Genomic DNA, 72089 nt, shown 5'->3' on the forward strand with positions numbered 1-72089 from the left:
TTCTCTTTGCTACTGAGTGTCATTGCTTGTAAGCCCCCTAAGTAGACAGATAAGAAATATAGGTATGTGTATGAATATACACACACCTGTATACATGCATCCATATCTAGAACCATAAGTTGATGCAGATGCTTCCACTTCCAGTCCAATTCCACAGAGTTAATTCTAACTTTTCTCTTTCTATATTTGTAAATCTCTTTTCTGACATTGAGAAATCTCATTATCTAAAATGTATTATTTCCTCATTCCTAGAATATATACAAAATAATTTTAGTATTGCTAACCCATAAAACTGTGAAAAACACACCTATTACCTAGAGTTTAACATTTGTTGACTGTTTTAATACTTGAGGGTATAGAGTGAAAGTAATGTATTCAAAACTTAGATGAAATGATTCCTTATCCCTCTTTAGTATGATTATTTATCTGAATTAGTTATGCTCTCTTTCATTCCTGAAGTTGGTAATTGTGCTTTCTTTTTTTTTTAAATGATAATTCTTGTGAGGGGTTGATCACTTTTATTAATCTTTTCAAAGAACTTGCTTTGGGCTTTATTATTGTACTCTTTCTCTATTTCATGTATTTCTGCACTTCAGCATTTCCCTTCTTCTACTTCCATTAGGTTTCATTTGCTCGTACATTTCTAGCTTCTTAGATGGAAACACATTTAACAAATTTCACTATCATTCTATTCTAAATACTTCTTAATTTCCCTGTAACAACTTTGATCTACGTATATATTTTTCTGTGCATACTTTTTGATTTTCAAGTATATAGAGCTTTTACACATATCTTTTATTAATTTCTAATTTAATTTCATTGTGGTCAGAATACATTCCCTAATATAGCAATCTTTGGAAACTATTTTATAATTAAAATTTATGGCCCCATATATGATTTTTTTTAAATATTGTACGTGGACTTGAACATGTATTCTACAGTTGCCAGGTGTAGTGCTCTATAAATGTTATCTAGGTCAAGAAGGTTTATAATGCTCAAATTTTCTGTGTTCTGAATCTTGCTTTGTGGTTTTTTTTTTTTTTTTTTTTTGTCTGGTTGCTAGAGGATAACACAAAAAGGAATGTTAAAACTGATAATGAATATTGTGGATCCGTCTATTTCTCCCTTTAGGTCTTTCAATTTTGCTTGCTGTTTTTTGAATCTCTCTTAATAGGCACATAAATTTTTAATTGTATTCTTGAAAAACTAAAAGTTTTATCATTATGAAATATTCTTCATTTTCTCCTGTAGTACTCTTTGCCTTAAATTCTATTTTATCTGATATTAATATCTTCATTCCAGCTTTTTGATGTTTAATGTTTTCATGATGTATTAGGGTCTTCATTTTTTTATCCTTTTATCTTTAGGATATTATATTAGTTTGTCCTTGCATTGCTATAAAGAAATACCTGAGACTGGGTAATTTATATATAAAAAATTTAATTTTCTCACGGTTCTGCAGGCTGTACAGGAAGCATTGCAGCATCTGTTCAGCTTCTGGGAGGCCTCAGGAAACTTACAATCATGACAGAAGGTGAAGAGGGAGCCAGCACTTCACATGGCTAGGGCAGGAGGAAGAGAGAGGGGTGAGGTGTTACATACTTTTAAACAGCCAGATCTCACAATCACTCACTCAATATCACAAGAACAGGACTAGGGGAATGGTGCTAAACTATTCATGAAAAACTGCCCCCATGATCCAGCACCTCCCATGAGGCCCCACCTCCAGCACTTGGGATTACATTTCAACATGAGATTTGGGCACGGACACAGATCCAAACCATATTCATTATCTTTGTCTTTAATTCAAATGGTATCATTTTTAGACAGCGTATATAGTCAGCCCTCCTTATCCATGGGTTTTACAACTGTGGATTCAACCACTCAAGATTAAAAAGATTAAGGAAAAACACAAAAAATAACAATACAACAGTAAAATACAAATAAAAATGCAAATAAACTATTTACCTAGCATTTACATTGTATTTGCTATAGACTTATTAGTAATCTAGAAGTAATTTATAGTCATGTACTGCAAAATGACATTTCAGTCAACAGCTGACCATATATACAATGGTGTTCTCTTAAGATTATAATACCATATTTGTACTATAACTTTGTTTAGATATGTTAAGATACACAAATATTTATTGTGATACATTTGCCCACAGTATTTAATATAGTAACATGCTGTACAGTTTATAGCCTAGGAGAAATAGGCTATACCATGTAGACTAAGTGTGCAGGAGGTGAAACTATCTAGGTTTGTGTAAGTACACACTATGATGTTCACAAAATGATGAAATCACCTAGGTATGCATTTCTCAGAACATATCCCTGTTGTTAAGCCATGTGTGATTATGTACGGGAGGATGTTTGTAGGCTGTATGCAAATACTATACCATTTTATGAGATATTTGAGCATTCATGAATTTGTTTAGGGTTTCCCTGTGTCTTTTTTCTTTCTTTCTTTAGGTTGATCAAATATTTTCAGTGGACAATTTTATTGGCTTTTTAACTATACATCTTTATATTTTTGGTGGTTACCCTAGAGATTATAATATGCATTTTAACCTATTATGGTCTACTTAGGGTTAATACTTTACCAATTAATGTAAAATACTAGAAATGTGCAACATCATAGTTCCATTTAACTATCCATCCTTGAAGCTATTGATATTTATATTATACATATTATTTACAGCTCTACTTATAGTGTTAAAATATTATAATTTTTAAAGTAGTTGTGTCTTTTAAATAAGGAAAAACAGAGACTCTCGTTATTTACCCATGCATATCACTTTTGGTATTCTATACTAGTTTCTGGGGTCCTGAGTTTCAATCTGTTATCATTTTCCTTAATTTGAATAATGTTCTATGGTAGTTCTTGAATTTGAATAATGTTCTATAGTAGTTCTTGAAATCTGCTGGCAATAAATTCATGCAGTTTCTACTTATCTGAAAATATCTTCATTTTACCCTTATCTTGAAGCTTATTTTCATTGGACAGAGGTTTCTTTTGCCTTCTAGTCTCCTTTGTTTTTGATAAGAAATCAGCCATCATTCATATTGCTGGTAGTATGTCCTTTATCTTTTTTCACTGGCTGCTTTAAGAATAGTCGGTTTATGTTTGGTTTTCAGAAGTTAGACTATGATATCCCTAGGTATGATTTTCTTTGTAATTATTCTGATTGGGATTTGCTCAGCTCATTGGATCTGCTAGTTTGTTTTTCTTCCCCCTAGTTTGGAGACTATTTGGCTGCTTTTTTTCTTTTTCAATTTTTTCCTACCTTTTTTTTTTTTTATCTCTTCCTTACTCTGAGACTTCCATTCCACACATATGCACATACACTCTCCGAAGTGAACTCAATATTGTATTGTCTTCATAATAAAACAAAAGATGAAGTTTAGAACTGAATCATTTGGCTTTTTCTCTCATCTCTCCCCAATTTAAAATTCTTGCATTTCTTAATAGTCAGCGTTCTCTTAGATCTGCATTTGGGCTCAACACATTTAAGCCTCATCACAATCTTCTTTGTAGTTTTACAGAGACTTTCCAGAAAATCTGCTTGGTCTGCCCACCATAGCCTGCTCTGCTTCCTGTCAGAATGAAGCTAGGCATACCACGTTCCTTGACCTCCTTGTACCGTGTGTCTTCATGGTGTTGATGCTTGTGACATTTCTTTTAGGAATGTTCTCATGTTTTCTCAAGTACTACAGCCTGGGAGCTGGTGCATACATTTTAGAACACTTATTATTATCCCATAAGTCTCTGAGTTTCTGATTTATTTTCAGTCTTTATTCTCTCTGTTCTCCAGATTGGATAATTTCTAGTAAGATCCAATCTACATTCAGATACTGATCTACAGAAGATAATCTTTACATTCACTGATCTTTTTTTTCCCCCTTGTCTCCAGTCCTCTTGTAAAGCCTTTTCAAATAAATTTTCATGATATTTTACTCTTTGGCTGTGGAATTTTCATTTTTTTCTTTTGTTTAGCTTACATTTTTCTGCCTAGTTTCCCTGCCTTCTTTATTCATTATGACATATTTGCCTTTACTTTTTGAAACATCGATTTAATATACCTTTTTGAGTCCTTGTTGCAAATTCCGACATCTTGAACATTTCAAGTTCAGTACCTATTGACTGCTTTTTCTCTTGACTGTGGATTACATGTTCCTTTGTGAGTTTACTAGTTTATTCTATACTACATGTTCTAAAGGAAACATGGTAGAGACTGTGATTCAGTTTTCTTCTAAAGGGTGTTTTTTTTTTCTGATAGGCAGTCCACCTAAACACCAGTTGTCTCTCTTGCAGTGGATGAAATCTGAGATCTCTGCTCAGTTCCTCCAGCCTCACAGATAATGTTTTACAGTCTGAAACTTGGAGTCCCCTGAATTTGTATTTACAGTTTAGCCAACGATTTGACAGGTGTTCAGATGTAGATTTAGGGGATTCCTCCTTTTCTAAATTTTCTCCTTCACTTTCTAGCTATTTTGGCAGCTCTAAACTCTATGGTCTTACTTCCATTTCTATGCCGTTGACTTTCTTCCTGAATTCTTTCCATTCATTTTCCTGCAGATTAGGGAATGTCCACAGGTGCAAAGCTTACTACACCTGAATCTTATCCAGGGCAGTGCCTTTCCTTCAAAGGCCAACGTTCAATTTCATCCTGCTTTCAATGTTTCTTCAGGCCTTCAAAAAAACAGTTGTTTTTGTTGTGTTTTCTGTTTTGTCTAGTGTTTATAAATCTTGTCTGTGGATGAATAAATTTGATAAAAACTTCACTGCCATTACAGGAAGTAGATCATGGATAAGTAGGTTTTTCTAGGTGGAAAGATCAGTGCTGTTAAGTCCAGATACAATATGAACCACATACATAACTTAAAATTTACTAGTAGCCACATTAAAAAACAGTGAAAATACATAGAAAAAAATACGTTCTATTTAATTTAACATACCCAAATGTTACTGTTTCAACAAGTAATTATTATAACATGAAGATATTTTCCATTGTTTTTAATATTTAATCTTTGAAATTTTGTGTATACATTTCACTTTTGGTAAAGCTCAATTCAGACACTAAATTTTTAATAGTTAAAGAGAAATGTACTAACAATGTAGTTATGTTTAATTGAAAAATATTTTTTATTGCTTCAGTTTTAAAACTTAAAATTGACTCAGTTAAAATATAAAAACTTAATTCCTCAGTTTTGGTAGCCACTTGTGAAGTACCCAGTAGCCACATGTGACTGATGGTTACCATACTGAGCAGGACAGGTCTAGATAATAAGAAAGGATTTCTATATTTTCACCAAGTGACATGATCTTGATATAAAGTACAAGTACAATTTTATAGAAATTAAAAGTAATTTATGTATAAACACTTCCATTTGGAAAAAGAAAAAAATTGTTTTTCAATATTTGCAAAGATATGAAAAGGAATCCTAAACTTGCAAAAAAGATTTTTCTAATAGCAAAGCAAAATTGGTTTTCATAATTATACATCATTATGTGCAGAATTTGTCAACAAATTACTGTTTTTAATAGAACACATTGTTCATTCTTCTATGCACTTGTCCTTTTGGGATTCATATTTAATAATATCCTGGCTATAAAAGCTCACTAGTTTGCAAGTGTCTCTTTTTGTTGACTAATTATAGTGATGATGTTGATTATTGAAAAAGTGGTCTTTTGGTATTATGGTCATAATTGTCTTGATAGAAGTGTGTCTCAATTGGCTTACATAAAATTCCAGCTCTGTGAAATAGCACAATTCTCATAAATGATGATTGACTTGGTATAAAATGTATCTATAAACTGAGAGTTTCCTTAGCACTCAATTTGGGGTGGTAGTGCAGTGAGAGCCTATGTTATAATTCTAATGAGACTTCAAGTTGCTTATAAGTTTTATTACCATATCTGATTGATACTACTTGTGCTAAATTCCATCAGTGTCTAAACAAATGAAGAATTACGTAACACTCAAAAATCAAAATCTAAAAATTACAGGATCATAAGGCAGGAAGCTTTGAATATGACAAGGCATAGTGATATCAATTTGCACCATACAGTGGGGCCCAAGTGCCATGCATGTATAGTAAATATGGTAAATGACATAAAGGCAGATGTAGAGGAAAAATGGATCTAAGAACAGTAATACTGTCTCTCTTCTTGATCTACTGGACCAAACAGGTATCAGGTAATTAAAGAAGAGAGAAGTTTTCATTGCTCAGGGCAACTCGGTAGACCTTTGGGGCATGTGGTGTCAGATATTTCAAAGCTTCTTGAGCACTTACTATGTATCATGTAAGGGTATTCATCGTAGTCCCTACCCTCAAATAGATAAGAATCCAGTGGGCAAATTGCCAGGCAAAGTACTAAGAGTTTTACATTCATGACCTTATTTAATTCACTTACAGACAAACAAACAAAAAAAAAAAGGTTGCCATTCTTCAGGGAAGAAAGTTGAGGCCTGAAATATGACTTCTTTAGGGTTATCTAAAATGTGCATAGCAGGACTTGGATTTAAACACAGGTTTGACTCACTCCAGATGCCACACCATAGTCTTAGCCATCATTCATAGTACCTAAGAGAGGTCATCTCTGAACTGGCATCTCTTGGTTCTATATGAATAACCCCTGCCTACACACCAGGATATAATTCTTTGGAAATTTAAAAGCCTGGATATCCGTATTTTTGGCTCTGTTGCTCTAATGAGAAGAGAGATTATTTGTATCTGTTCACAAAACTTATTTCTGTCAGATGGCAATGTTGTACATTCTAGGTTCACAAGGATATTGTCCTAGATCTTATACCCTGGGGCTTCAGTAGCTTTTGAGCTCAAAGGTGTGATCCAGGCTTTCAAGAGTGGGTTATCCTACTCCTTTGAATTTAAACAATAGGATCTGAACCTGGAAAGGTCCCTACATGATCTTTCCCAACCCTATTGTATTTCAGGCTTGGATAACAATTCTAAAGAGGTAGAAACTTGTTCAAGATCCAGGAGTCAGTGTCAGCCATTAGACTCAAACTTGCCTCTCAACTGCCAGGTCTTAGTATTTCCTCTGTATCAGACACCTTTTGTCTTTCAGTACCCCTTGCATACTCCAAAGTTTCGACCAAATATTGTTGTAGGACTTTCTCCTTAGTTCAGCTAAAGGCTGGGTTCTTGTCACACAGCCGTGAAAGATTAGGCTTTCAGACACTTGGAAGGGTGAGAAGGGCAGGGTTTATAGGATATAAAGGAATAAAAGAAAACAGGGACTCTCAGCAAAGCAAGTCCTGCTAGTAGGCTTCCTGCCTCACAGGTTGAATTCCAGGTTGCCACCCTGGAACAGGAGAGGCCAGGCTCCTATCGCCTGCAAAGGGCGCGAATTTCCATGGCTCCACTGCATTCTCCCAGTGTGCAGGTTTGTCAGAGTTTCTCCGGGCACCCCTTTATACTTGGCTGTCTCAATACAAGTATAAATAGGAAAACAGGCATGGCAGAACTTCTGGGGGTATCCAGAAGTTATAATTCTCTCATCCAACAAGGAGGCTGAAATGTTCTGAGTATTCCTATGGGTGTGGAATGGTAGGTGGAGAGTGAGTAAAGGGCCACTCAATTTAATTATTCTAGAAAAAATAAATCTCTCCCACAGTGGGAGGAATAATTTGCTTACTTCGTTAGCTAGATGTTTTCATTAAGCATCATGGTTATAAATCACTGAAAAGGAAATTTATATTTCAGAATCACAGACTCTTAGGACCGTTTATCGTGCCATTCTTTCCTTCTTCCCTAGCTAATGATTAAACCCCACTTAAATACCCCCACCAAATAGCATCATCTAGCATCTCCTTTGGAAGTTTTTCATATGCATCTTTTGTTATTTATAACTCTATCACATAAATATTAAAATTAACCCCATTTTACAAATGAAGACTTGGCTGATATTAAACAACAATTGATAACTGGGCACAGAAAGAATTAGGACTTGTTCTGTCTGAGTCATGACCTGTGCTCCATCCTCTCTCACGTAAAATTTTGCTTGCATACTTCCAGTGTTAGAGAACTCATTACTACCCTCCAGGGACAGGAAACTCATTACTACCGGGGACATTCCTGAATATCTGTGGGTTGTTGCGATCATGAGAAAGTTCTTCCTTTAAAGGGACTGAAATTTGTTTTTATTGGGCTTCTGAAAATTAATCTCACTTTATTTCCTTGTTCTATAAGAGCACAAGTGTAATTCTTTTCACACACAATGATCCTTAAATATTAAGAGAATTCCTCTGGCGTCCCTTTTTTTTCCTTCCTCAAGTTATATACATATTCTCATTTTTTTCAGATGGTTCCCTTCCCCACCCCGCCCCACCCTGGGACATAATTTCTAGTTGCCTTGCCTTTGGGTCCCTCTGAACTCCTTTCACTTTAAATGAGCCTTAGAGTAAGGCTTCTGTTTTGACTGACGTCTGAGATTGGGTGAAATATACTAAGAGGAAAAAGAAATTATTCAGTATGGTGGCTTAGATAATATAAAATATCTTCTGTTGCACACACAAATTCAGAGGTGGGTGGTCTGAGGCTAGTAGCAGTGCTCTGTGATCTTTAATCCTTAGCATGAGACTTCCAGGGTTGCTATAATCCTCATCTGTCAGCCAGCCGTCAGAGCATCAATGGAAAGCAGCTCCATCTTTACATCTTTAAGAATAGCGAGATTCTGTCTCAAAAAAAAAAAAAAAAAAAAAGAGAATAGAACTGGAAGTTTTGCATATCACTTCCAAATTTGTTCAGGTGCCTGGGATGGGAAATGCCACCTTTACCTGGGCAGCCATGTTCCTGGAGAAAACTCAGGAGAGTGGGCCAGGCATGATGGCTTATTCCTATGATCTCAGCACTTTGGGAAGACCACTTGCTCCCAGGAGTTTCAGGCTGTGGTGAGCTATGATTGTACCACTGCGTTCCAGCGTGGGTGACAGAGCAAGACCCTGTCTCTGTTTAAAAACCAAAAGTGAATTAAAAAAAACCCTCAGGAGATTCTATACTGAAAAGACAAAAGGAAACATGGATACTAGAGGATAGTTGCGGATTCTGCCAAATAGAGTAAGGTGTAAATAAAAAGCAAAAGTCAAGGAAATACTGACCAGGGCCTGGAAATAGAAACCAGGAAGTTTCAATTCTTTGTTTTATCTGACCTCTAGCACATGACTTACAACTTTGCCTTCAATTCTAAAAACAATATTAATTGCATTCACTTTTTTTTCTATTTCACAAAGATATTGGGATTCTTTTTTATTTTTTTATTTTATTTTATTTTATTTTGTTTTGAGACAGAGTCTTGCTCTGTCGCCCAGGCTGGAGTGCAGTGGTGCGATCTCGGCTCACTGCAACCTCCACCTCCCGGGTTCCCACCGTTTTCCTGCCTCAGCCTCCCAAATAGCTGGGACTACAGGCACCCACCACCACGCCTGGCTGATTTTATGTATTTTTAGTAGAGACGGGGTTTCACCGTGTTAGCCAGGATGGTCTTAATCTCCTCACCTCAAGATCCACCCGCCTTGGCCTCCCAAAGTGCTGGGATTACAGGCGTGAGCCACCACGCCCAGCCTGTGATTCATTTACAAAAGTGATTTTACTCCCTGTAGTGAATGGCTGTATTATGTAGTTATGGCTGGTGTGATTATTCCTGAAGTGATCTGTTTGGAATGGGCACATTATTAGGACTTGGAGAGGTAGAATTATAGAAGATTCTCAAATTCAAGAAATGGTGATAAAATTATTCAGAAAAATGTTACTATACATTAAATCTCTTCAGCTATTTTCTTGTCCTTGAGGTTTAATGAATCTTTGGGGGGAAAAACAGTTTGGGGTTAACTTTTTTATGTTAAGCAGAAATTTGATATAATTATTTTCCTTATTGAGTCTTCTTTGGACAGAGAAACTGGTTCTGGTAATTCTACCGTGATTTCACTGATATGATAATTAGTTGTACTGAGGATGAATCTGTAGCATTTAAAAGTTGTACAATAAATAAAATGTAAGCTCTGCTGAGCCCTGGGCATTTTTATTAAGGCTTTATGCAGCAAATTCTACTTAGAGAACAAAGCATATGCCTTGAGGGTGAGAAAAAGTGGTTTTCATAGGAAGAATTTGGGATCAAAAGGTACTTACCTATCCCTACCCCTATGGTCTAGAATTAGATACACAAATTCATGAATAGGTCCCAGACTGCCCCTGAGCCATGTCTGGTTCCACACATTATTGTTTCTTTACTTCTACTAGGTAAATATACTCTTCTCACCATACTTCCTGATCAGTTGTGACTCTGGTGGGGTGATCTATAAAAGACTACTTTCTTAGGAGGTTTCAATCCTTGTGTCAGGTCCCATTGCCATAGTAGCAGAGATTGTAGGGCCCATAGCAGAGACTGCTAGCATCTCTGCTCTCCCATCTTCCTTTCTAACAGGCTGTTAATAGGTAGCACCTATGTGGCTAGCTGAAAGCTTACCTTTCCCAGTTTCTCTTACTGATGGGGGCTGCGGCCACTAGATGTGAACAAAGCCATCAAATAGGGTGTCCATGAAAGCTTCTAAGCAAGACTAAGCATGATGAGGTGCACACTTCGGCTACTATCTCACCCTGACTTTCTGTTAGGTGGAATGTGGGTGTGATGGCAAGCTTGATGGCAGCAGCCATGAAGTAAGGTTGAAGGGAAGAAAGAGGAGCCTGGGTCTCTGACTTGGGGGCTGCTCTAATATCACACTGGAACTGCCTAGTCCCTGAATTCTTCTTTGGGGGCCCCAAAGACCTATGTCTTATTTAAACCGTGTGTCTTAGGGCAAGTTTCATAGAAACAGAGTCTTAGACCAGGATTCAGGTGTAAACTTACGAAAGAGAGTGAAGCACCAAGGGGAAGTAGGGGAGAAGACTGTGGCCCCACATGAAGCCTAATCTTGACCTGATGTGTGAGGATGTGGGGAATTCCAGAGCATAAACTGCCCAGGGAGTTGTCCTGCAGAGTCCTCACACTTTGAGGCAAAGGGGTCAGCCCTTCGTACCACGTATGAGTCAGCCATTGGCTGTGGGCTACCTCCAGAAGGTGTTGCATGCAAAACTTTCTGGGGGAGGCCACTCTTGTCAGCTGGGACAGTTCTCCAGAGGAGAGGCACAGAGTGAGCAATCAGCCAGTGCCTCACAGAGGCTGGGGTCTGGGTATGCCAGCCCAGGGCACACCCAGGCCGGGCTGGATAGGGTGTTGTGGTGCCTTCTGCAGTCCTCCCCACACATTGCTCAGAACCACTTGCTTCTCATATGACATTCATTTTATCCAGTTATGGCTTCTCCAGGATTCTGGGTTCAGGAGTCCTGGGGATTTTTTTTTTTTTTTTTTTTTGAGATGGAGTCTCACTCTATTGCCCAGGCTGGAGTGCAGTGGTATGATCTCGGCTGACTGCAACCTCTGCCTCCTGGGTTCAAGTGATTCTTCTGCCTCAGCCTCCCAGGTAGCTGGGATTACAGGCGCCCACCACCGTGCCTGGCTAATTTTTATATTTTTAGTAGAGACTAGGTTTCACCATGTTGGCCAGGCTGGTCTCGAACTCCTGGCCCCAAGTGATCTTCCTGCCTCAGCCTCCCAAAGTGCTGGGATTACAGGCGTGAGTCACCACACCCAGCCGAGTCCTGGGAAATTTTTAAGAGAAGGATTAGTGGGATGAACTACAGCACCTGCTGCAGTAGTTAGTCCTGGGCTGAAACATACTTAACTCCTTTCTCTGCCCCCGATCCTAGACTCCTTTCCCTCTCAGCTAGCACTTCTCAGGTCTAGGTGGCTTGCCTTAGGCTGATCCTCATCTCTAATATGTCTGAAGCGCTGGTTATCATGCCTTTATCAGGCTGTGCTTGATCAACTTTCCCATTTAGAGTTAGAGTTAGGCACAGGAGTATCAAGTGATGCTCCAGTATTAGGAGAAGCTCTTCTAACGAGTAGGGGAAATAATTTATTAAGCACACACCACAGACCCAAGGCTGTGCTCACCTGTTTTAGTAAAGGTGTCACATTCAGCACCGAAGACCTGGTGGAGACTTGTGCTTGGGAAATTTATTGTTTAACCCACTATTGTTTTGCCATGATCCATTTTTTTTTTTTTTTTTTTTTTTGCAGGGATGAGACTGATTAATTATATAAGATTATGATGGAGACTATCATTCCTACATCCTTTATATCTTTTTTTGGGTTAGGAGAAGAGAGGGTCTCATGCTGTCACTGAGGCTGGAGTGCAGTGGCATAATCACAGCTCACTGCAGCCTCAATCTCCCAGGTTCTAGCAATTCTCCTACCTCAGCTTCCTGAGTAACTGGGACTACAGGCATGTGCCACCATGCCTGGTTAAATTTTTAAATTTTTGTAGAGATGAGGTCTCTATGTTGCCCAGGCTGGTCTCAAACTCCTGAGATCAAGCAATCTTCCCACCTTGGCCCCCAACAGTGCCAAGATTATACCTTTATGTCTTTGAGAGTGACACTAATCTGTCATGCCACCTGTGTGCAATGCTGTTTTTGATTTATCATCTTAGCTAGACATGGGAGTAGTTCTTGTGGCTATAGCCTAATCTTTCCTATTATGATAGTTCTTAATCCTATAGGTTAAGAAAGAAATGTGAAGGTTCTGCCAACTGCTAATTGTGTCCTTTCTAATAAAACACTTGAGATCTAGGGACATGACCGCCAGTTGGTCTGTAGATCCAGGAGCTTGGATCTACAGACCAACTGGTGGTCTTGGGAGAGACCTAAGAAACCTGAGCTAGAACTCCATTTATTATTTACTTAATCCCTCAGTCTAATAGGTAGGACATAATACTGCTTCACTTCTTTGGATATCAGTAATTAATATCAGTATTAACTCAGACCCTGTATCCAGCAGCCCTCAAATGAATTGAAAATTCCCTTTACCCCTATGTTTTGTCACCCAAGAAAATGGCGATAAGTCTTTCTAGGGAAGAGCTGGCTGAAATCACTGCTATGTATACTTCTCATGATGTTGTAGTGTCTTTTCCTCAAAGGAGACTTGCCTACTTACTTCTTCAGTCAATGGGTTCTGGGCATGAGAATGCTCAGGCCTGGAGACTGGACAGGGATCATAATTATCCATTGAGGTGACCAATTATATTGCCCCTAGGAACATCATGTTTTATAAACCAACGCCATAGAATCCTGCAGGTCAGAGTGTGGCTCACCCCGGTAGCTGCCATTCTAACCTTGCTGCTGATTATGGTAATTATGTCCACTGTTTTTGATGTTGAAGTGCTGCCACCTGGCGTCAGTACGTACTCTAGCTCCCATTGCTATTTGCAACAGCATTTTCTATTGTCAGTGTAAGCCTCAGATACCACCACTGATGAACTATGAATGATGCTGGTCCCCTCCCCTCCAAACACAAGCAAGTGAGTGATTGTGAGAATAATACTGGCCATTGCTCTCATTGGAGCAGTGCTGTGAGCACCGCATTTCTTAATTCTTTAGTAAAATGAAACGTCCTCTGAACCCTTCTGAGGAACTTAATCAGCTAGCAGGTTTTCCAATATATAGTAGAAACATCCTAGTATGCCCACTTCTCTGTGCCTGTTGATTCTGTTCTCCACAGTTTGCCAAGGTAATTCTGCTGTCTCTTTTTAAGGTTGGCTATATCTTTTTCCAAGTTTCCAAATATCATCTTTGCAAAATATTAGAACCTTCTCCCAGAGTCTTTTCAGTGTGTTAAATCTTGCCTGAGAATACTGTCCCATACCAACAAATCCTCTTATCTAACTTTATAATCCATTCCTATCCACCTTTATCTAGCACAAAGATTCTCTAGGTTCCAGGACATGTAAACCACATTTATGGTTCCACTGGCTGAGACTCCATCTTCGCTTTTAGCATATCCATAACTTTTCCAGTTGGGTTATGATGAGATGTTACATTAGTTATTGGTCTGGTGCCTAGAAGGGAGGTTAGGATAGATCCTGAGAAAAGCCAGCATTGCATTTTAAGGGACCTACTGCACTTAGGGTTTCTTCACAGGCATCAAGTAAGGGAAAATGGGCCACGTGTGTAATCTCAAAGGATTCAGGATTATCTTGGCATTCTTGTTGTTCAAGGTATCCAAGAACACATATGCAGATAACCTCATCCCAAATGGGAGACATCTTTTCTTATCAGGGGCCTCACTTTGGCATAAGAGAAGTATCTAAAATAATAATTCAGTCTTCTCTGAAAAGTTCTGCCTCTTCTAAAATTAATCCCTGTGCCTAATTTTTAGCCGTCTACCCTCTAGCTGCAGGAGATGAGGGTCGTTTTTAAAATGTTACTGAGCTGTATTTTATATATCATATAATTTAGCCATTTTAATTCACATACCATTTACACCATTCACACAATTCGATAATTTCTTTTTTAGTGAATTTACCAGGTGGTAAACTTGCATCATCATAGATCAGTTTTCGAGCATTTCCATCGCTTCAATAGGATCACACATGTCCATTAGCTTTTCGCAAGAAGTTAGGAGGGTCTTCTCAAACTCTTGAGCCTGCTATAGCTTACTGCTGAGCACATTCAGAGAGCTAATGTACTTCCACTTGAATATGATTCCAGACCAGAGGGAGTAAATGGAACAGCCAGGAGCTCTATGACTGACCAGTATTACGGTACCTTCTTGAGCAAAACACCAACAAGTGGGTGATTATGAGAATAATACAGGCCATTGCTCTCACTAGACCAGTGCTATTAGCGGTGATCCACAAACACAGAGATGCTCAGCTACTGGCTCCTTAACCTGAAGGAGCATCAGAATCAGCAGAGAAATGTATCAGAAATATGTGTCCTTAAGTTCTGCTGCCGGAGATTTTGATTTACCAGGTTAAGGGGTACAGAGATTTATATCCTTAGCAGAATCCCATGGTGATTCACATGACCCATCAGATTTGGGAGTTGTTATTCTGGGTTGTGTATAAGTTTGCTTTTTTGTAATATCCGTATATTTTTTTCTAGGAAGCATAGTTGTGATAATAGTATTGAGTCAGAAAGGGTTGGATATAATAATTTTTTATTCATGGTTTCTGGACAAAAAAAGTAAAACTCAGTTATTGGTTTCTTCATACTCTTGTGCAGAGAGGAAATGTATATCTATTTTCTGAAATAGAAAAGTATTAGCTTTGCCCTCAAGGAGCTAGATCTGTAATGCTTCAGTTTGTTGAATTAATGACTATAAATATAAGGCAGGCAAGAACGACTTGCGAAGATGCTCTGACCCAAAGGTAAGGAAGCTGAAGTTCACAGCATATTAGAAGCATAGAATAGGATTTGAAATTTCCTGGAAAGTTGTCACCACCACTGATAATCCACTAATGAGCACAGGTCATTTTTTATGGTTCTGTACAGCTTTAGGATCTCAAAACTCTGATTAAGCAATACACTTGCTTAGAACAGAGGGGGATATTTGATCATAACACTGGTCAAGCATGAACATCCCCACACTGGCCAACTGGAAATATGTGAGTGCTCACTAAAGATAAGCCTCTTTAACTCTTTCTACCTCCACATCAGATTTCTCAGCAGATCCTCACATCTCTTTCTTGGAAATATACCCAGAACTGGGCCATATTTTCACCTTTTCTCCTGCAAACACTTTGATCAGTGTCTCCATTACCTTTTTCTGGAATTATCACAACAACCTTCTAACTGGACTCCCTTCATCCCTGGCATCCCCCTAAAGACACACACACATACATACGTACACACACAGAGACCCACACACAGACATACACACACATAATTGGTATTAGGGCAGACAAACTGATTTTATGAAAATACAGTCTCTATTTGAAATCTTCCAATAGCTCTGCACCTTACTCAGAATAAAAGCCAACGTCATTATCATAATCACAGGCCCCCCGTTACTTCAACAAGCTCATATCCTGTTACTCTTTCTCATGCTCATTCTGCTGTAGTCAGAATAATGGCAAGCTGTCTATTTATTGAACATACTAAGTGAGTTCCTATCTCAAGGCATTTGTATTGTGGTTTCCTCTGTCTGGAATGTTCTTTCCCAGATATCTGCATGGGTCACTTCTTCAGTTCTTTGAGACCTTTTATTCTGCCATCGCCATCTCAGTGAAGTCTTCCTTGTCCATCTTATCTAAAATTCTAATTCTAAGATTTAACCTAAGAATACTTTTTATTCCCTTTTTGTGCTCTATTTTTTATTCTTTTTGAGATGGAGTGTCGCTCTGTCGCCCAGGCTGGAGTGCAGTGGCATGATCTCGGCTCACTGCAAGCTCCGCCTCCCGGGTTCACACCATTCTCCTGCCTTAGCCTCCCGTTTTTGTGCTCTATTTTACACCTTCAGTACCTAACATTATTTATTCTAGTACGTATTTTACTTATATATCTTATTTACTGTCTATCTCATCAACTAGACTAATGAAAGCTCTATCAGGACAGAACAGTGCCCAGTTCCAGGTGCTCAGGAATTACTGGAATTGAAAATTATCTATTATATGATTATCACCTCACCATTTAACCTTGGAATCTCTTAGTTTGTGTTGTGAGTGTGATAAAATAGGAATTTTCTTTCCAAGAACTCAAAAAAGTAGAATGGATCACTGAAAGCTTGGGAACATTGGATTTTGTAATCAAGTCTGTTCATGTCATAAACCTCTGACTTTAGCAATCAGGGTGCAAATGCTGTAATAAACTCTAACATCATTTTAGTCCAGTCTTATGTTTTAAAAAAAATGAGGCTCAGAGCAAAGAAGTCACTTGCTAAAGATCACCTAAAGTGAGTGGCATTTGCTGATGTAGAACTTGATCTCCTCAACTGCAGTGAGGTACTCTGTCAACTAAGCCTTTCTTAGTCTTTTGTTTATAAGCTAATATTTTTGGTCACTTTTGAAATGAGATATTACTAAAATAACCAACAACTGTTATTCTTCAGAAGAAAAGTATTTTGAACTTTACCAAAACCCCACTTAGCCTTTCTTACATAACTGTTTTATACACCTTAAGTTGGTGCAAAAGTAATTGCTGTTTCAGACCATGAATTTAAAATCATTATAACCAGGTTCAAACACATCTTTATTAACAAAAATAGGAACCATTACAATCAATATATTTTTGCCAATGAGAAACATTTATTTATTCCTGTAGCATAAAAATCCATGCTTTGGGATTCAAGGAACTCTCAGAATTTTCTGTATCCTGCTGGTTGTGGAAGCATTTTCCCTGCAAAAAGTTGCTGAGATGCTTGAAGAAGTAACGGTTGGTGAGAGGTCGGGTGAATATAGGAGATGAGATAAAACTTTGTAGCCCAATTCATTCACTTTTGAAGCATTGGTTGTGTGATGTGGGATCAGGCACTGATGTGGAGAAGAACTGGGCTCTTTCTGTTGACCAATGCCAACCGCAAGTTCCGCTCTGTCACCCAGGCTGGAATGCAGTGGCATGATCAACCCTCAATGCAACCTAAAACTTCTGGGCTCAAATGATCCTCCCTGCCTTAGCCTCCCAAGTAGCTAGGACTATAGATGTGTGCCACCATGCCTGGCTAACTTTTTAATTTTTTGTAGAGACAAGGTCTTCTTATATTGTCCAGGCTTGTTTCAAACTGCTGGCCTCAAGCAATCTTCCTGTTTCAGCCTCCCCATGATAATTAATGAGCAGAGAACATGTCTTAGAGGATAAAAGCAGAATTAAGAAAACCGGTTAGAATATAGGAAAAAAAGTGAAAGAGGAGATGGTGACTTGGAGGAAGGAAGTTACCGTAGAGATGTAGAAACCATGTCATATAGGTACCATACTTATCACTGGTTCAGCAACCAGATAACATAGAGCAGTTGAAACCATACAAACTCTTGCTGGTATGATAAAAGGTCAAAATGGCTGCTAGATTTGGTCAAGTCCATCAAAATGGGAAATGTTATGTATCTAGTTCAAAAGCAGATTTCATGAATTGCTGGTCCAAAATGTTGTTCTCTGGCCAAATAAGTGTGGAAAACAGACCCAATAGATGTCCCTTCAGAGATACACGGTACACAGTAGCATATTGAAAATTCTGAGCATTCCAGCAGTAAAAAATACTTCGAACAAAACACTCACTGGTAGTAGCCTGAGGGACATGGCTTTGAACAAACTGATATGATAGAAAGAAAACCACAATAAGACACCATCACGCTCTGCCATCACTACCTTTATTTTCTGTGATATTGGACACATAATTTTTCCTGTTGGAACCTCTGTGCTATGGTTTAATTGTGTCTCCCAAAAGTTCATGTGTTGGAAACTTAATCCCTCTGCTCTCATGAATAGATTAACATTGCTATCGCAGGAGTGGGTTTATTATTTTGTGAGTGGCTTTCTTATAAAAGCAAGTTCTCTTTGGCTCTCATGCTCTTGCCCTCACACCATGTGAGGTCTTCTGCCATGTTATGACAATCAAGAAGGCCCCCAAAAGATGCCAGCACCATCTGGACTTGGATTCTCCAGCCTCCATGAGATAAGTAAATTTCTTTGCTTTATAAATTACCCAGTCTGTAATACTTTGTTACAGCAACAGAAAACAAACTGAGACACTCAGTTTCCCATTAATAAAATATGAGGTCAGAATAATTGTTCATTTACTTTCTTTAATCAAGTTGGTTAATGTAAAGCTGTTTTTGTGTAAATCCTGAAAGGGTACTTGCTTTGGATAAAGTTGCCAACTCTGTTTAAATGATCGTTTGGCAGTAGTGCTTCAGTCCACCCTTTATCTCCCTGAGTCAATCATGACTTGCTCTCTTATACTCTGTGAGCATTTTCTATCATCTTTTGAAGACAATTAATAACTAGATCAGAATGGCTGCTGACCTAAGGTCTGACTCCCCCTAGAGAAGAATTGCAAAACTGTGAAGTTGGGTCAGAGACCCATTTGATTTAGAATAGAGCTGATACACTTAGATGTTACTAGGCAACTGCCCAGGGTGAGATGGAAGAAATATTGATACTCAGAGTGTGCCTTGTAATCCCATTTGCTTCAAATCTCAAGGGATACATTTCTTAGCCAAAAACATTGAGTATTGAAAAACATTCCTTTGTTGTTCAAAGATTTTGCCGTACTCGAAAATAATGAACATGTGAGCCATGTTTCTCTATGTGAATGGCGTATTAGCTTTATTTACCATAAAATCCATCCTTTCTTTCTCCCTTCATTTTTCATCTTTAAAAGAGGCCATCAGTCTATTTCTCAGGGCCTTGAACATTTCCAAGCTATGCCTTTGGGAACCACCAGCAAGCCTGAGGAATAGGCAGAACAAAGGAAGAACAGCAGGAGGCTTGTAGAGGGGTTAAAAGGCCATGGATGAATGACAGTAGGACAGAGGATAAAAATGAGAAATGTAAGAGGAACAATAAATGAAGAAGCAAACTCAATTTGGAGATGGAAAGAGTAAGCATTTTTCAGATTGATGTTAACTATTTCAGTTTGAAGAGACATAAGGGATACTAAACCAAGCCCACTGGGGTCCGATCCCTTTTTTTGTTACCTAATATGGTAACAATAGAAGAAAAGATACTGCTGGGCATGACAGCTCATGCCTGTAATCCCAGCACTTTGGGAGCCTGAGGCAGGCTGATTGCTTGAGGCCGGGAGTTCGAGACCTGCCTGGCCAACGTGGCAAAACCCCATCACTACTACAAATATAAAAATCAGCCAGGCGTGGTGGTGCACGCCGATAATCCTAGTTACTCTGGAGGCTGAGGCACGAGAATCCCTTGAACCCGGGAGGCAAAGATTGCAGGGAGCTGTGATTGTGCCACTGTACTCCAGCCTGGGTGATACAGCGAGACTCTGTTTAAAAAAAGAAAAAAAGAAAAAGAAGAAAAGATACTAAACAATCTATATTCTTACAAAAGAATTTTCTAAGTTCAATGTCAAATTTGGTAGCTTAGTGTCTGGGCTTTTCTTCGGATCCCAGTTATCAGTTTGGGAAAGAAAGTGGGTATGGCATGAGAAGCAGGAGAGGAAAAGGGTTACATTGGAGAGGAGAAAATCCGCCAGGCATAGAAGAAATGAATATATTGGGAATGCAAGGACAGGAGACAGAAAATAAAGAGACATGAGGGAGTTCCATTTTAGCAGGAGTTTCAGGGACATTGCAAGTAATGGGGCAGAAAAGAGGCTTTGGAGAATGCGTGAGATTAAAAAAAACCATACGGTAAGTGTAAAGACAGAGAAAGAAGATTTTAAGGAATGTTTTTGTGGACTGAATTGAAGCTCCTTGTATAATGTTTTTGAGGAACCCCAGTAAGGATTGCAATCACTTGTAATTGCTTCTGATTGCTCATTCCTGAATATGACATAGAACGAAGCCTAAGGGGTGTGCCACCACAATTTATATTAAGATCACACAAAGGGTAGAAAGGAGTGGAAAAGATAAGAGGAGTGAATGGGAAGAGTACATATATAAAGGTAAGTGCACAGCAAAGGAACTGTGACATATTTTCTATCTTCATAAAATACTTAAAATTCTAAACAAGAGAATTTGTGTTAGATCTAACTGTACTTTCTCATTGTAAAAGTTGTACTATGAAAGCTGTTTGATAGTCACCTAATTTGGCAAATCTTATTTTTTGCATTGTTAAGGAAATGTTGACTCTGGCATCTTTCTGGCCTACTTTGAGAAGAACACATCTCTCTGAGAAAAGAATAAATTAAACACATTTCCTGATCTTAGTATTTGTGATTCGGTGATCCTGTACCTTTGAAACAAATTTTAGTATAGTAAATACCGATTGTCCACTCTCATCCCAGTATACAATTTTCACTGGCTTTGGCCTCCTGAGATTTATTTTTCATCAATGTTCTTGATATTGCTTTCTGTCTTACTTCCTAAGCTGTGTTCAAAGAGGCTGGGTATAATGAAATCACCATCCTATTTCTATTCATGTTAATGTCATCCAGGGCCATTCAGTGACAGCTATAACCATCCCAGAACTCTGTGTTTGGTCGAAGTACCAGTTACTTGACCAGGCATTGTGGGTTTTTATTTGTTTGTTTTTTGATTTTTTTTTTTTTTTTTTTGAGATGGAATCTTGCTCTGTTGCCTAAGATGGAGTACAGTAGCATGATCTGGGCTCACTACAACCTCCGCCTCCAGGTTCCAGCGATTCTCCTGCCTCAGCCTCCATAGTAGCTAGGATTACAGGTGCCCACCATCATGCCTGGCTAATTTTTGTATTTTTAGTAGAGACAGGGTTTCACCATGTTGGCCAGGCTGGTCTTGAACTCCTGACCTCAAGTGATCTGCCTGCCTTGGCCTCCTAAAGTGCTGGGATTGCAGGCATGAGCCACCGCATCTGGCCAATAACCAAATACTGTTTTAAGAAAAGTATCAGCACACAGAATTGTTTAGCAAGTGTGTTTCATAGGACACTGAGCTTGCAGGATACTGTTCGGCAAAAGTGTTTCTTAGTCAAACAGTTTGATGTGCACTGTGCATGGTGCTGGTGTAAGATAATAGCTGTGGGGCTAAAAGTGAAGGGACTAGATTTCTGGTACTAAGCATGCTCTTAATACTGTATTACCTTGTCAAGCGGCTGAAACTCTGAGACTGTAAAATAGAGGTCACACTTTGTCCTCTTCCCATCATAGGGTTACAGCCTGTAGTTTAGTTGTATTCCATAAAGTCCTGTCTCTATGGTCACTGAGCCTATATTAGAATTCCCACCCTGCTATCTAAAGCTATGTGACTAGGTCAAGTTACTAAACTTATTCAAGCCTCATTTATTCTTAGGTGTATATAATATTTATCTTGTAGAGTTGTTAGGCTTGAATTAGATAGTTCATATAAAAGAATTATTGTAGCACTACTTAAATAGTTATTAGGCCAATCATCATTAATGGCAACAATATACTCAACAGCAAGCCTGAAATATTATGTTAAGAAACATTAGTAATAGCAGTGGTACCAACAGCAGTAGTAACTGTTTATTGAACACTTATTTTCAAACACTGTTCTCAGAGCTTTACTTATTTACTCCTCACACAACCCCTGTAAGTTATCTCCATTTTACTGAGAAGAATGCTGTGGTTCAAAGAACTTAAACTTGTTCAAGGTCTCACTGTCAGTGGCAGGCTAAAATATGTTCCCTTTCTTTTAGGTGCTAGAGGCTTTTAAGCTAACTTCTCTTCCCAAGTAAGGCCGTTTCACCTGCCACTTAGGTGCTGTTATTCTCTGTCTTCTAGCTATACGAGGACTTTAAGGGGGAAAAGCTTGTAGTTCTCTTCAGAGTTCACCAGCAAGTCATTGAGAATGGAAACCAAAGTAGTAGACAGGAGTAAGAAGTGTTAGAAGCACTTGTGTTTCCCTACTGCTTTTCTTCTTCCTCAATGGCAATTTTTATTTGAATGTTTAATTGTAAATGTGATAGTGCTGTATCTTGACTATAAAAAGAATTTGTATAAGTACTGATCATTGATTTTAAAAATTGGATGACACTGAGCTCTCAGAGAGGTTATTGCATTGTGAAGTCCATAAAAGGAGGGGCCGAGACCTTCTGTTAAGCGTGTAGTACATATTCTGGAAATGTTGGAAAGAGGGTTTCAAACCTTACAGATCCTAGAAAAAAAATGGGCAAGATTGCCATCTAGTGGACTCTGAATCACTTTCAGCTAAAAAAAAAAATAATAATAATAAAAAAATAAAAGTCTCTCAGGTGTGGTTTTGTGAAACCTATCTAAAATAAGTGATATTAATGGGTGATTTATTTAAATATACAACAGAGGTCAGACCAATATTCCAGATGAATTCTGAGTCGGCAAATATCAAAGAGAAGACCAAGGGATATCTTAGGGTTTCAGATGCACAGGATGTTGGCATTAAAGAGAACCAGAGATTAACATCTTCAACCTTCTCTCTTACAGCCCAGAAAAGGGCAGCAATGCCTTAGGTTCACACAGGTATGATGAGTTATACCCAGGCCTCCCAAGTCCATGTTCAATGCTCAGACCTTTCTATCCTGTAGCAGAGCATTCTCTCTCTCTCTATCTGTCTCTCTCTTTCTCTCTTTCTTTCTTTCAGTTTTTTGTTTGTTGAGCTGGGGTCTGGCTCTGTCGCCCAGGCTGGAGTGCAGTGGCTGATCTCAGCTCACTGCAACCTCCACCTCCCGGGTTCAAGCGATTCTCCTGTCTCAGCCTCCCAAGTAGCTGGGATTACAGGTGCCTGCCATCACACTCGGCTGATTTCTGTATTTTTAGTAGAGATGAGGTTTTACCACATTGGCCAGGCTGGTCTTGAACTCCTGACCTCAGGTGATCCAACTGCCTTGGCCTCCCAAAGTACTGGGATTACAGGCATGAGCCACCACGCCCGGCCTAAGCATTGTCTTTCATAACACTCACAAAAAAAAAAAAAAAAAAATGAAAAGGAATCCATTCCAAATTGTATAAATTTTCTCAAACTAGCCTGTCTAGATTCATAGTTACAAAAGGAGATGAATGTCAGTGGTACATTTTTCCAGGTCTTCAGGGAAACGTCTAGGAGGCTATTATCACACACCATGGAAGCACTACTTACCTCAGGGTATTTGACTTATGAGTATCTTACTGTGGGTTCAAAAAAATCTCTTTACCTGCTGTTTAGAGATGTGTTAAATACATATGTATGATGATTAGGTTATGGAAGTTTTATGATTTCATGGGTTTTTATCTCATTTCTATTCAGCTATTAAGTTTTAAGTTTTGACCTTTGTTCCTGTTTCCCATAAATAAAATAAATTAGAGGGGAGAGGAAATTAGAGGGGAGATGAAAAAAGTTTTACTACCTGTAACTGTCAGGTTAGATATTTAAGGATACTGGAGTAGTGTACCCTTTATTTTGAGTTATGGCTCTTCTCCTTCCAGGCTGCATTACTTGGGGTCTGCTTATCTTTACATATCTGGAATAGAGACAGTAAAAATGTGCTATTCAGCTCAAGGTTCTTGGAAGATTTAAGACAGACGAAGCATACAGAAAGTCAAATATTGCATGTTCTCAATCATGAGTGGGAGCTAAAAAGTGTGTACACATGGATGTAGAGAGTGAAATGGTAGACAGTGGAAACTCAGAAGTGGGACAGAATGAGTTAGAGGTGGATGATGAGAAATTACTTAATGGGTACAACGAATGTCATTTGGGTCATGGATAGTCTAAAAGTCCTGACTATGCAAACTTTATTGGGTACAAAATTATACTTGTACCCCATAAATTTATATAAATAAAAAATAGAGATGAAGCATAATAAAGCACTCTGTAGTCATATTCTCTCTCTTGCTTCCCTTCTTTCCTTTTTCTTCCCTTCTCTCTGTTGGAAGAAATATTTTTTTTTAATTCAGCTGTCCTTTTTACTGTTTAATTTCAAACCTGCAGAAAAGTTGAAAAATCACTCACTGTGTACCCAAATACCATTCTAGACTTACCAGTTGTTAATATCGGTAAATCTTAACATTGGTAAATGTTGTATACCTCATTTGAAAGTTGTATACCTCGTATACAACTCGTATAATCTCCATTCCTAAATTCTTCTGCATGTATCTCCTAAAAAGGATAGTTTTTCATGTATCCATAATCCCATAAACACAACTAAGAAAATTAATAATTTCATAATGTCATCTAATACCATTTATATTCAAATTTCTTTAATTCTCATGAATATTTTCACATTAAATAGTTTTTAAATCCAAGATTCAACCACAGTTAATGTATTGCATTTGGTTGTTCAATCTCTGAGTTTTTAAATCTAGAATAGTACTCCTAAAACCAAGTGTTTTATTTTTTATGATGTTGACTTTCTGAAGAGTGAGCAAGTTGTCTTGTAGAATGCCTCACATTCTGGATTTATGATTTTTGCTTATAACCAGATTCAAGTTAAATATTTTTAGCTAGAATACTGCAGAGGCAATATGTATACTTCTTACTGTGTCTAATGAGGAGGTATATTTCAACTACTGGTGATATAAATTTGATTACTTGGTTAAGTTGGAGACTCCTTAATCATAAAGGTATGTATTCTCAGTTACCTTAGTAACTTGTGGGGTGATATTTTGAAACTGTAAACATTCTGTATGCAAGTATATTTTGGCCCCAAAGTTTTACACACCTATTGATGAACAAGCTTTTACTTAATCAGTTATTACCAGGGAGGTTGAAGAATGGTAATTTTCCTCTTTTTTTCTGCATTGATTATCTGGCTGTCTTTTAAAAGAACTTTGTTCATCGTTGTTTTACTTTTTTGATGTTAATATGGACCCAAGATTTTGAAATTTTTATTCGAAGTGTTTTATTGCCATCATTATCTTTTTACCTAATCCTGTGTTGTCTGAAATGTGGTCAATGTGAGCCCGGACGGGCTGGTTGCTCTGCTTTTCTGTGTATTTGAGGTACTTCCTTGCTTTCTGGCACAAGCTGCCCCAGATCCTTTCTGTCTCATTTCTAACCCAACCTGGAATTAGCAGTAAAAGGAATGGAGCATGATATTTAGAAACTGAGACCTGAATACTAGATGAAACTCTATGCAAATATTTTTAAGACCCTGGTGCTGATGTAAAATAAGATGCAGAGAATTATCCAGCCAAATTTGTGTACTTAACGCCAAATGATCCTTCTGTCTGGTTAAATCATCATCCTTCAATTTAGTTTAACTATTTCCTCAGAAAATATCAGAAAAGTCCTAAGTCCCTAAGGATTATAATCATTTCCCCATTACACACATGCCCTTGGAGCCCTAAACTACTTCTCTATACTCATTATACTTCTAACTATTCAAAGTCGGTCTTACCTGAAAGCTCATCTTGGGAAGAATCTGCTTCCATGCTCACATGGTTGTTAGCTGCATTCAATTCTTTGCAGGTTGCTGGACCAAGAACTTCAGTTTCTTGCTGGTTGTTGGCCAGAGGCCACCCTGAATTTCCTTACCATGTGGCATTCTCCATAGGGTATCTTATAACATGGTAGCTTGCTTCTTGAAGGCCAGAAGGAGGAGAGCTTTTTTTTTTTTTTTTTTTTGAGACGGAGTCTCGCTCTGTCGCCCAGGCTGGAGTGCAGTGGCGCAATCTCGGCTCACTGCAAGCTCCGCCTCCCGGGTTCACGCCATTCTCCTGCCTCAGCCTCTCCGAGTAGCTGGGACTACAGGCGCCGGTCACCACGCCCGGCTAATTTTTTGTATTTTTTAGTAGAGGCAGGGTTTCATCGTGGTCTGGATCTCCTGACCTCGTGATCTGCCTGCCTTGGCCTCCCAAAGTGCTGGGATTACAAGCGTGAGCCACCGCGCCCGGCCACCTAGTGTTATATATTCTATGGGGTTGAACAATTATGTGATAACGTGTATCTACCATTACAGTATTATACAGAGTAGTTCCACTGCCCTAAGAATCCTCTGTCTCTACCTATTTATCCCTTCTTTCCTGTAACTCCTGGAAACCACTGAGGTTTCAAATATCTGCTTAGTCGTATCTATTCCAGAATGTCATGTGTTGGAATCATACAACATGTAGGCTTCTCATATTGGCTTCTTTCACTTAGTAATATGCACTTAAGTTTCCTCCATGTCTTTTCATGGATTGATAGTGCATTCCGTTTTAGTGCTAAATAATATTCCATTGCATGGATGTGCCACAGTTAATTTATCCATTCACCTACTGATGGGCATCTTGGTTGCTTTCAAATTTTGGCAATTATGAATAAAGCTGCTATAAACATTTGTGTGCAGGTTTTTGTGTGGACATCTTTTTTTTTTTTCAGATCATTTAGGCAAATACTAAGGAGCAAGATTGCTGGAATATATATGTGGTAAGAGTATGTTTAGTTTTCTAAGACATGTAGACCATTTTCGATTGTATTAAATTCTATAGACAAGGCCTCAAAATCAACTCTATTTCATATATATTCCATCACAGCTGATAGGTTGTATGTTACTGTCACGTCTATATCAAGGTCTTCATTTTTTTGCCTTAACACATTTTTTCACAAATTTTTTCTCAGATCAGTGTAGTGATGTTAATGCCATCTAGTGGAAGTAAAGAAAATGTGTTCTTAAGAAACACCAGCAACAACAAAAAATAATTCATTAAAAAAAGTAAATAAATTTGAAACGTTATTCTGTGCTGAAGAAGAGAGATAGTCTACTCTTTCTGCTCAACTTACATGCTACAGTAGAGGCCAAAACTTGGAGAAGAATGGTAGAGAGAAGTAATTAATGAAGACCAGGCCACAAGTTAATATCTTGAATCTAAATTTATTCACCAAAGCAATTTGGGATCCTCGTACAAATGCAGAGTTTTTCCAGGGGAGTGTGTGTGTGTGCGCACACAACCGCATGTGTGTGTTGGGGAGGGGTTGTGTAGAGGAAAGGGGAAGCGGGAGAATTTAAAAGATAAACTTGGTCATTGTCTTTTGCCCTTCTAATCTAGTTGTGGGGCAAGACCAATTACGGCAACGTAAACAGTATGATTCAGTGTTAAACTGTAAATTGCAGACAGCAGAAGAGAGAGAACTCAGAAGGCAGAGTGCTCAGAGAAGGTATTACAAAAACTAAACTGGCGTTAGTCTTGAAACATGAGGAGGATATGGATAGGAAACAAGGGTATCATGAAAAGAATAAATTCAGGATAATAAAAAAGGTCTGAATATAGAGTTCACCTATAATACCTATATTCTAATTCACTAGGACTTAAGAAGGTGGGGGTAAGTGAAAGTAGACTAATGAACAGTAATTTTAAAAATATTAAAAGATAATATTAAAAACATTGATAAGAGCTAATGATTACTGCTATGTTTGATGTGTAGTCACTATCCCAAGCACTTCTACATATCTCATTTAAACCCCATAATTATCCTATGAGGTAGATATTATAATTTTTCTAATTTTCTTTTATTTATTTTTTTGAGACAGAGTCTCACTCTGTCACCCAGGCTGGATTGCCTTGGAATGATCTCAGCTCACTGCAACTTCTGCCTCCAGGTTTGAGTGATTCTCCTGCCTCAGCCCCACTGAGTAGCTGGGATTACAGGCATGCACCACCACACCTGGCTAATTTTTGTATTTTTAAAAGAGGTGGGGTTTCATCATGTTGGCCAGGCTGGCCTCAAACTCCTGACCTCAAGTGATCCACCTGTCTTGGCCACCCTAAGTGCTGGGATTACAAGTGTGAGCTATCATGCCTGGCCCTAATTTTTTAAGTTTTAATTTGAGGAAACTGAGTCGTCAAATTTTTCAAAACTTTCATGAGATCACAAAGCTAGTAAATGGAGGAGCGTCAATTCACATCCAAAATTCAGATTTCAGAGTCTACTATGTCTTGAATTCTGTTAGATGGAATAAAAGAATTAGGACAAACAGGTTTAGGAACCTGAATTATGGACCTCATTTTGCTATTTACTTATTTACATAACTTGGGAAAATCCCATCCTGTTTCTAGGCATCAGTGTCCTCGTGTACTCGGTGAGAATTTTAAACCACATCACCTCTCAGGTATCTTTTAGTTCCAAAATACATTGATTATATTTAACTAGGATTTGAAGTATTTTGTTCTGATAGTTGAATAACACTAAAATATCTGAAGTTATAGAATCCCATTACTTTAGAATTGATGTTAAACTATAGGAGCAATTTAATGCACTCCTGACAGATCATACCTCTTTCCTGATGTAAGTTTCCCAGCTTGTAAAGTAAGTGTTCAGATTGTCTGTATGGACAACAGTAGTGCCATATCAGGGTGCGGTGGTGAAAACCAGCTCTGGATTGAAATGCCACAGGAAAGTCAGCTCAGCAAACAGGCAGCCACAGGAGTGCTTCATCCTTGGCTCACTCCCCTCTCACCACTTGTATCAATCAAGTCCTATTGATATAATTCATAAAGTACTCTTGAATCCATCTGATGCTGTATTGATCAATACCCAGGTTCTCCTGAATCCATTCAGAGCGCTCATTCTCACCACGTTTATCTTAAGTCAGGACATCATCATTGTTCTTGAACTACTGCAATAGCTTTCTAACAGGTCTTCCTGCCTCCAGTATGGCCTCCCTCCAACCATTTTTTTTAAGCTGTGAGCTGACTAGTCCTTCTCAATGGGAAGTCATAGCATAGAAATCTTCAGTAATACCCCTCCAGTGGCTTCTCAATGCACTTAGGATGGGTTCCCAGAATTCTCATGTCTTTAACATGCCTAAGCAGTATATTCCATTCAAGTCATGGCTCACCTTCCAGCCCCAGACTTTACCACTTCCTAAAGTGAATCTTACCTTTCAGCCATTTCATATCATATATTCTACCATATACAGGCTTCTGCAGAGTTTGCTCTGAAAGACAGCACTCCACAAACTCCCTACTTTAATCCCACCCCTTCCCAGTCCATCTGGTGCTAGGTTTTAGTCTAGATGTCACTGTCACTGAAAAGCATTGCTTACTTTACTCCTTTTGGTAATTGAGGTGGCCCTTCTGCCTGTCACCATGGCATTCTGTATTGCAGTATAATCATAGCAACTGCCACACTGTGATGCAGTTACTTTTGTTGCCCACTGGGCCCTAAGAACCGTGATGGCAAAGATCATGCCTGCATTATTCTCACTTGGTTTCCCATTTCCAGTACAGTGCTTATTACTAAACAAATGCTTAATGGATGCATGAACAAACACGTGAATGAACCAATCGACTGAAAAAAATACTTAAATATCAAGAAGATTTATAGAAGAGTTTAAAAGGACCTAGAGATCACGTAACCTAACTCCCATTTAGAACATGCCTGCTTCACATAGACTGTAAAACCATACCAGACCTCTTCTAGCCGTAGATAAGATAAACCTCAGAGCTATAAGAGACCCCAAGCCTAAGCCTCTGCTGCTCTTGGTGTTCTCTGACCTCCTTGTGATGCTGCTGAATAACGTCTCCTAGACCCTGATCTCTCTTCTGATCACCCTTGCCTTGGGAGTTTCCTTGCCCTCTTCTTCTGGGCTGAGCGGGGGTAGCCTCTGGAAGGTCTCAGACTGTGAAGAACTATCACCCACCCCAGAGAAACCTGTCAGACCTCATTGTGTCCTACTCCTACCTCATGGTCATCTTTTCCATTGATCAACTACACAATCTTTTGAACTCACCACAGTGAGGTTAGGCTTTATCTTAAGAGTAAATGGAAAGTTACTGAAGAGTTGTTATCCGGGGAGAGACATTGATCTTATATATATCCAAAAAAAATTCTCTGGTTGGAGAGGAGCAGGAGGGAGAACCAGGAGACCAGCTAATAACCTGGGTAAGAAGAGATGGGGCTAGGAATAGAGAAGCAGGCAGATACTGGAGATGGAGAGAAAGAGATGAAGGTAAGAATTTAAAGGTTGAGTCAATAGGATTGAGAAGTAGAATGTAAAAGTGAGGGATCAAGGATCAGTGTCTGAACAACTATATGGATGATAGGGCCATTTACAAAGATGTATAAGATGGAAAGAAACTGATTTGTGGATTGAATGGGGAGTGAATAAAAAACTCAGTTTTGGTATGTTATGCTTAAAAACCTAGCAGTGATTTCCATACCCCATCTCTGAAACCTTGTAGAATCTACTAGTTTCTGTCAGCAGTGTCCTAAAATGTCATTATATGTGGGTGTCTTGGAATGTGTCTGATTCATCTACTGTTTTGGGAATTTTGTGGGCCCTTTGATGGGTAACTGCATGCCCTTTCAGTCTAGGACATTTTAAAAAATAATTTTACTGGTTTACTTCCCTAAATTTATTTACTTCTAGAATTTCTATTTGGATGTTGGTATATTTGAACTGATTTTGGGCGTTTTTTGTTTTGTTTTGAGACAGGGTTTCACTCTGTCCCCTAGGCTGGAGTGCAGTGGTGTGATCTTGGTCACTGCAACCTCTGACTCTCAGGTTTAAGCAATTCTCCCACCTCAGCTTCCTGAGTAGCTGGCATTACAGGCGCATGCCGCCATACCCAGCTCATTTTTTTATTTTTTGGTTTTACCGTGTTAGCTAGGCTGGTCTCAAATTCCTGACCTCAAGTGATCCACCCACCTCAGCTTCCCAGTGTGCTGGGATTACAGATCACCGTGCCTGGCCTGTTATTTTTTAAACCTATCTTTTCTATTTCTGTATTTTTGTTCTACTTTCTAGTTTTTCTAAACTTTGTTTTCTAGCCCTTTTGTGACTTAAATTTCTACTGCTATTTCTAATATGCAGGAGCTCTGTTTGGTTTTCAGCAACTTAACCCTTTTTTATATTCTCCACTTGATTTATGGATGAAAAATCTGTTTTCTTTCTGAATATATTTGAGATTATCAATGAGATTTTGTTTAAGCTTCATCACCGTGCATAGTTTTGGCTTTCTTCTGTCAGTTGCATTTTATATTTGGGGTTTGGATCTTTGTAAGAGGATTTTCTCGAATGTTTTAGGATCATTGGTGTTTTGTTTTTTTTTTTGTTAAAGACAGGCCTGTGAGATCTGGCAGAAGTGGTGAGCCTCAGGTTGGAGCTAGTCAACAATGGTCTGGAAGGACTGTGTTGATCTGGAAGGACTGTGTTCTTGGGGGATCCCCCAAATGTCAATGCTTTTAGGTCTTTCCTTGCACGTTCATCAGGTTCCCCAAAGAAGATTTTTTCAGTTTGAGAACCAAGAAGAACAGAGGTCACTAGGACTCAATATTCAACAGTCACCATTGACAACCTGGAGAGAAAAAACACCAGGAATGTGTTTCTCTTTCAGAAAATGAACCTGTTACCGTCATTCACAGCCAAAAGGTAATGTGTCTTCAAGTGGATCTTGTTTAGATAAAGAGAAAGAAAACTCGCTTTGCAATAAAGATGAACGTTTTATAAATGCACTGGATTAGAAACTGCTTTTTATTGATTTGAGACTGAGTTTTGTGTCTTAAAGAGTGTGTGACTCCTGATTATCTAAAAGTGATAAACGTCTCAGACTCCAAGAATTTTCAGTCAGGGGTAGAAAAAGAACAACATACATTGAGTAGGAAATTGCTGATAGAAGAAATTGGAGACAGAAGTAAAGTAACTTATATGATGACTACCTAGTTTCTGCTTCGCTGTAGAAGTTAAACATTATTAAAAATGTACAGTTAATCAACATATTAACCTTCTCTACTAAAATCACAGGGAACTGAGAATGTGTTCTCTTTGATGACTCTACTTTTAATTTACATGTAATTTTTACATAGCATTTATATCTTTTTGGAGCCCACAAACTGACATTATTCTTTTTAGACAAGGTTCATACTTATTCTCACATTTACCAACTTGTTTGCTCCCTTGTTAAAATTTCAGAACTACTTTCTAGGTCATCGTTCAAGTTTTTATAATCATGAAATATATCCTTTGAAAATTTATTTATTAAGGTTCTATGGTTGGAAAGCTCTTAAGAATTATTTTTCTGAAAATATTATGTCTAACTGGTTTTATTGGATGCATATTTCTAGATTGACATTTATTCTCTGGCTTTTATTTTTGCTATTGAGAAGCTTATTGCAAGTATAATTGTTACTCTTTGCAGGAAACTCATCTCTTCCCTCTGGCAGATTTTAAGTCCTCTTCTTTGATTTTAATGTTTTGCAGTAATACTACAATGTGCCTCGGTGTGCCTTTTTTTGGTGACTTATCCTACTCGATGCACATGGTGTTTAATCTTTGTTTGCATTGTAGTACTGCTGCTTTTAGCTGTGACTGCTTTCTAGGGAACTTCTGTCTAATCCTCTGCCATCATGAGAGGAAGCAATGAGCACTTGCCAGAATTTATGAGATAATGAAAGAGATATAACTATTGGAGGAAACGTGCATTGGTTCCTGAGTTATACCTGAGAAAGGGAAAGTGGTCCAGGACATAACTGAAGTCCTCTCTGATGATGAGTCAAAATGGGTGCTGTTCGGAGGACAGCTTGGCAGGAAAAAGGAAGCCTTACATTAAGAGGCTGTGGAGTATACTTTGGGGAGCAGCCAGCTGGAGAAGAAGTACCCCTATATCAGGGAGCGGCAGTTGGAGAGACCCAACAGTGGGGACGAGATCCTGGAGAACTCCTGGAAGTATCCTCCCCACATCCTCAACTATGTCTCTCTTGTCACCTCAACTGTTTATCTCTTTGTCCTTCTGGGTTGATTAAAAATATCTTTAAATAACTCTAAAAATATCTTAAATATCATTTTGATGAGGTTTTAGGAGAAAACAAAAATATGTACACAAAGGTTCTTAAATGTTTTTTAACACTTAAGTTATATTTCATGTAATATTTCGGAGAATGGTTATTTGTAATATTGAATGTGTGCTATGGCACAGAATGATAACTACACACTTGCAACCCTATCCCCCAACCTAAGACACACAACAATACCATTGTGTCAAGATGCCTGAGCAAGTTGCCCTTGGCATCCCCTTTTCAATCTACTCAGAGAATCCCCTCCTAAATGTGTTTTCTTGCTTTTTTTGTTTAATCTCTTGGTTTTGAAATATTATTATATCTTTACTCTCTATCTGATAATTTCAAGATTTGAAGTCCTCTGGAGTCTAAATTTGCTTAATCTCATTTATGGTTTCTTGCTTCCTCATGTATTTATTTCTGTTGTTTTACCTTTCATGAAGTCATTTAAAGCTGAACTTATCAAAGAACACTAAAAGGACCAAAGTTAGGGATTCATTGTTCTGTGGTGTACTTGTGTTTGCTTCTGCTGGACCTCAGGAAATGCTACCACATAGGGACTACTTTATTTCCTTGGCTTGCGATTTCTTTCTGACCAGAAAGATGGCATCCATTCTAACTCCAGACCCAGGTGAGAGCAGGCCAAGAGCTACAGTTCTCAAGGGAAACTGCATATGGAAACAATTGCAGCCAGAATTCCCAGTAGCCTCCCTTTGCTGGTAAACAGACTCTTGCAGGGTATAGTCCCCCTGTGAACCCCTGGCTTAATGTAGGAGTCTAAGTTCAGCTCCAGTACTTCTCAAGGGCCTGGAGTTGCTCATTTCCGATTTCCCTTCCTGTTTCAGCATTGCCTTGAAAGCAGTCCTGAATCGTACATTTGGTTGATGCTGTGGTATTAGTGCTTTGCTTGTTCTCACTGGGTTGCTTTCACTGTTACTGTTTATATAGCCTTATTTTCTTGAGTGCTTAGCAATTTACTAAAAAAATATAATACATTTGTCATAACTTATCTAGGTCTCATTAAGGAATCTAGTTCACTATATTGCTAGAAGCAAAGTCTATACTTGAGATTTTGATATCCTTTGTAATATAAGAGCTATTATGAGAAAGGTTTGCATCTCTCTCTTTTGTTCAGTTACATTTCAGGAGTTGCTAGTATTGCTGATCCCATATTTCCTGTTTCACTTTTGCTTTTTATTCAAGTTTCATTATGACTAAAAAATAAAGTCAGTTTCTTTCTTTATAATTTTGTTTAAAAATTTTTCTTAGTGCTATATTAGGCAGCTTAAAAAAGTACTTGAAAAGTTTATATTATCTCTTTACAATATATTTACTATATTTTTGAAGTCTCCTTAATAATTTTTTACTCACCTGAAAGGTCAAGTTTTATAAGAGATGAACAGTTTCCTACTTTTTTTTTTTTTTTGTAGATTTTACCTCCACTGTCTGTAGATGGTACTTTATAGATATCAATATTATATCTTTCAGTACTAAAAGATTGAATGATAACCGTGTCTTTATAGACTATAACCTTAAACATTATAAGGAGATTTTCTTTAATCAACGCTTTTATGATATGAATAACATACTGAAATGGAAGAAGTTCCCTTATCCCTCTCACAGGGCATGTGACAGGGGTGTGGCTCGCTTCCTCAGTTCCCCGCTGCTCAAACCCCTAGGGGGAGCATACAGGCAGGTCATGGGGAGCATTTTTGGGCTCCGACCCCATGGCAGCATCTAAGGTTGAGTGTTTACAGCTCCTGAAGCCCCAGTGGGCCTGTGTTACAGTGTGCTCTTTCAGCTTTGCTGTCTGCAGGTGGCTTGTGTTAATCAGCTCAGTTAGACCTTCTGCCTTATGACAAGAACAGAGGGCTTTCTGTGTCCTGGGTTTCTGCCCTGGTATACTGAAACAATGGGGTCACATGCGAGCTTGGAGGATGGGTGCAAAGTTTTATTGAGTGGTGGAGGTAGCGCTCAGATTGGTGGATAGGGAGCCAGAAGGGGGATGGAGTGGGAAGGTGGTCTTTCCCTGGAGTCGGGTCATCCAGCTTCGGGACTCTCTTCCAACTGCTCCAGATCGAATTCCATGTTGTCCTGCGATCAATGGACTGCTGGTGTCTACTGGTGTCTGTCAGTGTGCTCTTCTGTTCCTCCTGATGTCCAGCAACTTGTGTCTGTGCTGGCTATGGTCTGGGAGTTTTTATGGGCACAAGATGGGGGCCGAGGCAGGCCAGAGTGGTCTTGGAAAATACATCATTTGAGTGTGAAAACAGGAGTGCCTGTTCTCACTTAGGTCTGTGGGCACAGGACTGAGGGTGGAGCCCTCACCAGGGACTCTGCCCTTCTCTGTCGAGCACTTCTCTGCCCCCTCCCGTATCAATACCAACTTTGGATCAGAGAAAGCCAAATATATACCCCTAAATGATCACAGAGGATGCCCCACATTTAGTAAATGACCTACAGCCTCCCCAAACCACCAGCCTACAGTCAGGGCACACCTGAAGTCTTCCAGTGTATCCACTCTAAAGCTTCTCCACTGCCCTGCCTGCCTTTGAGTCTCTGTTAAAACACTAGGGGTGGTGGCTGGCTCCCTTACTATAGCAAGCTCTGAACAAATAGGACTTGCTTGTTGTCATTCGGTTGGTCTTCATTTATTTCCATTTATTGTTGTATCATAAGGACTGGGTCAGAGAAAAGAAGCAGGGAAAAAAATTTGCCTTCATGGAACTCACATTCAAGTGGGGCAGTGATGAGAGGAGACAAACAGCAAAATGTAATAAGTAAGCGATACAGAAGTATGGGCAAGTTATAAGTACTATAAATAAAAGACATGGGAGCTGGGGGAGGAGATTGCAATTTTAAACAGGGTTGTCAGGGAAGACTTGCTAATGAGGTGACATTTGAGCAAAGCCTGCTAGGAATGAAAGAGTAAGTCACACAGAGGCAATGGGGGAGGGGAAAGCATTTCCAGGAGGAGCCTCAAGGCAAAGGCTTGGAGGCAGGAGGTGCCTGGCAGTTTTCAGAAAAAGTAGGACTTGTGGCTGGAGTAAAGGGAGAGGGGAAAGAGAGAGGTGTGGTTAGAGATGTCAGGCAGCCAGAACATGGAGAACTTTGTAGGTCATTGGAAGGACATTGGCTTTTAAGTCAAGGAGGTGAGGAGCCTTTGAGCAGGAGTGGCAGGACTCTTGTTTTAAAAAGATCTCCTGGCTGAATGGGCACCATGGCTCATGCCTGTAATCCTAGCACTTTGAGAGGTGAGTGGGGAGGATCACTTGATGTCAGGAGTTTGAGACCACCCTGGCCAACATGGTGAAACCCAGTGTCCATTAAAAATACAAAAATCAGCCAGATGTGATGGCGCATGCCCGCAGTCTCAGCTACTGAGGAGGCTGAGGCAGGAGAATCACTTGAACTCGGGAGGCGGAGGCTGCAGTGAGCCAAGATTGCGCCACTGCACTACAGCCTGGATGACAGAGTGAGACTCCATCTCAAAAACAAAACAGAAAACAAAACACTCCTGGCTTCTGTATTGAGATTAAGTAGAAGGATCATACGCCCTGCCTTGTGCAGGACAATCCTAGTTTATGCCTATTTTCCTAGCCCCTTTCACTTTCAAAATGTCCCAAGTTAGAGGATGAAACACAGGATCTCCCTAAGAATAAACAACTAGGGGCAAGGATGAAAGCAGACACAACTAGGAAGCTGGTTTAATATCCTGGTTACAAATAATAGTGACGTGGAAAAGGGTGATGGCAGGGGAGGTGGTAAGAAATGTTCAGTTTAGGCTTTATTTTCAAAGTGGAGCCAATGGGATTTCTACATAGTCTAGATGTATGGAGTGGTAGAACGAAATGTTAAAGATGACTCTGCTGGGTTTTTTTGTTTGAGTAAAGAGAAAAGGCATTTTTATTAAATGTGGAGAAACTGGGACCTAATTGTCAGGGGAAGACTGGGAGTTTGGTTTTGGAAATTTTGTTTTTGGGTTGACTATTAGATAATTGGGTGATAAAGAGTAGGCTCTGGAATGAGTTTGGAGTTTAGGGTAAATGTGTTTTCTCCATTTACTGGGTGCAATGTTTTACAAATATGCAGTTCCCTGTTAAAAGTAAGTAGGCATAACTCAGCTATGTGCATCTAAACTGTCCCAGAAGTCAGGGCCTGATATCTCTTTTCTTCCTATTTCAGTAACCACTTCTGTGCCTTATGCTTTTAAGATACTTTTTTTTCTTCTTTCTTTTCTTTTGTTTGTTTCTTTCTTTTTCTTTTTTTTTTTTTTTTTTTTTTACAATTCTAGTGGGACTCAAATGTAACACACTTTTATTGTTAAAGTCTAACAACTTAAGCAGAATTGTAATTTCAGACATTCTTAAATTTTCCTGGAAAATGAGAAATCTGTTGAACCTTCAGATAAACTCTTGCCTTCACTTCTAAATTATTTTCTTCCAATACCTATTTGAATATTTTTTTCTATTGCAATTAGTTTTTCTTCTTTTTCAGGGGAAGCAATTGTTCATGTAATGGTCCTCTAGTATCTGCTCCCGTCTACATAGTTATATTTTTCTCTAAACATTTTTATTTTGGTCTTTTTTGACTTCAACATTATATGTGATATTTTTCAAGCCTGCCTGCAACATCACTGACTTATCATTTATTTTTCATAAATGCCATTTCTGCTTTAACTCCTCATCCTTTTAGACAGTGTATGCAATACCAGTATTCCTGTACTGTTACTTTTCTTTTTATTGTGTGTTGTGGATTTATTTCATGTTTTAGAGCATTCATATTTTCTTTAATTTCCTTAACAGGGAAAAGCAGTTGGAATATATTATTTTCTTTGCTATCTCTCATATTCCATATCTCTTTCATTCTTTCAGAGATTCTGTACTAGGTTATTTCTTCTGCTTACCCATCATTCGAAATGGGCAATTCTATTCAGTCCATAACAGTTATTGATCCATAACTGAATAGTTATTCAGTCCATATGGTTATCGAATGACACAGATTGAGTAAACCTCCAACAGAAAGCAACTTTATTCTTTCACTATTGCTGTTACTCTGTACTGTGTCAAACCACCTTTCTATAGCCCTGACAATACCTTGAGTATATTCCATAGCTTTTGATGTCACTTGTAGTAGTAATAAACTTTTCCAGGCATCCAGGCATCCTTTTCCAGGCATCCAGTCTAATATCAGCTTCAAGATTTCTTCCAGTTTTTGCCTTTACCCGTTTTCTATTGAGCCAAATCCAGGCTTGGTTACCAATGGAGAAGGTGAGGGATGGTTGGACAGCTTGGACATTTGCTCAGTTGTGCTTACAAGACTGCTCTGCCTCCTGTATGACTACAGGTAGGGCTGTGAGATAAGAGAAGAGGCATTAAAGTCTTATAGGACAGGTGGGGCTCTAATCCCATGTTGATGCTCTCCAGCTATGAAGGCTGGCCCTATGAGGCTTTTGTGTAAACCCAAACTCTTCCACAGAGGCATCCTGAGTCATAAGATGCCATCTGGGACTGTCTGCTGCTGAAGGTTCCTCAGCTGTGTCTAACAGTATGAGGTTATACATAGAAGAATACTTATTATATAGCATTGTTAGCTGTTACTATTACTCTTGTGAATGGTACCATTGTTACTACTGGTATCAGAGAGATTTTAGCCTCTTAATTTTGGCTAATTCTATGATGTACTTGTATAAGACAGGTGATGTTTAAATGAGAAATCATAACTAACTTTACTTGGTACTAGAGATTTGAGAGAAATTGTATGTATTTATTTGTAGATTATATTCTGTTTTATTAGAGAGGAAGGAACTTAGAGGCTGAGTTTATTTCCATCATTAAAACAAAATAGATAACCAAGGCCCAGAGAGAAACAGAGGCCTGTCTATTCTCCAGGAGCTAACAGTCAGGACTGGAACACAGAACTTCAATTTCTGTGTAGTTGTCCTCAGTTTCTGTGGTTTCTCCTTCTGAGGGGAGGTGCTCCGTACTTCAGGACTGAGTGTAGATCTCACCAGATTCTTCCTGCCCTCTTGGTGGGTAGCTCAGTTCTGACACATGCTTTGACAGATAGCGCAACTTTTCCTTAAGGAACAAACCCTATCCTTTTAGTGAATGTTTGTAAACCTTTTAAGAATATAGCCACCGGATGTCACTGTAGGCTAGCTTATGCCAAATAAGACTATTGTATCTGTTGTCAGATTTGCTTTGAGGAAAAAAGTGGGGTCAAATAAATGCTATATATCCTAATGTTTTAGCTTATAAGGGAATTTCTAGGGGTGTCTTGAGACAGACCACCAGCCATGAGAACAAAATGCGAAAGAATCCTATAGACCCTGGTCTCTTGGTAATTACAGTTTAGTGGGATGTGCAGGAGGAGTCGTGCAAAAAATTACATGTTACCCATCCCTTTTGCTTGCAAGTGAAATAGACCAAGACAGCAGAAATCAGAGTGAGCGGAAGAAAAGCTGACAACATCGAAAGGGAGAAAATTGCAAGAAGTCTTGATGGGTTTCTTAGATTTGGGTCTGTAGAGTGTTGAACCTGGAAGAGGCCACTTGATGGTTAGAAAGGGGTGGGAAGGATGGCAGAGTTAAATGTATAGCAATGTAAATGAGTGAAATGCCTGGACTTCTCAGAAGAGTGGGAAGAGCCTAGTTAACCATTCAAGATGGGATAAGTCCAAGAAGGGTAGCGTGTAAGGCTGGAAGTGTGGCCTGGTGGGACAAACACAGTTTCTACAGACAGGCCACCTGAGTCCAAATCCCAGCTGTGGCACATACTAGTTATTGGAACATACTTTGGGGCATGTTACCAACTCAAATTCCTCATAGAGAAAGTGAGATGATAATATATTCAACTCACAGGATTATGGAAAGATTGAGTTTATATTTTTACAGTGTTTATAGAAAAGTGTCTAGCACTTAAGTACTACGTTAAGTCTTTGAATAAATAAGTTACTGTGTAGCACTAGGCATAAGAAGTCAAAATAAGGTTAATGATTAAAAGGCAATAGTTTTGTATTATTTAAGGAATATTTATCTGGAAGTGAAATGAACATAGGCCTGAGATATACCCAGATCAGCACCTGTTCACTGAACACTATGCCAGACATTTAATGGGTGTGGCATAAAACTTAAAAAACCTATAATGGTGTTGATAATAATTTCTATGTCCTGAGCTGTAACCAGGGTCTAGGAACTAAGTTTGAAGTACTTTAAATGCATTACTTTAATCTTCTCCAAAATTTGTAGGGTAGGTTATTATTATTTCAGTTTTATAGATTAGGGAAGTGAGACCCAGAGAGAATAATTAATTTGTTTAAAGTCATGCAAGCAGTAAACAGCAAAGCTGAGATTCAAACCCAGAACCTGATCATTTAACCACTGCTTGAAGTACCTAACAGACATTGAGGCATACTATAAAATCACATTACTTTAGAGCCAAGAGGGACTTTAGTTTGACTGACTCATTTTATGGATGAAGAAACTGAGAATTATAAATTTTAAGGGATGTATTCAAGGTCATTTGGTTGAGGGATGGATGGTATAAGAACTTACGTTTTCTGTTCCCAGTCCAGTTCTGAATATAAGGGGTTTTAAAAGTAAACAGGAAGTATCAATCCAGCGTATTATTATTCAAAGAGACTGTGCTAGATCTTTTATTTGTTACTTTGCTGACTTTTTTTTTTTGTCTTGCTTCTGGTATAGTGTGAACTCTGGTGTGTTATAGTGGTCCTCATTGTTTAAGATCTTTTTTCAAGATAAAAGTTAAAGAGTGGAGTGGAAACCCGCCTGGAGAGTATATAGTATTTAGTCCAAAATGCGAGTTACATAGTGGACCTCAGACAGTAAAATCAGCTTCCTTGTTATCAGAGAATTCCAGGCAGGATAAGTTATCAACCTAGAATAATTCATGGAAGTTCATGTCCTCTACCAGGTCACAGTAATTGAAGTTTAATAGATTGCAGGCAGTGGAGGCAGAAAGGTGTAAACACTAATACATGACTAATTGTTTTCTCCAACATATACAATAGATTGAAAATAAGTGTGAATTATAAATATGAAAGAGACGAGATTAAGCCTTTGCATGATTAATCAGAAGTATATGTTGGAGAAAACAATTGTTAGTGTATGAGTGTTCACAGCTTTTCTTCCTTTACTGCCTGCCAAGGGGAATCCTGCCTGCCATGCTGTTTCTGGGCTTCATTGTAAAGGCAGGATTGTGGGTAAGAGAGCTAATGGAAGTGAGCACAGATAGGCTGGATGGGTTTAGTCTGGAATGAGCAAAGATGTCTCTTAGAAGAGGGGAAAAAACCAAGGTGGGTGAGATAAGAAAGATAAGAGTCAGCTTGGGGTGGGTTGAAGAGAGTTTTGCAGTTTTGAATTACAGTCAGTTGCTTTACTATGATAAATGAGGTTTAGATGCAATGGATGGATACAGTGAAAATCTTAAATTGATAAGAGTTCTGAAATATACCTGCTATGGTTTGGATGTCCCCTCCAAAAGTTATGTTGAAACTTAATCCTCAATGCGGCAATATTGAGAGGTGGGGCCTTTCAGGATGGTTGAACCGTGAGAGGTTTGCCCTCATGAATGGATTAATGTGTCCACAGACTAATGGATGATATCATGGGAGGGGAACTGGCACTTTATAAGAGGAGGAAGAGAGACTTGAGCTAGCACGTTAGCACACTTGGCCCCCTTGCCATGCAACGTCCTGTACCACCTCGGAACTCCGCAGAGAGCCCCCACCAGCAAGAAGACCTTCATCAGATGTGGCCTTTCAACCTGGATTTCTCAGCCTCCTAACTCTAAGAAATAAATTTATTTTCCTTATCAAATCACCCATTTTTAGGAATTGCGTTATAACCAATAGAAAATAGACGAATATAGTATTTCCTGGGATTTTACTACAAGGAAGCCTGATACAGACTCAAAGGACTCCTTAATTAAAATTTGAACATTAGAATAATGGTTTTTCTAAGTGTGACACCAAGTGTACTAAGTCAGAGGCTATCAGATCGATCTGGTCTAAATGTGAGGGGGAAATACATTTGTGTTGTACCTTAAACTCCTAGTAAGATCTTCACTTGTGTAACATCCTACTATACAGGACACAGTTTCCCAAACGGCATTCCTTGAGTCAGTTGGATTAATTTTGTTAATAAATGTTTGTACAATAAAGTTTTAAAAGTAATACATGGTCTCTTCCATTCTGAGTGTCATGGAGCACATTAACATAGTAAAACCACCAAGAAATTCAGTATAACAAATTTACATTCGACCATTGTTTTTCAGACTTAAGAAAATGTAGAACACCTATTAACATCTTATGGGAATATTGTTTCATGGAATATTGTAGGAAATGCTAGTTCAGTTGAAAAAGCATAGGTTTGGATATCTGGAAACTAATTCCCAATTCTGGCCTTGTAAACTACTTAGCTGCAGTCAGTACTACTCAAAATATGACCAAGGACTGCCAGTTTGCATACTACCTGCTATTAGACTGCACTACATAAGAAACTAGAATGTAACAAAATGTATAAAACAAGCATACAATTTAGTTGAGCTGGGGTTATTTGTAGCCAGACTTCGATGAAGGAAGTCATAAATGCTGATTTGTATTCTATTTCAAGTCTGACACTGAGTAGTATTAGCTTCAGTGATTGTAGTAAGTGACTTGATCTTTTTTTTTTTTTTTTTTTGAGATGGAGTCTTGCTGTGTCACCCAGGCTGGAGCGTAGTAGCACGATCTCAGCTCACTGCAACCTCCACCTCCTGGGTTCAAGCGATTCTCCTGTCTCAGCCTCCTGAGTAGCTGATATTACAGGCACATGCCACCACACCCAGCTAATTTTTGTATTTTTAGTAGAGATGGGCTTTCACTATGTTGGCTAGGCTGGTCTCGAACTCCTGACCTCAGGTGATCTGCCCACCTCAGCCATTTGTCCATACATTAATGGTGGGATTACAGGAGTGAGCTACCGCACCCGGCCTCACTTGACCTTTCTGATCTAAATTTCACTTTCTCTCAAATGATTAGGTAGGAAAATAAACATGAAGATTCAACCTATTCTGAGTTCTATAATTCTAAACCTGGTAATCTTCTGGGAGCCCAGGGTCTTGGGAAAAAACTGAATATCTCTGTTCTAAACCTCTGGCATAATCCATGAGAATGATAAGGTTTCAACCTGCATCTTCACTTCTAAACTAGGAAAATAGAGACATTTAATATTCTCTAATTCTTGTCCTAATGAATGACTAGTAATGCTGATATATATTTTATTGTTTTACCGTTGCTGTTTAAAGTCTATAGATATTATAGATAAAGACACAAACTGATCATCGACTTCAGCAATGTTGGCTAGTACTTAAATTGTGCTCGCAACAATGGCATATCTGTTTCTCAGACAAACACATTTTGTTATAGGCCATTCTGGCACATTCTTTATCAGAGGTAAAGATAACAAAGATAATTCCAATATGGATGAGGATTTAAAAACAGCAGGATACTCTGGAAGGGTTGCAGGCTTTTGCATCATGTAGACCTGGATTTATATCTGATCTCCATTATGTACTACCTCTATGACCTTGGGAAGTTTTATTAACCTTCATGGATATTCATGTTCCCATCTATCAACCTGATAAGTGTGTTACGATGATTATATGAGATAATACTTTTAAGGTTTTTATTATTTTTGTAGATTTTTAAAAATAAGAAAAATATATGAGTTAGAGAAAGGAGAATTACAAAATTAGAACAGAAGTGTTTAGGGAAAATAATGTGCAGGTCATAAAATGATGGCCACCAAAATACTGATTTAGACACAAGAATAGAGCCCACTAAAATCACTTGAATGGTAAAAAGTGAGCATAACTAGAGGTTTCACAGTTTCAGAACCTGGGTTCATAGGTCAAAGATAGAGTCAACAGGGGAAGCCTAGGCTGGAGTAAAGAAAATATCAGCTTTATGAGTTTAAAAATGGCTATATTAACACGCTCTATTCTATTCTGTCTAAAATAATAGCATCCTTCAAGTGGGAGGAGAGCTAATAAAGAGAGCTGTAACTAACGTGTATGGTGACTGGAATAATATTCAACAGGGTAACAAGCCTGAGGGTATCAGGTGAGTCAATCCATATATAAAACTTAACTGAGTTGTTATCACCCTGAATAGTAGAATTGAGTTCATGTAATCCTAAGTAAAATGGGTAAACCCATTGGGACCTATAATTGCAAAAGACCTCTCAATTTTAAATATGAAGCCTGCAGATTTTTTTTTTTTGCCTCGTAATAACTCATATTTTTATAGTACTTCTCAATTTCCAAAGCACGTTTGTATGCATTGTTTCAATGGAGCATTATGATAGCTAATAAGTCTCTGTGGTATAGCTAAGGACCCCAAAGCCCAGAAAGGTCAAATGATTAGCATAAGGATGCACAGCCAATACTTGGAAGAAGCAAGATTGCTATTAGAGATCTTAAGTCAACATAACTTAGCTTTTCCCAGAATCAAACAGTGTCTCTCCCTGAGAGTGAAAGTTATCAGTTACCATCCAGCCCGTTCACTCGTATTAGATGGAGACGAAGTCTCCCTGAAAGGATCAGTAGAGGTATAGTTGTTGACAGACACAGGATTCACAGCATAAATGTTCTCTCTCCAAATAAGCCACTTAATTGTTCTTTATTCTAAAATAATGGCCAAATGTCAATATTATTATTTCAGAATACTTACAAGAGGTCACATGAGTTGAAAGATAAAACTGCAGGCCTTTAATAGTCATGGGTTGTTTAAGTCAGAGAAGATATGTACAGTATATTCAAGGCACCATTTTCCATTCCCATGACCATAACAGTCATCGATAGTCAATTGTGATATTCTTTCCCATTGGATCCAGATGAGCTTCATAGTTCTTTTCAATTTGGTGTTCTAGTCAGGCACTGCTAAGTGCTCAGAACTAGTCTATTTTCCATGTTGCTGTAGGCACAGATATGCTTAGAGGTTTGCCTGAGCCTTTTGATCTAAAACCATCCTTGAAACCCCATTTTCTTTTCTAGGTGATATTCAAAACAATTTTTTTCTCTTTATTATGCCTGACACTTATTAACAAGATAGCCTGTGTTATTACAATTCATGCAAAATTATGTAAACATTCCAAAGAACATGATGTTTGCACAGAAGCTGACAGACTCGGTACTTTGTTTTATCTACATCTTTGAGGATATTGTCATTTCTGCTTGTAAGAAGACACAGTGGCCCTCCAGTAGTCATTCGTGAATTTCCCTCTTCAAAAGCATAATTGCTATGCACTTACTTCCTGTACTTCTAAGAATTAATTTTATTCTAGGGACCCAGTGAAGTCAATCATTTACTTTAGAGAAGAAAATTTTTCTACTTTATTGTTCATTGTTACTAGCTCAGAAACCAGTTATTTGTTTCATAAAGTGTAAGGCACTGCTTTAAATTGGAATCTCACTTCTACACCATAATTGAGTTCTTGGCACTCAATGTAACAAAGCAGTATAAGACTGTAAAGTTGTTTTAGAGCTAGGAATGAATCAATCACTCAAGGAAGCTTTCTTGAAATAAATTTGCTTATATTCTCAACTTTATTTCCCTTTTACTGTCAACCCTCAGCCTCTCTTCATTCTGGTTTCCCTGGGGGGGCAGGGGACTATTGAGGGCAAATGTGTATATTGGAAAAGTTATTCTAAGTTATTCCATTACCTAAGTCTCATTCTTCCCTGCAAATGAGACCACTGATGTGATGGAAAAGATACTTAAAGTTTAAGTTAGAAGTCATTGTTGGATCTGAATCTTGGCCTGCCACTTTTTTCCTAGGTAAACTTAGTTATTACTCAAGACTTACTTGTTTTAAAGTAATAGAAACCCAAATCACACTGGCTTTAGCAAAAAGAGGGGGTTTAGTTCATATATCTAAGACTGATTCTGGCTGGCTCCAGGTATAGCTGGATCAGCATCCCAAGAACTATTACAAGAAACTTATTTCACCATCTCTTTAGCTCTTCTTTCCTCTCCTTTGGTGTTAATCTCAGATTCTACATGGGAGCCCCCAATGAATTTAGGATTTCTCTCTCTGTCTCTTTGTAGTTCAACAAGCCTCCAAAGAAGGAGACATTTCCTTTCTTTAATAAGTCCTCCAAAGACCTTAGTACTGCACGTTGGCTTGACTTGTCTCTTGTGACCATTCCCAAACCAATCACTACAGCCACTGAGGATGAAATAGCCGAGTTTTCTCACTTTTTGTCAGGAAAGAGATCACTCAGTAATCACCTCTATAGTTATTATGGCTGTTTGTGGCTAACGTATTCTATGCTGTTCCAGGGCTATATGCTGTGTATTTCCGTTCCTTGGCTACCTGCTCATCCTTAGAGTTAAGAATGGGGGTGATCTCTCCTGAACATAATGATTTAGAATTGGGTTGATTCTCCATAGGAAAATTACACTAGGAGAAAATAGAATGAATATCTTTTTTTTTTTTTTTCCCAAGGAAATGATATCACCACTTTGGGTCATGTTTTTTCATATGTAAAACAGAAAATATGAATCAGTTGTTCTTATGAGTTGCTAATACATTCTAATTTTCTGTGAAAAGAAACAGTGCTCTGTAGGCTTTTCATTACATATGTTAAATCTGTATAAGTAGATGTATATATATGCACATGTATGTACATACATGTGTCTGTGTGTGATTGTGTATACATTGCTATTGCTATGTTTGCACATAATCAAACAGACATACAGAACTTACTGGAGGCCCACTTACAAATAGTATTGGGGCCAGTTCTAAATTTCCTAGGGGAGAGCTTTTTAAATATATATATATATGATTACACTCATACATTCATGTGTTATCCTTGGAATGTTAACACTTTAAGAGGATTTTAAAATTTATGTGAGTTTCCTTAGAAATGAAAAGCTTTAACTCAAAGATATGTGTGTCAAATGCTGGAATTTGGAGTACCATTACCAGAAATGTGCAGGTGGGTCATAACCTTGAGGAGAAGGGACATCAGAGAAAACACAGGGTCTGCACCATTATTTGGTAAGACAGTATTTACTTTATAAAGCATCTGCCATTGATGGCTTTTCTCTCTTTCTCATCATGGTCTTACATTTATGGGTATCATGCTAATAGCCTATTAATCACATTATTAATATTTTATTCTCACCTGTTATCTAATCAAACAATAAAAAATGCACCAATTTTCCAGAAAGTGGCCTTTCCTACCTCCGTAGCTACTGCCTTAGCATGATGTGTCAATAGGGGTAAAAATTTAGGTTGTGGGGCAGCTTTTGATAGTTTTTAGATCATGTTATATTAAATCCCTGTGTATTCATATATGGTTTGTCATTTTCTTTTAATAGGTCCTAGGGCCCAGAAATTCTTTCTCCTCTCCATTTCTGGCAAAGGCTTCATGCAGAAATTATTAGGCAAATATGTAAAATCCAAACCCTGGGCCAAACACGAGTCTCTCTATCTCACTTAAGTGAAAATCATTTATTGAATACCTATTCTGTGTAAGTCTGGGTATGTAAAGATGAATTGCTCTCTTATGGAGATAAGGCTTGGATATAAATCAGTACAATACAAGATAGATAGTAATGTGTGTCACAGGAGAGGAATAGATAAATTGATGTGGGAGGTGAGAGGATAAAGGAGTCACTTTGTTGTAGAGGGGCTGAGGAGTGCTGTATGTTGGCATCATTTGACTGCAAGTAAATGACTGACTTCAAATGCGTGTAGGCGAAAGTCAAAAGTATGTTTGTATTTATTTCTGGGGGTAAAGGAGGGTTTTGTGAAGGAGAAGGGGTTTAAGCTGAGCCTTGAGATGAGTAAGATTCAGTATTAAGACAACTCCAAGAAATTCTGTAAGGATCCAAATTACCTTGGCAGAGGAATCACTTTAACCCATTTGTGGCTATTAGATGCTTAGCTTAGGGGTGGCAGTATTTGTCAGAATTAAGAGTAGGCACCCACAAATTGATGGGAGTAGAAAGAGAGGCTGAGCACAGGCCATGCCCCGAAGAGGCAGGTGATTCTGGGGAGTGGGGAAATGACCTCGAAAGTGGGAGAATTCCCTTGTCTGCTTTCAAGTAGGTGTCAGGTCATTTACACAAGACCAGGGAGAGATTTATACATTTTAAAAGGTGAGAATTGGCAAATAAGATTTGGAAGAAGCAATATGAAGGACAATGATATGGATGAAATATTTGAAAAATGGATGCAACCTTCTTTAGAAATAAAGTTGTCATTTCATTTTTATATGTGAAAGTAATTATATGAAAAGGGACAAGATGGTTTGTATCTCCTTACCATAGACATGCTTTGTTCTCAGTGTTGGAAATACAGCAGTGAACAAGCAAAAGTCCCTGCTCCCAGGGAGCTTATAGTCTAATGTGGGGAGAGAATCAGTCAACAACCAAGAGTCACATTTGTAATGTCTGTGACAACCCTGCCTCAGTCCTGGGGCTTGAATCCTCCCAAATGACCTACCCCAACCATTCATTTTAATTATTGGTCTTAATTAATAATTTCCCCCACTAGTAGTCATTCAGTTTTTCTTTTATTATTTTTTGTTCACTCACTGATACATTTATTTAACAAACATTTGAGCACGTAATATGTTCCAGGCTTTATCACCTGTGCTGGAGGAACTTATATTCTAGATCAGCATTATCCAATAGAACTTTTTACAGTGACGAAAATGTGCCATATCTCTTTTGTTAAATATGTACCTGCATGCGACTTGTGGCTACTGAGCACTTGAAATGTGGCTGGTGTCACTGAGGAACTGAAAATTTAATTTTATGTAATTTTCATTAATTAAAATGTAAATAGACACATGTAGCTAGTGGCTACTGAATTGCATAGCATAGATTTAGGAGGAGTGGTGGACAATTAATTAGTGTCCTTTTAAAGAAATAGGGATTATCTTAGGTGCTGTGAAATAAATGAGGTCCTTAGAGGAAAATGGGAAAAGGTGTACTTTATGGGGTGTTCAGGTACAACCTATCACCGCATTTGAGATCTGAGAGGTGAGGAAAAAAAACAGCAATAGAAAGAATATTGGGAACAAAAGGAAGAAGTCCCCAATAAAGGAACTGGGTTGGTATGCTTGAAGAACTGACAGAAAGTGGAGCTTGCTAAGTGAATTGTATTGTGTAGGAAAGAAAGTTGAAGGAGCAGCAATAGCCACATCATACAAAACTCAGGCAGTGTGTGGGCCAGTACCATGGAGAGCACCATGCTATCTCCCGGAGGCATGCACCAATCCCTGTTTTACATTACAGGAGTCACTTCCTAATGAATCTTTTTTCATAGATCCCAAGTGCTGGAGCACCTCACAGCATCTATCATCACATTTGATCATTTGTCAACTCTGTTATGTAATTTGATTTGAAAATATCAGTGCCTACCATGGAACAAAAAGTTAAGTTAGGCAAGGTTCTTTCTTATAAGCAGTTTAATAAACTTAATATGAGTTAAATATTGGCCAGAGCAAATAGGCAAGAGAAAGAAAGGGCATTCAAATTGGAAAAGAATTTGTCAAATTAGGCTTGTTTGCAGGGGGCATGATCTTATACCTAGAACAATCTAAGGACTCTACGAAAGAACTCTTAGAACTGATAAACAAATTCAGTACAGTTTAGGATACAAAATCCACATTTAGACGTCTATAGCATTTATTTATACCAACACAGTCTGAAGAAGATACCAAGAAAAAAAATTCCAGTTACAATAGCTATGAAACCCAGAAAATACTGGGTGTCAATCTAATCAAAGAAGTGAAAGATCTACACATGGACAACTATAGCGCTCTGATGAAAGAAATAGAAGGAAACACAAATAAGCTATTCCATGCTCATAGATTAGAAGAATTAATATTGTTAAAATGACAATACTACCCAAAGCAATGTACAGATTAAATGCAATCGCTATCAAAATACCAATAACATTCTTCACAGAAATAGAAAAAACATCCCATAATTTATATCAAACCACAAAAGATTCCTAATAGGTAAAGCAATCATGAGCAAAAAGAACAAAGCTGGAGGAATCACTCTACCTGATTCCAAATTTTTCTACAAAGCTATAGTAACCAAAACAGCATGGTACTGGCATAAAAACAGATACATGGACAATGGAATAGAATAAAGAGCCCAGATATAAATCCATGCATTTACAGCCGACTCATCTTTGAAGGCACCAAGAGCATACGATGGAAAAAGGACAGTTTGAAATAAATGGTGCTGGGAAAACTGAATAACTATTTGCAGAAGAATGAAACTAGACCCCTATTTCTCACCACACACAAAAATCAAAATGAATTAAAGACTTAAGTCTAAGACCTGAAACTATGAAACTACTAGAAGAAAACATTCAGGAAATGGTCCAGGACATTGGTGTAGGCAAAGATTTTTTGTGTGTGTGCAAGACATCAAAAGCACAGGCAACTGAAACAAAAATAGGCGAATGGGATTGCATCAAGCTACAAAGCTTCTGATCAGCAAAGAAAACAATAAAGAAAGTGAAGAAACAACCCACAGAATGAGAAAAAATATTTGCATAGTATGCATCTGACAAGGGATTAATAACCAGAATATATAGGGAGCTCAAATAATTCAATAGCAAAAAAAAAAAATGTACAAAATGTCTGAACAGACAATTCTCAAAAGACATACAAATGGCCCATAGGTATACAAAAAAATGCTCAACATCACTAATCATCAGAGAAATAAAAATCAAAAGCACAATGAGATATCATCTTACCCTGGTTAAAATAGCTTGTATATAAAAAAATAGCAGTAACAGATGCTATCAAGGATGTGGAGACGGGGAAACCTGTGCAGTGTTAGTGGGAATGTGAGTTAGTACAGCCACTATGGAGATTCCTCAAAAAAACTAAAAATAGACCTACCATACAATCCAGTACTTCCACTACTAGGTATATAACTAAAATAAAGGAAATCAACACATTGAAGAGATATCTACACTCTCATGTTTATTGTAGTTTTATTCACAATAACCAAGAAATGGAACCAACCTAAATGTTGAATCAGTGGATGAATGTATAAAGAAAATGGGTAATACGTAGACAATGGATTATTGTCATAAAAAGAATGAAATTCTGCCATTTGCAGCAACATAGATAGAACTGGAGGTTACCACGTTAAGTGAAATAAGCCAAGTACAGAAAGATGCATTTTACATGTTCTCACTCATATTTAAAAAGTGCACCTCATGAAGATAGCAGATTGGTGGTTCCCAGAGGGCAGGAACGGTGGGGAGAGGGGATATGAAGGGGAAAAGAATATAAATGTAGTTATTATCACTTAACTGTACACTTACAAATGGTAATGGGCTAAGCATGGTGGCTCATGCCTGTAATCTCAGCACCTTGAAAGGCCGAGGCGGGCAGAACACTTGAGGTCAGAAGTTCAAGACCAGCCTCGCCAACATAGCAAAGCCCTTTCTCTACTAAAAATACAAAACAATTAGCCAGGCATGGTGGCATGAGCGTGTAGTCCCAGCTACTTGGGAGGCTGAGGCAGAAGGATTGCTTGAGGCAGAGGTTGCAGTGAGCCAAGATTCCACCACTGTACTCCAGCCTGGGTGACAGAGTGAGTCTTCCATTTCAAAAAAAAAAAAAAAGGTAACGATGGCAAGTTATATATATATATATAAATGTTATATCAGTAATCAATTGAAAATGATTGAAAGTGGGATAAAACCTTTTTTTAAATTTCTTTTATGATATTGCTGGAAGGAAACTAACTTATGAGGTCTGGAGACATTTACTTTTTGAAAGCTTTTGAAAGAAAATACGGGAAAGTAAAGAACTGAATAAATGGACCTAAAATAACTTGACTATTTTTAAAGCTGTCAATCCTTGATTTGGAGTTTCTTCTCTAAATGTATAGACATTCAGACTGCATAAATTAGTGATTAGTGATATATGATGTGAGATATAAGTGATTACGCAGATGAAATGCCCATGGTTGGGGTGCTGGCAAATTGCTGTGTTTTCAGCAGTAATTTTTGTCAGCTTCATTGATTTTAAAAATTGTCAAGAACTTGAATTTATAATACAGGTTTCTGTTTATATACTTTTTTGTTTTTTTGTCTGTAGAGTCATGGTACATTAGTTTAGGTTCCAGAGCCAAGAGAATTACCTTTAAATGATTTTTTAAAATGCAAAATATCATGTGCTTTGTTTTGTAGAAATGCAACTTTTCAGTTAGCTGGCAATATGTATTACAGATATACTAATTAGTGATCTCTAATGACTAACACTGACTTGAATGACTGCTTAACCTTTTCATCTTGCCTAGTCCAGCACTAAATATGTACATTTATTGTCTTGGCAGGTTGTTTTCATAACTCTATGTGATACTAAATTGCTATCACCAGAGCATATATTTTGAACTAATCATAATACAATATAGTTCTACTAGATTTTAGACTTGACAAAATTCATTCATAAGCATGCTGTCATTTCATACTCACAACAGCCACATGAGAAAGTACGACGTGGGACATTATCTGCCTCTTACTTACAGAGACCCTGGGACCACCTCTGTTATGCCATGGGGTATTGGATAAAGTGTGGTTAGAACTTGAAGTCAGGGTATAGGCAATTCATCTTGATAGAATAAAGAGGCAGTACTTCCTCCTCTCCTCCTCGTTTACTATTCAATATAATGTGATTATAAAACCAGAAACCAGGTTTCAGAGAATCTTTTGAATTCAGAGAGAAAAAAGTCTGTGTATCAATTAAGAATCTTTGTTTCACAAGTAACCAAAATGTAACTCATGGTGGTCTAAAAATCAAAGGAATATATTGGCTTCTATAACTAAAAAGCCCAAAGACAGCACTGGATTCAAGGTTCAAATGATGAAATAATGAATCATCACTCATTTCCTCTGTCTTTGGATTGGTTCCATTATCAAAAAAAGGCCTCTCCTCTTTTAGTGACTCAACTCATACTTTTAAAAGAGCATTCTATATCTTAAAGAGTAAGTAGCACACAGTGGAAAGAGTACAAGACTGGCAGTAAGGAAACCTGGTCTCTATTTTCAAGTCATCACTGGCTTTGAGTCCCCTCTCTCAGAGCAGTCAGAGAAGTGAGTTAGCTAGAATTACATCATTCCATATTGAAACCTAGAGAGTACGTGTGTGTGTGGCAGGGGGTGCACCTTGGTCCTCACAACTCCAGAAAAGGTGTTTTCTCTGGGATCACACGTTTCACAGGCCCACCCAAGAACCACCGTGGAGGCTTGAGCAACGGAGTGCCACCTGTGAGTCTATACCACCTGAACTATGGAATGAATGACAGGACAACTTGAAATAGGGGGCTATTCTTAGAAGTAGAGCAAATGAATTCTAGATGGTCCTGTATCCAATAAATAGTCAGTATGCAACATTACATTCATTGATCCTCTAAAAATCAAACCTCTAATCTCAATCTTTTTAGTGCCGTGAGCTAATCTTCTTGACTGACTGTTCACAGAACCAGAATTCATCTCTCTGCTTTTCTCTCTTAAGGACTCCCTAGTCACAAGATGCCCAAAGGGGAACTGGGCTACTCCAGATGGCTTTGATCCATGCCAGTACTCTTCATTATGTAAACTTTCCTTCTGACAGCTCACGCGGAACATGTCACATCTTGAAAGAGGAGTTTTCATTAACTACTTTGCTTCTGCCAAATGGAATCAGTGCATTATGTGGCCCCCTGCCAGACGTCAGAGAGAGATGTTCCTTCTGTCTGCAGCACCCGCCTGGCTCCCACATTCAAGCTGGAGTCTCCTGTTTTTCCAAGATCAATACATGTTGCACCTTATGTGGAGGAAGGTCTCTTGACCACTGGAACAGAGGAAGGTTCCATAGCTTCAGTAGAATAGAATCTAGGTTTTCTGACAAGAAGTGTTGTGCTCTTTCCACAGTATAGTGCTTAATCTTTAAAACCCCAAATTTGCTACACACACACACATACTTACTTAGCCACCATCTCAGCTTCCCTCCCTCACCTCACTGCCATATGTGGTCAGTCAGGACGTTCTACCTACTTTAACTCTTAAGTACTTCTAAATATCTTTACTTGAAAAAAGTCTTCACTATCTAGGCCACCATCATTATTCTCCTGGCTATTATAAAGTATCTTAAATGGATTCTCTGCTCACAGAAGACATAGGAAGTTGTCTAATGTAAAAATTGATCAGTTCCTTTCTTAAAACTTTTTGATGGCTCTTAAGACTTTTGCCTCAATGCTCAATCTAGTATAAAGTTTCCTCCACTGCTTTCTGACCCACACCCTGGACCCATTCTCCAATACAGTGAGCCACTTTCTGATTTCTTTGAAAGAGCCTGTTTTCCTTTTTTTCACCTGAAGATCTTTGCACACGATATTGCCCTTATTTGGAATGTTGCACACCCTCCCATCATCACTACCTTCAATTTAATAATGTCTACTCATTCTTTCGCTCTCAGCTTAGAGGTCTCTCTGTTAAATGTTCCCTCATTTCTCAATCTGGTTTCGGTGCCTCTACCATTTGCCTCCATAGCCTCTTACACTGTTTTATCTGTGCTCACCGTGCTATCTGTTTTATCAGCCTCCTTGTGTTCACACAACACACACAAACACAAACACACACACACCTCTTACTGTAAGTGCTGAGTTTACTGCAGACCTGGAAGTTGTAGAGAAGGAATACATGGCACAACAGGAAGCTTTTCCTCTCACAGATCCTGCTTCTTATCTCTGCTTCATGGCACTTTGGACCAAAATGAAGAGGCTTCTCTGCAAAAACCCTAGTCTCCACCAAAGGCTGTTGTATTTATCAATTGCCTGTTTTGTTTTTTTCTTTTATAATCAGTTTTCCTTTAGCTTCCACATAAAGCATTTCTTCTGGTGAATGTGTAGCGCAAGACTAATCCCCTTTTACCTAAAACCAGTCTTTATCTCCTCAATTTCTTCATTGAAACAGATATATGATAATTATTCATAGAGTTCAAGTCCCAGGGATAGTTCATGTTTAAATACAAATGGACTCCTTAAAAAAAGATACTGAAGGCCGGGCACGGTGGCTTACGCCTGTAATCCCAGCACTTTGGGAGGCAGAGGCGGGCGGATCACGAGGTCAGGAGATGGAGACCATCCTGGCTAACACGGCGAAACCCCGTCTCTACTAAAAATACAAAAAATTACCCGGGCGTGGTGGCAGGCGCCGGTAGTCCCAGCTACTTGGGAGGCTGAGGCAGGAGAATGGCGTGAACCCGGGAGGTGGAGCTTGCAGTGAGCTGAGATCGCGCCACTGCACTCCAGCCCGGGCGACAGAGTGAGACTCCATCTCAAAAAAACAAACAAACAAACAAACAAACAAAAAACTGAAATGGCTGGTCGCGGTGACTCACGCCTGTAATCCTAGCACTTTGGGAGGTCGAGGCAGGCAGATAACGAGGTGAGGAGATCGAGACCATCCTGGCTAACACGGTGAAACCCCGTCTCTACTAAAAATACAAAAAATTAGCCAGGTGTGGTGGCGGGCACCTGTAGTTTCAGCTACTCGGGAGGCTGAGGCAGGAGAATGGCGTGAACCCGGGAGGCAGAGCTTTCAGTGAGCCGAGATCACGCCACTGCACTCCAGCCTGGCAAGAGATCGAGACTGTCTCAAAAAAAAAAAAAAAAAAAAACAAAAAACTACAATTCTGGTGATAAAATTTCCGGAGACATCCTAAGAATGGCTAGGATGTTGTGGTAAACATCCTAGCCATTCTTAGGATGTCTCCGGAAACTTTATTAAATCCCCTAGAATCTTGCCTTGTTAGTACCTAGCCAGGGTCCAATAGCCTCAGGGTTAGAAAGAAATTTCAATGTCATATTTGTGATTCTGTGACTCATTCTTCTCCAACGTTCTTTATAGATCTAAATATTTGTGTGTGTGTGCGTGCATGTTTGGTGCATGTTTGCGTGTGTACCACCCTGATTTAAGTCACTATTAGTTCTCCACTAGATCAAGTAAATAATCTCTTCCTTTTTCTTCTCTATTTGATTCTCAACATGTCATAGCTGGAATGATATATTTACAAAACTGGTCATTATGAGTGAAAGCCGAAGTGCTTAGGATGGCCCTGAGGGACTTTCCTCTATCACTATGCTGATCTCTCCTCTTACTCTTACCCTCTCACCCATTTTACTCCAGCCACACTGTCCCGCTTGTGCCTCACACATGCGAGGCTTTCTCCCACTTCATAACCTTCTCAGTGGCTATCCTTGGCCATGCACGCTCCACTCTCCCACCTCTTTTCCCATGATTGTTTCATTCCTTCTCCTTCAAGTTTTTGCTTCAGTACCCCTTTCTACATGAGATCTTCCTTGACCACCCTACTTAAAATCAGAACTTTCTCACAGCATTTCTGATTACCTATCTCTGCTCTGTTTTTTTCCCCCCATAGTTCTTGTCTAATCTACAATGAATTTATCTGTTTATTCGGTTTATTATTTACCTCCTTTAGAAAGGGTGAAGTCTTGATGAAGGCGTGGTTGTCTGGCTGTGTCCTCACTGACATCTGTCTGTCAGCTGGAACAAGTGCTCAACAAATACAGGTTGAATAAATGACTATTGCCTACTTTATACTTCTACTAATTTATTAGCTTTTTGAGAGTTTATAAAATTCTAGGCCAAACTGTAAACTTCCAGTTAGTCCTAGCCAAAGATATAACAACTGTTCTTATATTACCCAATTTATGTTTAAAATTGACATTCTGTTTCAAAAGCACATCTCACAAAGTTCTTAAGCTCATTTGTTATTTGCCACCTGCCACCCATTCTTCCTATCTCATGATATTCCTGGTTTCTAACATGACCTTCGTTGATTTCAATCAGTCTCATCTTCCCATCTTGCATCATAGCATGTCAGGTCTGCCTTTAAATCTTTTCCTTAGATACCCTTTGAAAACAGACTCTCTCTCCCCTTTCCAATAGTTCCCCATTCATCTAGCAATACCAACTTTATAGAATACAGCCATAATTAGAAGGGTAAAAAAATTAGTTTTTTGATCATTATGAATAGATGCCAGAGTTTATTATTAAATCTGATGTATTTAGTTCATAGAAGTGATGAGTCACTATATGCACAACCTTGCATGTTTAGAGCTCCTTTATTCTCACTATATGTGAATCCAAAATATTTCATACCAACCAAAAATCTAGTGGCTTAAATCAACAACAGCTAGTTATTTTCAATGAATCTGTGGGTTTACTGGGCTCAGCTGGTTGGTTCTGCCTTACGCGGTATAGGCTAAGGTCATTCAAGTGGCTGCATTTAACGGGGGGATCAGGGATGGGGCTGTAGTGTCCAAGACAGCCTTTCATCTTCTGAGGCCTGCCTCTCGTCCTGGGCCTCTCATTATTTAGTAGTTTGTTCTGAGGTGCTTTACAGCATGGAGGTTGGGTTTTTAGAGTTTAAGTAAAACTGTCAGACCTATTAAGGGCTAGGCCCAGAACCAGCATAGCATCACCTCTGAAGCATTCTTTTGGTCAAAGAAAGTCATAAGGCTGATCCAGATTCAAGTAGATCCACCTATTAATGGGAGGAATTGTTGGCAATTATATTTGCAGATGAACTACTATGACTTTTTCTTAGAACTTAGAAGATAAGGAGCAGCAATTCAGAATGTGGGGCTGAAGGCAGGGACACAAACATTCGCAGAGACTTTGGCTAATCAAATAGCGTGTATCCAAATGAGTGTATATGTGCGTGGGTGACTGGTGGTCTTTAAACAAAATACATACAGACGTATAAAAGACTCAACATTTCCAGTAGTATTCATATCTTGTGGGATATATAACATGAAGGCAAAAAGCATGATGATCCCCGAGAATTAATATATCATAGCCTATCATGTAATTGATATGCATATTAAAAAGGAGGTTTATCTAATTGCATGTATACCCAATTTAAATAGCTGAGAAAATGTTTTTTGTAGAAATTTTGCAGAACAAAAGGCTGCATTATTTTCTGAAGTTTTGGGATCCAAAGGATAAATTTTAATTATTTAAAAATAACTTACGGACAATGATCTATTTCCCATCCATATCAGAAAAGAGTCTTCCTTATAATTTCTTCAAAGTTGATTCTTTTTACGCATAAGTCTGCATACACAATAGGTGTTTGGTAAATGCTTGCTGATTAAAATCAGGCCATAGATGAAAACTAGAGAAATGTGATTTTATCTTTGTATCCAAAGGCAGATTTTCTTTCCCATAAAGGTTAATTTTAAAGCTTCTAAAAATATGAACAATAGACTTTTTTCTTTTCATAGCAGTGATAATGGTACCTGAGTGAATTAATTACCTTTTTGTTCCCATTAGCTAGTGGCAAGTACGCAGGGCCAACAGCACAGAGCAAAGGAAGTTATATTAGTCATGGTTTTCTTGCAGACCATGAAAAAGAAAATTGGGTTAATGAGAGGGCATGGGGATTGAATACCAGAGCCCATGGTGGAGTGCACTGAAGATAGAGGCTTAGACAATGAGTAATTGGATGGGGAGGAAAATGCATATTCTGAGAAATCAAGGGGTAATTGAGCAAATTTCAAAGAAATAGAGGTAAAACTAAAAAGGTTCTGCAGAAGGAAATGACCAAATTAAAAGGCCACCTATGGAATGAGGCAAAATACATACAAACATATATCTGATAAAGGGTAAATATCCATTGAAAACATATAAGGAATATCTACTTAATATCCACAAATCAAATAACCCGTTTTAAAAATGGGCCAAAGAACTAAACAGACATTTTTCCAAAGAAATATACAAATGGACAACAGGCACTTGAAAATGTGCTCAATATCACTAATCATCAGGGAAATGCAAATCAAAACCACAGTGAAGTATCACCTCATACCTGTTGGGATGGCTGTTATATGAAAAAAAAAAAGTGCTGGTGAGGATGTGTAGAAAAAGGAAACCTGTACATTGTTGGTGGGAATGCAAGTTGGTGCAGCCACTATGAAAAATAGTGTGAAGGTAAAAAAAGTAGAACCAACAATTATATGATCTAGCAATCCTTTGGGTATATATTCAAAGAAATTGAAATCAGAATCTTGAAGTGAGATCTGCACTCATGTGTTCATAACAGCATTATTCAAATTAACCAAGACCACGAAGTAACCTAAATGGCCAGAGGCAGATGAATAAAGAAAATTTGGTATATACATCCAATGGAATATTATTCAGTCTTAAAGGAAAAGATCTTGCCATTTATGGCAGCATGAATGGACCTAGAGTACATAATGCTAAAGTGAAATAAGCCAGACACAGGGAAAATATTGCAGAGTATCATTTATGTGAAGAATCTAAAATAGCCAAACTCATAGAAGCAGAGAGTAGAATAGTGGTTGCTAAGGGCTGAAAGTATGAGTAAAATCAGGAGATATTAGTCAAAGGGCATAAAATTTGTTATGCAAAATTAATAAGCCCTTGAGATCTATACAGTGTAGTGCCTGTAGTTTACAATATTGTATAACTTAAAAATCTAAGAGGTAGACCTTATGTTAAGTGTTCTTGTCACTGACAAATATAGGATAGGAGGAAGCTCTTGGAGGTAATGGATAAGTGTATGGCATAGATTGTAGGGATGGTTTCACAGGTGTATATTTATCCCTAAACTCATCAAGTTGTTAACATTAAATATGTACAGCTTTTTTATGTCAATTATACTTCAATAAAGTGGTTTAAAATAAAAGAAGGTAACTTCTCCCAAGAAGGTAGTCTTTACTTTAGAGAATGTGACTCAGCCCTTGATGGTTGCCCTCTTCAACCATTAAGGAATGCCAAGTATTTAAACTAATACTTATGTCTATAAAATTTGCATTCTTTCAGAATGAGCTTAAGAGTCTCTAACTCCCACCTCATTCAGTGTTCAGGATACTTGGATCTCCAGCTTCTGTGTGGACACATCTGATGATAGGGAGCTCACTTGCATTACAGGGTTTCGGTTCATTAAGAATACAGTTTCTGGCTGGGTGTGGTGGCTCACGCCTGTAATCCCAGCACTTTGGGAGGCCGAGGCAGGATGATCACCTCCGGTCAGGAGTTCTAAACCACCCTGGCCAACATGGTGAAATCCCATCTCTACTAAAGATACAAAAATTAGCTGGGCATGGTGGCAAGCGCCTGTACGCCCAGCTACTTGGGAGGCTGAGGCATGAGAATCGCTTGAACCTAGCAGGGGGAGGTTGCAGTGAGCCAAGATCGTGCCATTGCACTCCAGCCTGGGCCACAGAGCAAGCTCTGTCTCAAAAAAAAAAAAAAAAAAAAAATAGTTTCTGATCCCTGTCTACAAGAAAATTTAAAAATTGTGGATGCTGGTGAAGCTGTGGAGAAAAGGGACTGCTTAGGCACTGTTGGTGAGAATACAAATTAGCTACTATGGAAAGCAGTTGTGAGATTTCTCAAAGAACTTAGAGCTACCAGCCCAGTGCAGTGCCTCATGCCTGTAATCCCAGCACTCTGGGAGGCGCAGGTGGGTGGATCACTTGAGGTCAGGAGTTCAAGACCAGCCAGGCTGTAGTGAAACCCCGTCTCTACTCAAAGTACAAAAATTATCTGGGCATGGTGGCACTTGCCTGTAATCCTAGCTATCTGAGAGGCTGAGGCAGGAGAATTGCTTGAACCTGGGAGGTGGAGGTTGCAGTGAGCCGAAATCATGCCATTGCACTCTAGCCTAGGTGACAGAATGAGACTCTGTCTCACAAAAAAAAAAAAAAAAATACCACCAACACAAAAAACAGAACTACCATTCAACTCAGCAATCCCATTACTGAGTATATACCCAAAGAAAAAGTCATTCTACCAAAATGACACGTGCATTTGTATGTTCGTCATAGTGCTATTCACAATGACAAATACGTGGAATCAACCTAGATGTCTGTCAATGGTAGACTGGATAAAATGTGGTACATATACACCATGGAATACTACACACCCATGAAAAATGAAATTATGTCCTTTGCAGCAGCATGGAAGTAGCTGAAAGTCATTATCCTAAGTGAGTTAACACAGGAACAGAAAACCAGATAACTGCATGTTCTCTGTAGTTTAAGTGGGAGCTCAACAACAGGTATTCATGGACATAAAGATGGAGACAGTAGATACCGAGGACTACTAGAGAGGGGAGGGGCACAAGGGGCCATGGGTTGGAAAAACTACCTATTGGATACTATGCTCACTACCAAGGAGATGGGATCCATATCCCAAACCTCAGCTTTCACAATATACTCATGTAACAAACCGGCATATGTACACCCTGAATCTAAAATAAACATTGAAATTGTTTAAAAAGCCAGGCATGGTGGCATGCACCTGTAATCTCAGCTACTCAGGAGGCTGTGGTGGGAGGATCACTTGAACCAGGTGTTGGAGTCTGCAGTGAGTTATGATTGTGCTGCTGCACTCCAGCCTGGGTGACAGAGTGAGATCCTGTATCTAAAACAAAAAAGAATACAGCTTCTGAAACCAGAAAGACTTACCTAAATCCTGGATTCATAATTGGCCAAGTGCTTTCCCTTGAGTCCATGACATCCTCTCTAAACCTCGGGCTTCACATTAGTGAGTTGGGGGATAGGGAGGAAGGATGGATAGTATTTATATCATAAGGGGATTAAATAAAGTAGTGCAAGTAAAGTACTTAGAGTATCTGGCCCATATTTGTTCGTCTGTAAAAGTTATTTTTCATTTCTGTTCCACAAATTTTCAATACTATCGTTCCAATGAAATAGCATACTCAAAAGTATTTTGCATCCTTCCTTAGATGCTTGCAATAATAGTTCTCTGTAGGAATTACGATTGTTTTTAGTTTTCCGATAAGATGACGAAGACCCAAGCTCTGTGTTTCTTCTCTTGCTGTTTCTTTTTTCAGGAAAAAAAAAAAAAAACACATGAAATTTTATGTTGGTAACAAGTCTTGCTAGTCAGAGCTGGCCTGGGACAAGATAGTGCATGAATCGCCTTTTGTTTTTGTCCTCTTACCCCTATTCATTGCACCTCCACTCCTAGATATTAAAGAATTGCATGCTGTTTCCAGGATCTTCACTCGCTAAAGGGAAGACTCTGACAACAGTCATCTGCACCTTGGGAAGATGACCATTGAGTTCTCTCAAGGGTGTTAAACTCAGGCTCTGAGGGCATTAGGACTTTTCCCACCAAAACGAATTCCTGGCATCAGGGAGCCAGGTGCAAGGAGAGTCTAGAATCATTAAAGTTCACGATGTGTTGACAAGCTATTATTTCCTACCTACACAGGTAGGCATCCCTTTTTCTAGGTATCTCAAGGCCAGGGGAAAATTCAGATCATTCCGTAGCTACAATTTTATTAGGGAAGGAGCCTGAAATACTTAGACATGAACAGATTTTCATGGAATGTGGGAAGGTCATAGAATCGAGGACTGGAAAAGGATTACCGTAGTCTAATCTTAGGATGGAAATTTAATCTGCGGTCCAGAGGCAAAATACACTGTGCTTAGAGTCAGAATCAATGTCAATCTGTGCTAGAGTCCAGAACCCCCTAGCCCAGGAGCCAGGGATTCCATATCTGCAATTTAACATCATTGATTACAAAACCCTAACTTCCCTTTGGAATGGTTTAAACTCACTGGAACGGAGAATAATATGCTTGTCTCTTCTTTTAAAACAGACTTCCTAAAGCTTTAGTCTCATTCCCTCCATAGGTGACCCTGCATGAATACAAGAGTCTAGTGTTTTTGTTTTGTAAAGAACACTGAAAGTTAGGGAGCCCTTAGCCCTACTTGGCACCAAATAGCTGCTTGGAGCTGGATACTGGCCAAGGACCTGTCACTCTCTGCATGCTGTTCGGGCCATCCTGCTTTCAGCACAAAAGCAAAAGGCAGTGGAAATGTGGATGCATTTGGAGATTCATTTCACATTATTGAAGCAAGGCTGGAGTCAACAACCTGAATTTAATTACTGTTCTGACAGCTGGGAGACAATTAATCCTCCTCTCACTCCTCCTCCTTCTGCCCCAGCTTCAAAGTGTCATTTCTTTTCTTCCCTCCCTCTCATACTAATTAGAAACATGCTGTAGGGTGAAAGGTGACTAGTGTGAAGCTAAAACAGTGTCACTAAAGCCCCTTTCATAGAAAAGAGAGCTCACGGTTGGAAGAAGTTGGTCCCCAACACAGGAGCATCTGCTTCTGAGGCAGGGAAGAAGAACGGGGTGTGGAGCTGGCCCTGAGGCCTGACTGCATCTCTGCCACTCACCAGCTCCATAACTTGGGCAAGCCACATCATCTCTCCATTCATATTTCTACTTCTGGGAGTCAAGGGCTCCCAACTTTTCTATTGCTCGGTTGTATAAGGGGAAGCAATAAAAGTGACTGTCATTAGAATAGTAAAAGCATCATTCTGTCATAGGACATAGAGATATGAAAAATGGCTCCTTTCAAATATAGCCATGAACTAGACCTGGAGAGCAAGGATCCTGAAATTTACAGGATGCAAATTTCTTAATGTATTTAAAGGTGGGGGTAAGTTTTTATACACTGTTCTTACTTGGCAAGCTGTCCCCTTCTCTTCACAACACCTTCTTAGCTGCAGTACCAGGCTCTGCCTCAGCACCAGGGCCTGCTTCATGACAGTGAAGAGAGAGAGATTCCAACACCTAAGATCAAAGGTAAGAGGTCCCATGTTACTTCCTTCATGGATCCCTCCAATGCAGCATTGAGCTTTCTGTTGTTTGTCCTAGGTGTCAGATTTGCTAGGTATTTATGTTAATATGTAGAAAACGTTTAATCATTTTGATGTTCGGGGTATGGGAGATTAATCCTCCCAGGAGAGCTGTAGAGCCAAAGTGACTTTTCCAAGTCACTGGCTAGTTAGTTCTCAAAATGGGGCTGTAATGCAAACTTTCCAAATCCTGGTAGGAATCTTAGGTTGGTAATTGAGCTCCTCTATCATTCCTTTCTCCTATTTAAAGATGATTATGGCCCCAAGTCTCATTACATTGACCGAATAGCTCTTTCCAAATGTAAACTACTTGTAGACACACAAATAATAATTCAGCTTATAATGCATCCTTCTTTTCTCTAAGTGTTTTTGGTCCATCTGGGCTGCATTTCTTACCCAAATCAGCATGCATATTTTTTTTTTTTCCTGAAATTGGCACTTTCTGGAAAACAGAGGCCAACTATAGATGAAATGTCCCTACTTGTGTCATTGTGGTTGAGTCTTTTCATAAATGGCAGATGTAACAAGATGTGTGAAAGGGAAAAGATAACATCTGAGAAATTGTATCAGTTCCCTAATAAAATGAGGTGAAGATTATGCTCTTGTCTCCTTCTGTCTTTACTTTTGACTAACCATGTGACAAGAGCCCTTTCCCCTCTCTCAACTTCAGGTTTCATTCTTTAAAATATGGGTACCTAAATAGGTCAGAATGGCAAATAAAAGTTCTGCAGGCTGAATTTTGGTCTCTGACCTGCTTTGTTTGGCCTGCATAGAAACCAAGTATGTTTTGAAAAACCAGGAAACATTATATAAATTCCAGAGTTTTGACTTCTCTTAGTATATTTGCAGAGCTGGCAAAGGCAAGTCCACAATCCTGCCTAAAAACAATGATCTGGTTCTGAATTGTGGCTACTCTCACAAGATAGGGCATTACTTGCTCCTTGGTCTATCATGGTCCCACCTCCAAACCAGATCACGTGTGTTTGTTATCTGCCTGGTTCATGAACGAGGGACACCTGGAATAGGTCATCCTTAGTTTCCTTTCAACTCTGCCTTCACAATTTAATAACTCGACTCTCCATCACCATAAAATCATTCATCTTAAAGGCAAAGAAGGAGCGTGACGCTGTGTGTCTGTGATGACCCTGACTCTACCACTCATTATGGCCTGGAAGATTTTACTGCTTTTGTGTGTTCTGACTCCATATGGGATCACATTCTCAGGGGCAGTGTTCAAAATGATCTGGATGTGACACATTTTGAGTTAAGATCATAGATTTTGGGGCTACCATTTTATTGCTTAAGGGCCATTTTAGGTAGATCTAATCAAGGTAGTAATGATAGTAGTATTAATTATGTTATTAATAATATTAAAGGAAGAATAATATTTTTCAATATTAACTAACATTATTGAACCCAGCCATGAGCTAATCACCATAAGTGTAGCATCAGTGTGGGGATGGTAGGCATCCTCATGTGCTCCCCAATGAGCTAGTACAATATCTAAATGTGCTCCTATGATATACTAAACAAGGGAAAAATAGGATGACTTGGAATGTGCCAAACCCTTGAAAAGAACACAGAGGTACTATGTGAAATGAAAGTCACAGTTCTAATTTTTCTGCAACATTGTGAATATCACATTTTTCCCCTCTAGATAAAAATGAAAAGCAAATGTACAAGGAGCAATGGTTTATGGAGCAACTCCCTGTTGCCCCCCAGAATGATGGTCCCCCTTCACTGCCTGAAACACCCCTGTCACTTGCTTACCTGAGCATTTTGCTTTTGGATCCTCTTAATATCACCACAAACCTACAAGTTAATATTATAACATTCATCAAAAAGAAGAGAGTGAGTATGGAGACTTAGATTAAGTGACTTGCACATGCCATAGAGCTAAAATGTGGGTCATCCTGACTTTGCAACCCAAGGTCCATACTTCTTTATTTTTTTTTAAGATAGTCTCTCTCTGTCACCCAGGCTGGAGTGCAGTGGTGCAATCTCATCTCACTGCAACCTCTGCCTCCTGGGTTCAAGCAGTTCTCATGTCTCTCCTAAGTAGCTGGGACTGCAGGTGTGCACCACCACAACTGGTTAATTTTTGTATTTTTAATAGAGATAGGTCTTTGCCATGTTGGCCAGGCTGGTCTCAAACTCCTGGCCTCAAGTGATCCACCCAGCTCGGCTTCCCAAAGTGTTGGGATTACAGGCATAAGCCACCGCTCCAGGCCTGAAGTCCATACTCCTGATCACAACCCCATTCTGCCACCACTACCATTGAAAGGGTTTGACTTCATAGTCTTGTGGAGTCCTTCCAACACAGTCTATGATTTAGGGTGGCAGAATGGCATAGTGGTGATAGCATGACTTCTTGCCTTACTTTCTGCATCTGTAATGAGGATGAAGTATGAACCTGTCACTCTATTTTGCAATCAGTAAACTCAAGTCATAATCATTATTAACATATGTATCCCCAGCGTTCACGAAACAATCACTACAAGGGCAAAGACTTTCTATTTTTCCCATCGATATTCCCAATGCCCAGAAAAATTATTCACATTTAGTAGGCAATCAGTAAATGTTTGTTGAATGAAAGTATATTTCTTTGATAAACAAATGAAAGATTTGGTAAAATGGAAGACCACGATCCTCTAAAAGGACGAATGTGTGATTTTGAGATTTTCACTTTGACAAACAAGCTGACTACTGGAACTTACTGCAGTGTCACGTAAGCAGGGAAAAATGGCTTTATAAATCAGCAACATCAATCACACCAAATACCCTGTTTGGGGCCCTATTTCCAAGCTGTTGCTCTTACCTTGGACATGCTCCTGTGGCCTCTTGTGACCACAAGGGGGCACTGCGTGTTTACTCACGCCAGGAGCTGATTTTATTCTGAACAATACCCACAGGCAGTCTTTGTGTGGTCTTAGTCCTTGGAGATGTCTTCGTGGTGCTTAGGAGTGTGGAACAAGATTGCTTTCTAACTACCTGCATGGCAAATAAATTGTGTTCTTGTTAGTCTTGAATATTTTAAATAAAATAGGATAAGAATCAAGTGCAATATTTTAGTAGGCTGAAACTGACATAACACCATGTAGTGGCAAGGCAGTAAGTGGCACACCTTCCCTATTTTACAACCTTTTCCTCAAGTCTTACTGGGGTGAAGCCCATCTATTCATGAAAGGCTGGCTCAGACTGTACTCCATGCCTAGGATATAAGCAGCACCCAACATAGGGAGGTATAATTTCCATTATTTTCACATAGATACTGGAAGGCTAGAACCTCAGGGGTATGGAGGGATCGTGGTGTATGTTTTGCTCCTGGTCCTGTGGCAGCAATTCCAGCAGCAGATATCAAGAGGCTTAGCTGCGGTTCCTGTGCGCTGCCATGGCCCATCACCTGGACTCATGCAGCATGGTAGATGAGGAGACTCTCCTTGCTGATGAAAAGTTGTTGTAAGTTTGGAATTAACACTTAGTCACCTTGGGAATTATTTTGATTCCTTCCAAGAAAAGAAAATTTCACCTGTGTGACCGAGATGTTTTGGGAATTTTACGTTCACAGGCAGTATTTTAAAGGGACGGCAAGTATTAGCCACAGTATGAGATCATTAGGCCCAATGGACCAAGACTTCAGTTACAGTTACTGGTGCATGTGAGAAATTGCTATCCGTGGCTACTAAAGCCTATTCAATTTGACTTCTCCGCCATCTCTCCATAGAGGTATCCATCCATATGTTTTTCTGCAAAATGTTTTTACTTTACATTCCAGCCATTTTCTGGCCTCCGAGAAACCCAGTTGTATGGAAGTCAGTAAGGGCTACCCTACTATGCATTTACAAGGACACCTTTCTTATTGCCTTCAATGTGAATGCCACCCCTTGAAACACAACTCTAACCAAAGTAACTGGACTCAGAGGTGATCCAAAGGTGAGGCCCTGGCTCAGAGTTTATTTTGCAAGATCCAGTCAAATGCATCTCAAACTGAGGCCCAGAAAATGTTCATTTTAACAAACTTTCCAGATGATTGTGATGCTGGTGATCAACAGGCTCTGTTGATGACTCTTTTGGACTCTGATGGCTCCTTGACTTTTCTAGAATATCCCTTTTAAGAAGACAGGGGAATAAAGGTAGCAGACTAGACAGAAGTGCACTAGTAGTTATCTGGTGCCAATTCTGCCTTGAGTACTGAGTTGGGCTTGTATGATTTGTTAATGTTACTTAATTGAATTTTACCCAGTGTTTCTCTGTTCACCTTTCAGGAGAAGAACCAGGATGCCATATAATCCTTTAATCCACTGGTCTCAAAGTTTAAAATGTCTATAATAGCCGGTCAGCCACCAAAAACATAGCTGACCAGTTTCTAGAGAATATTTGCACATCTATGGGACTCAAGTCCCGCTTTGGATGTTTTCATGTTTCTAGAGATGTTTTCAGTTTCTAGAAAATATCTCCATTTATTGCGTGACTTGCTGAATTTTTCAAATAAAGCTAGAAAAAAAGAAATACGTCCAATTTCTTGGTTTGTAAAAAGTGTTGGTGACAAGTATAAATTTTATAAAAAGTAGAATATGGGATAAACAAACTCCCATTGTGGGCCAGATCCAGAGCATAACTTGTCCATTTGCAATCCTGATCTAATTCTTTGTTTTTTCTTTTATTTTGGTTTATTTATTTTGACTATGTTCTACAGTTGGAGATGGTGGCAAGTGTTGGGAGGATTCTGGCATGAGTATAACGTAATTGGTTTTCTGAAAAATTAAGAAAAGTGAACTGCAAATGAAAGGGAGGCATTGCTGTTACTGGGGGGTCCTTGCTCACAGAGCTCCCAAGATGATGGCGAGCTGCTTCCAAATTGGTGGTGGACCGCTTCCAAGATGGTGGCAAGCCTCGTGTTCTCTGACCTGGGGGTTCTTGGCCTCACGGATTCCAAGGAATGGAATCTTGGGCCACGAGGTGAGTGTTATAACTCTATTAGAAGCTGTGGGTCATGGAAGAGAACCGTGGAACCCAGTGACTAGTGTTCAGCTTAATTAGGATGAACCCAGACACTTAGCCATGCAGGAATAATGGCAAGCCTTTAGCCTGATCAATCCTGATATAATTCTTGACAATCATTGTTAGTTTTGATATGGAAGAGATCTTTGGTTATGTGGAGTAGTGGAAAGGATACCAACTACATGCTCAGGGGACTTGATGTTAGTCTCAATTCCGCAAAACACTAGCTAGGAGACCTTGAGTAGTTCTCATGAGTATCAATATTGTACTGAAAAAAAAAAAAGGGATTAATAGTACCTTCTTCACAGGATTACTATAAGACTAAAATGAAATACTATGGGTCAGTATATTCTATACTTCAGTAACTCAAAAACAACCTTCACTTTTTTTGCCACAGCCAGATAACACATCTACTATTATTTACTTAATATTTTTCTTTCTATTCACTTTTTAAAACTCTGAAATATCTACATAGCTCTCAGTCAAAGTAATAATATTCATAGAAATAGGAGTTCAAGCTAGGGACATGTTTTTCTCCTATTATATAAATTAAATATAAAACACATTCATATAGTTTGGCTATATGCCACTTTATACTTCCACAATACTTTCATAAGATTAACACACTTGTAAAATAAAATAGCAGATGAGTGGGTATAATTGCTTCAGTAGTAACTTTACAGAAAATGTTGATCATTACTTTTAATGAGGTAAAAATAGATTTTATATTTATGAAGTAGCTCTTAAACTGGGAGCTCTCAGTTTTTTTCTCATTTTCAACTTGGGGCTTCCTTTTCTGCTTTCTTTAATAAAAATCAGCCTAGGGTAGGTAGGATCCAATAACCTAGGACGTAGTTAATATCACAGCTTTTCCTTGACATTGATTTGTATATTAATAAACATTTCCATTTTTTAGCATCGCATTTTAGGGTTATGTCAATAAACAATAATATCTTCAAATAGATTTTTTTATTACATGGTTGATGGGTCTTTAGTATTCCAAGGTTCAAGTTAGATGATAAGGGAGTTAAGGTACCTGATATGGTTTGGCTGTGTCCCACCCAAATCTCACCTTGAATTGTAATAATCCCCATGTGTCAAGGGTGGGGCCAGGTGGAGATAATTGAATCATGGTGGTGGTTTACCCCATACTGTTCTCATGGTCGTAAATAAGTCTCTTGAGATCTGATGGCTTTGTAAACGGGAGTTTCCCTGCACAAGTTATCTCTTGCTTCCCACCATGGAAGATGTGACTTTGCTCCTCCTTTGCTTTCCACCATGATTGTGAGGCCTCCCCAGCCACATGGAACTGGGAGTCCTTTAAACCTCTTTTTCTGTATAAATTACCCAGTCTCTGGTATGTCTTTATCAGCAGTGTGAGAACAGACCAATAAAGTCCCACACTTAGTTCCTAAGGCTGACTCTGTAGTTATTTACTCAACAAAAAACATATTGAGTATACAGCCTGGGCACTGGGAACACAGCAGAGAACAAAACAAAGTGTTAGTCCTTATGAAGTTTCAGTCTGGTGGGGGAAAATAAGTAATCAAAAATAATATATTTACTATATCAGGGGGTGATAAATGCTATGAAAACAAAAAGCCAAGGTGGAAAGAGACAGCGATAGGATTGGTCCTATTTTATTAGAGCCTGAATAAGGTGAGAGAGTAAACCATGATGTTACCTAAAAGAAGTATGATCCAGCAAAAGAAAAATTAGGTATAAAGGCCTTGAGAAGGGTGCTAGGTGTGCTTGTGAAGTGGCAAAGAAGCCAGCATAGCTGATAGCTGGAGGAGATCAAGCAGGAAGGAGAGGGGCAGGTAATGGGGTCAAATAACATAGGCCTTTTTTTTTTTTTTTTAATTGAGTAGGAAGCCTTTGGGGAATGTGAGTAAAGGAGTGACATGATCTGATATGATTTTGAACTATCTGTCTAGCGATTATGTGAAAAAGAGACTTGACAGGGATAACTGTGGGAAAGGCAGACCAAAGGCCATTGTTATGCTGCCTTGAGAGAGCATGGTGGCTTGGACTAAAGTGATAGCCTTAGAGGTGGAAAAATGTGGTCAGATTCTGGACACATTTTAAAAGTAAAGCAGATGATACCTTCTGGCGAAATAGATGTGGGATAAGAAAGCAAAGAGTCAAAGATAAACCTAAAGTTTTCAGAAACAGAAAGAGCATTGGGAAGAATCAAGTTTTGATTTACTGTAATTTTCACTTTTGCTAAGCCTTTCATGCTTTTTCCATATGCAGGGCTGCCTTCATAGGGCACCCTGATATAACTTACTTCCCTGTATGGCAAAGGCTAGTTTAAATTCATGCTTTATTATGCAAATAATATGCTTTTGGCCAGTGATCACTGACCACTTTTGTTAGAATGGCCAAAAGTATCAATTAAAGAGCTCAAGATAAACAGGGAATAATGCTTGCTTTTCACCATTCTTCTCCTCTACTTGATTCTTTGTTTTAATGATGTACTACCTATACCTAAAAAGATGAACATTTCCCAAAAAGTTCATATCAAGTAAAATAATTTGACTTGAATTATTTCTCCCTTTCTTGTCTGCTTTTTATTCCTATGAACCTAATCATCCGCTATGTCCTAAACACCAATCAGTACTCTCTTCTCCTTTTCTTTCTCTAAATACTATGTATCTTTGCACTTTAAATATTATTAAAAGCTTACCAGTGGGTTTTCATCAACCCTAAGTTGTATTATCTCCTTTTACAGTTGAAAAAACTGAAGTTCAAAGACTTTACTTGAATTAATCAAGCTCACAAATCTCAGAAAATGTGGTACTGAGATTCGAAGCTGGGAGGGTCTGACTTGCAGGGCCAGCTCTTACACGCTATGCTGTACTGCATCAATGTTCCGCTTTTGCTGCATGGCATTCGCAATAATCATGTTCCTCTTACTCTACTGATTCCACTAGCTTCCCAATAGATTCTATTAAGATGTTGTCTTAAAGAAAAAGTGGAAATTTCTAAGTGGGGGACCTATCTCCACCAGGAAGACTTCCTTGAATGCCTCAGCTTTTCTGAGTCTCATTTCTTCCTGAAATACTACAATATTGAAATATTCTCACTGGCATACCTAAAATATCAACTCCTTTGTGAAGCCTTCCAGACTATCACCATTGCGATTTCTCTCT

Source organism: Hylobates moloch, unplaced genomic scaffold (assembly GCF_009828535.3).
Source record: "Hylobates moloch isolate HMO894 unplaced genomic scaffold, HMol_V3 SCAFFOLD_6, whole genome shotgun sequence".
NCBI lineage: Eukaryota > Metazoa > Chordata > Mammalia > Primates > Hylobatidae > Hylobates > Hylobates moloch.